Here is a 59,949-nt window from a genome sequence, read left to right as displayed (position 1 = left end):
GTGTGATTATGATGATATTGATGTTTATCTATGTAATTATGCATATCTATACTTATGAAATGAAAGTTCATGAATATGATATATGATTGACATATATGTGAAATTTGATACATTGCACTTTGGGAATTTTCATGTGTTTATGTTAATTTTGTTGGTTTAGCAGGATGGCCTTTTATTGAGTGAAGGGAAACCTTTTTCTTGGTGCTCTGTTTCTTGCTGCAGCGAGATTCATTTTCACTACAGCGAGAAACTATCGGGTTTTTGGAGGGCGGTTGGCCGAAAACTCGCTGCAGCCAGAAAATACTATAGCATTCTCGCTGCAGCGAAAAACTTTTTGTTTTGTCTCACATTTTGATCAATTGTTGCCCTATTTTCCACTTCTTTGCTACCATATTTGAGCATGGATTTCCAACATTAAGGAATAAATGAATTAAGCTTAATATAAGGAGATTTGGTGAGAAACCCTCGGCCAGTCAAGAAACCCTCGGTTAGTTAATAATTTAAATCAAGTGTCATGCAGTAAAAATTCATTCTCGCTACAGCTACACTGAAGCGAGAATACCTTTTCGCTGCAGCGAGGACCCGTCGTTTATTTGACCTGATTCGCATGAATGTTATTAAAGTTTTCACTCTCCAAATCCTTTGTTGAATATGGACCCTTTCATAAAGTGATTTACTCATGTGGGGTTTACATGTGGGGTTTTAATAAGAACAAAAATAAATTGCATTGATTTGAAAAAAAATGCATCATGATTTCGTTAAACATTCCTTATGGTATGCTTGTTCCCTTTCTTGTTCACTCACTGGGTTTATACTCACCGTTTTCAACTTCAAGTTTTCAGATCACGAGGCAACCGGTAACTAGGACGAGGTGTCCTCGTAGACTTGTATCCATCTTTTGGTAGGTGTCTCGGCATTCAATAGCTGTACATTCGTCTGAGTCTCTCCGCTGGAAGTCGAGTATTCTTTTGTTGTGTATAGACAAACCTAATGTAAATTATTAAGATACATGTTGTAGACAACGAACATACACTTGTTTAGTATGCCAGTATGAGGTGGCAATGTTTAATATTACTTTGATCCTAAGTTATGAAATGTGACTTAGTAGTTTATGATGGAATGATGAACATGTCAGATTAATAGGCTTCCTTGGGCTTAGTGGACTACGTCCATTGGGCCCATGCGCCGGTCATGGCTCAAAATTTGGGTCGTGACAGATGGTGATGTTGTTGTGTGTGATAGGTTCCAACGAAACCCTACACCTCCATTCGGAACATTAATCGAAACTAAAGCCCACCAAAACATCAATAAAGACTAGTGAGTGAACTTGCACTTCAAAATGTTTTTGGGAAATGTAATGTATTTGAATGAACATTTGAATGATTTTATCCAACTTTTCTTTAAAAATGTGTGCCATGGAACAAGCCCTTGATAAAATGTTTTGATGCTGTGAAAAATGTGAAATGTGTAAAAGGATGAATCCATGTGCTTTTATATTATGTTGGTAGGTATATATATGAATATATGTTTTGTATTGATGAATAATGTTGTGTGATGATGTTGAAGTGTGCTAGTAGGGAGTGCACACATGATGATGATAGAGTGTGCGAGTAGGGAGTGTACCCATGATGATGATAGAGTGTGCAAGTAAGGAGTGCACACATTATGATGTTGAAGTGTGCGAGTAGGGAGTGCACACATGATGATGATATTGCATTGAGTTGAGGGTGGTGGGATGGTATGCATAATGATGTATGTATATATATATATGTTATAGAAAGTTTATGAAAATAGTTGTGATTGTGTTGTGTGTTGGTGTTGTTAATTGCTCCCAAAATTGCTTTTCATTTCAACAAGAAAATGGCTTTTGATGTAACAAGACCCATTTCACGTAAATGCTCTGTTTCTTGCTGCAGCGAGATTCATTTTCACTGCAGCGAGAAACTCTCAGGTTTTAGGGGTCACATTGGCCTGATTCTCGCTACAGAGAGAAACTCTCGGGGTTCTGGTGTAGTACTTTTATTTCAATGAAGATTTTGACCACCTTCTAGTCCGAACTAGGAAAAGTGGTAAACATAAAAGTTTTAGCCTTGCCTCTTAGCTTTCTAATGGTCTAAAAATCAGGTCAATTGAACTTCTTTATTGGGAGATATACTAGAAAAACTGAACACATGCAAACTAACATTGTTTCTCGCTGCAACGAGAAACTTGCTACCATACTTGCTACCTTGCTTGATTTTGACATATTTTTCACCCATTTAACTTCATGGATTGATCATGGGTTTTTGCAACACTATGAGGTTATTAATCAAAGTTTGAAAGGAGGGGTTTTTAGTAAGAAATTAAATCAATTGCATTGTTTTTGAAACAAGTGCATCATGATTTCCAAATTCTTCCTATCAATTGCTTGTTCCCTTCTTATGTTCACTCATTGAGTTTATACTCACCTTTTTCAAATTCATGTTTTCAGATCAAGAGGCAGCCAGTAACTAGGTCGAGGTTTCTCGTAGATTCGTATCCTTGGTAGGTATCTTGGCATTTCGTAGCCGCACCTTCAGCTTGGTCACTCTGCTGGAAGCCCAAAGTCATTTTTGTTGTAAATACGTACCTGTGATGTAAAGTACTCAGATGTATACCTTAGGCCATATATGTACATTTTGATTGGTAAAGCTACCATGAGTGGCAATAGTTAATGTTATTTTGGGATAATATAAATGCAATTTTGGTTTTTATAATTTACTATTAAAGTACTTAAAGGGTTGAGATTATGAGATGTAAATGTAAGAATAGTTGACGGGATAATAAGAACGATTATATATATAGGCTTGCTTAGGCTTAGTGGGCTACGTGTCATGACCCGAAACCTCCCTCGAGCTCATGACAACCGCCGCGACGTCCCAATTGATACTCATTACCCGAAATGCCAATCAGAACCCCGCAAGGCTTACATATCAGTTTCTTGCCTTTTCTGTGAGCAATCGTTTTTAAACATTCCATTTTAAACAATTTTCAGTAGTTGCCTGCTCAAGTAAATCAAAAGACAAAAATATTTTAAAAGGATTTATAGATAAATATCACTATTCAAAATATTGATTAAAATATAATATTTTTTTATATAAAATAATATTTATAGAAACACGTGTAAGAAATCTTTTGTAACGTGTAAGTAAAATAAATTCACACATACAAAAATTTATAAAGTTATAATGTACAATAATGGTTACAATGACAAGTGGCCTAAATACACCCACTGTTGATGCTAGAAACCTACTGTCTGTGTGGTGGAGATGTCAACTGGAATCCTAGATAAAATAGGATATCTACAAGCTACCACAGACTTGAAATGTTTGGAAATGAGGTGGGTGAAATTTTGCAATCCCAATGAGTAAACAGACATTATCATAAATATCTAAAGGCGAGTAACAGGGAGACAAGTTTAAACAACAAATCACAAACCATTTCATAATGTTTTCAATTTATTTCTTAAATCATAAAATATTTGTAATTTACCAAAACAATTGTTAAGGCTTATGTCTTTTATAAAAGAAAACAAGGCTCAAGCCAAAACTAATCCTCGGGGATACCTTGGCCGAGGCATCTAACCGAGTCTGCCAAGGTTGTTATAACATTTACATGTGAAACACATTTTTATTTTTAAAACAAGTCGTTCCTTGGCGTTGGCCGAGTTACACATTCACGTGGGGGTTCGACATGAAGTGAGCTCTAATACTACCCCTGGAGTTACCCTCCTCGCCTCTACAACCGGAGTAACTATATAACCGAGTTTACCGTGCCCCTCTATTAGGCAGTCCATGAAAACCCATCACTGCAGTGACTAACCCACCAATTTTAATAAAATTTCGATAGTATAACGTGGCTTTTATTTATTTATCTAGCCTGCATAGTAAAACAGCTTACATAAATTTCCCAATGCACTTACAAAATATAGCCACATATACTTATCTCATAAGCCATTCATAGGAAAATATATAATTTTCAAGACAGTTAACAGCCTCCAATTACTCAATTTCATAATCAACCCAATATATCTTTATTTGTCACATTTATTTGTAAAACATCAAAAATCCCGTTTTAATCTCGTTTTCATTTCATAAAATACATAAAGAGCATTTAAAAATAAACTCTAGATAATTTACAATAATAATAAGTTTACTCACCGTTTGTACAAACTAAAAGCTTTCTAGGTGCCCCGATAACTACTCGTCGGGTACGATTTCCTTGCCTTTACCGGAAGGCTCTCCTCCTAGACACATTGCAAAAATTTACTCAATTCATCACATTAATGCTAAATCACTATATATTTGACTTAAATCCTATACTAATGCATGGTATGAAATGCAATAGCCAAAAACGGCTTAAACGCGGTATTAACCTATTTTTGGCACTTTACCCGATAAATTGCTAACGCGCTCCATTTTAGCTCTAAATTGTCCCATTCTCTCTCCAACATTTCTAACCATTAATTATCAGCCAATATTCCTCTAAAATCACCAAAATCAGCTCACTCTCTTCCTTGGAAAATTCGGCCAAAAATGGGACATTAACTCGATTAATTTTTCACTTTGTTTTTCTATCACATTAAACCATTTTTCATCATTCTCTCTTCATTTCTCTTAGAATAAAAATCAGATTACCATCATTGTACCTCATTGCAGATTCAGCCAAGGGTGGGTATTGTGAAAATTTAATGCTTTCTTGCCCAATTTAATTTCTAAACACATTTAACTAACTAAAACTACCAATTTAACTAAAAATCAAAACCTAAAAATTTTAAAATCTCCCCCCTAGAATTCCATCCAGCCCTTGATGTCACTTTTAGATCTCTCTCCTCAAGCATGCTAAATGGAAACAAAGGCATAGGAAAGGTAGAAATCAAACTAAAATCGAAAAATGTTACCGTTAGACGCGTAAACGGGCGAAAAACACGAATTCCCCTTTGAATTTTCTTGTTTCTCTTTGGTTTTTCTTTTTTTCTTCCGTTCCTCTCTATTTTCTCTCTTGTTCTCCCTTATGGCCGCCCAGCACTTAAAATGGGGTTTAAATGGGCTGACTTTTCATTAAAATAATATTATATCATTAAAAAAATACCACGTGTCACTTTCCCATTGGCCCATTTTTAAAATTTCATCCATTTGTTTTCAAATTTTCACCATACACTTGTCCCACATATCCATAGCTTAGATAAAATTCTCAGACTTATCCAAAGTCTCGGTGGAGTAATTTTTGAAATTTACACTTTTACCCCCGTAAAAGTGAAAAATTACATTTTTGCCCAAAAAATTGAAAAATTGCCTATAGACATATTTTTCATCCCTTATACTCATACCATTCTCCAATTTGTCAAATTTGATCTAAATTCTCTCAAAATCTCAAATTTTATCCGCTGGTGGTAAAATTTTGATTTTACCCCTACACTCCAAAAATCACCAGAATTAAACTTTTTCACTTTCTATCATTAAATTATACTCCAAATAGTTAATCTTGGTAAAAAATTTCACTCCATTATCAAATTATTATCTTAGGTGGCAAAATGACGATTTTGCCCCTGAACATCAAAATTTTTAATTTTACCCCTAATGAACCCTCAAACTCCGAACACTCATTTTTAGTCATTCCTTGACTATAAAATATTAAATTTCATCCTACGATTCCTATTTGAACTAGTTCGAGGTTAAATCAATTCAAGTGTACCGTTAGGTACAATACCGGGTTTTACACTCCGTCCATTGGGCCCATGCGTCGGTCATGGCTCGAAAATTGGGTCGTGACATCTAGTTCATACACTTTAGATTTAGACTCATATTCATTTGATGAACTAGAAAACATAGTCAAGGATTTGGAAATTGAAAGAAATAAGTTGAAAAGGAGGAATGAGAATTTGCATGCTACATTTTCAAAGTTTAATATGAGTAAACAAAAATTGAATGACATGCTAGAAACACAAAGAGTATTCTTTGACAAAGAAGGAATAGGTTATGATGGAACTCAAAAAGAAACTCACTTTAAAAAATTGTCTGTTAAAGATAATGTGAAATTAGAATCTTTCACGAAATGCATTTATTGTCATAAAGTAAGACACTTTATCTATTCTTGCCTTTTGAGACTACCACTTTTAGAGGAAAGAAAATAATAAGTGTACGGGTTCCAAAAGGAACAAAACCTCCACATGGCAAGGTAATAAAATTGGAATAGGTTCCAAAAGAACCAAAAATACTAACTTATATGGACCCAAGAAAATTTGGATACCAAAGTCAAATGTTTGAATTTTGTATTTGTAGGAAAAGCTTATTTACTTAAAGTCAAGAACACAAGAAAAAAGAAAATGGTATCTTGATCGTGGATGATCTAGATATTGACTGGAAGCAAGGAATTCTTCAAGGAGTTAAGACCAAAGAAAGGAGGAAATGTAACCTTTGGAGACAACTTAAAAGGCCAAACTAAAGGTATTGGTACCATTGGTAAAAAATATATCTCTTAAATTCAAAATGTTTTATTTGTGAGTGGTTTAAAACACAATTTGTTCAGTGTGAGCCAACTTTGTGATAAAGGGTTTAAAGTCATTTTTGAATCATTAACATGTCATTTATTAACATTAAAACAAATAAAACCTTCTTTGTTGGACATAAACAAGGTAATACATATGTTGTGTTCTTGGATGACTTATCTTTTAACAATACATGTTTCATGGCTAAAAAGAATGAAAATAGTTGGTTATCGCATGGGAAACTAGGACATGTTATCATGAACACAATATCAAAACTACAATCTCTAGATCTTGTGATAGGGCTACCTAGGTTAAATTTTGAAAATGATCAACTTTGTGATGCTTGTGCTAAAGGCAAATATAGGATAAGCTCATTTAAATCTAAAAAAGATATCACAACCATTAAAGCTTAACAATTACTACACATAGATCTATTTGGACCAACTAGGACCACTAGCACCAATAGCTTAAGAGGAAAGAATTACCGCCTAGTAGTTGTGAATGACTATACAAGATTCTCTTAGGTTTTCTTTCTTACGCACAAGGATGAAGCTTTAAAAATTTTTGCTTCCTTTTGCAAAAGAGTTGAAAATGAAAAGAAATATAAAATAACAAATGTTAGGAAAAATCATGGAAAAGAATTTGAAAATCTAGGCTTTGAACAACTTTGTGATTTCAGTTTTTAGAACTCCACAACAAAATGTAGTCGAAAGAAAAAATAGAACTTTAAAAGAAATGGCTAGAACCATGCTATGTGAAAATAATCTACCTAGATACTTTTGGGTGAAACCACTAATACCTTTTGTTACATCATAAATAGAGCAATGGTCAAGCCAACTTTAAAGAAAACTCCCTTTGAACTTTATAGAGGACAAAAACCAAACATTACTTACTTCCATCCATTTGGTTGTAAATGCTATGTGCTGAATAATGGAAAAGATGATTGATTTAGGCAAATTTGATGCTAAAAGTGATGAAGGAATCTTTCTAGGGTACTCTTTGACCTCTAAAGCATATAGAATATTCAACAAAAGAACATAAGTTGTAAAAGAATCCATCCATGTGTTATTTGATGATTCTAACCCTTTTTCTAAAAAGGAACATTATGATGATGATGATGTAAGCATTCTTCAAAACAAGTTGAGGAGCTTGATCTCAACATTGAAGGATCCAAAATAAATGAATAGGCATCACAAAAGGAGGAACAAATTGAACTTACAATTGAAAAAAGTGAGCCTAGCTATCCAATGATAAGAAAAAAAGTTGATGAAAGAAAAATCATTAGTGAACCAAATCAAAGGGTAAGACCTAAATCCAAAGTTCAAAACGTTTGTGAATATGTTTCCTTTATCTCACAAATTGAACGTAAAAACATTGATGAAGCTTTAAATGATAACTATTGGATACTAGCTATACAATAAGAATTAAATCAATTTGAAAGATGTCAAGTGTAGGAGCTAGTTCCTAGGCCACATGATTACCCAATTGTAGGTACAAAATGGGTCTTTAGAAACAGAATGGATTAAAATGGAATTATAACTACGAACAAAGCTAGATTGATTGCTAAAAGATATAGTCAAGAGGTAGGAATAAATTATGATGAGACCTATGCTCTGGTAGCTAGACTAGAAGCAATTAGGATGTTATTAGCCTTTGCATGCTATATGAACTTTAAACTATATCAAATGGATATTAAGAGTGCTTTCTAAGTGGGTTAATTAATGAGGAAGTGTATGTTGAACAACCACCAGGATTTGAGATCCAAACTTGTCCAAACCATGTTTTTAGATTAACAAATGTGATGTATAGATTAAAATAAACCCTTAGAGCTTAGTATGAAACATTATCAAAATTCTTAATTAAAAATGAATTTAATAGAGGAAAACTTGTTTCATCAAAAGCAAAGTCAAAGACATTTTAATTGTGCATGTTTATGTTGATGACATTATTTTTGGTGCCACTAATGAGATTCTTTGTCAAAAGTTTGCTAAGACCATGTAAAGGGAATTTGAAATGAGCATGATGGGTGAACTAAATTCTTTCCTTAGACTACCAATTAAGCAAAAAAAAAAAAGGCACATTCATAAGTCAAACCAAATACACAAAAGATATGCTCAAGAAGTTCGGTATGGAAAGCACAAGAACATATCACACATTAATGAGCACTTCAACCATGCTTGACAAAGATGAGAAATGTGAGCCCATTGACCAAAAGCTCTATAGATCTATGATTGGTTCATTGCTTTATCTTATTGCTAGTAAACTGGATATAAGCTTTAATGTAGGTTTATGTGCTAGGTTTCAACCATCTTCTTAAAAATCACACTTAAGTGCAGTTAAAAGAAGTTTTAGATATTTTAAAGACACATCCAATTTAAGAATATGGTATTCGAAGAATTCCACCGTTGACTTTCATTCATAGTAGGATGTTGATTTTGGTATATGTAAGATAGACAGGAAGAGCACATTTAGTGCATGTCAATTTTTAGGTAATATGGTGATCTCATGGTTCTCAAAGAAACAAAATAGTGTAGCTCAATCCACTACCGAAGCTGAATATGTAGTTGCTAGAAGTTGTTGTGCTCAAATACCATGGATGAAACAACAATTAGAACTAAACACATAGAAATAAGGCATCAATTCATTAGAGATCATGTTCAAGAGAGAGATATTGCACTTGAATATGTAGGCACAAAAGATCAATTGGCTGATATGTTCACTAAGACACTTGATAGAGGACAATTATGCAAAATCAAAAGTGAACTAGGTATGATAAATCCAATCTAAATAAATAATTCTGCACTTGTTATGCTCATTGATTAGTTGTGGGTCTCATGTGACAAATTAAAGATAATGTTTAAATTGATTGCATGTATGATAATTGAATCTTTCTTGTGCATTGACACACAAGCATGCTCATGACATCTTTCTGCATTCATGTAATGGCCACCTAATTCTCAAGGTTTGTGGGAAAGTTGTTTGAGTAAGACAAGATTTTCTTTCTAAAACAATTCTCATTTTTAAGCTCAAAATCCCCTTGCACGAGTTCTAAACCTTATTTTAAGATCCTTTCAACTAAAAAATCCACATTATTTTGTTTACACCAAATGTCTAAACCAACTCACAAGTTTTTAGTGTCACGACCCGGAACCTCCCTCAGGCCCATGATAACCGCTGCGACGTCCCGACTGACACTCATTACCCGAAATGCCAATCGGAACCCCGCAAGGCTTACATATCAGTTTCTTGCCTTTCTTGTGAGCAATCATTGTTAAACATTCCATTTTAAACAATTACCAATCGTTTTCGGCTCAAGTAAATCAAAAGACAAAATTTATTTTATTATTATTTTTTAAAAAAGGATTTATAGATAAATATTACTATTCAAAATATTGATTAAAATATAGCATTTTTATATAAAACAATATTTATAGAAACACGTGTAAGTAATCTTTTGTAACGTGGAAGTAAAATAAATTCATACATACAATAATTTACAAAGTTATAATGTACAACAATAATTACAATGACAAGTGGCCCATAAATACACCAAGTGTTAGTGATAGTAACCTACTGTTTGTGAGATAGAGGGGTCAACTGGAATCCTCGACAAAATCGGGTAACTACAAGCTACCACAGGCCTGAAATATTTGGAAATGAGGTGGGTGAGATTTTGCAATCCCAATGAATAAACAGACATTATCATAAATATCTAAACGCGAGTAAAATGGAGGCAAGTTTAAACAACAAAACACAAACCATTTCATAAGATTTTCAATTTATTTTTTTTTAAACCATAAAATATTTGTAATTTACCAAAACAGTTGTCAAGGCTTATGACTTTTATTAGAAACAGGGCTCAAGCCAAAAACTAGTCCTCGGGGATACCTTGGCCGAGGCATCTAACCGAGTCCGCCAAGGTTGTTAAGATATTTACATGTTAAACACATGTTAGTTTTGAAATCAAGCCGTTCCTTGGCGTTGGCCGAGTTACACATTCACGTGGGGGTTCGACGTGAAGTGAGCTCTAACACTACCCCGGGAGTTACCCTTCTCGCCTCTACATCCAGAGTAACTATATAACCTGATTTACCGTGCCCCTCTAATAGGCAGTCTACGAAAACTCGTCACTACAGTGACTAAACCCACCAATTTTAATAAAATTTCGACAGTATAACGTGACTTTTATTTATTTACCCAGCTTGCATAGTAAAAGATAGCTTACATAAATTCCCAATGCAATTATAAAATATAGCCACATATACTCATATATCATAAGCCATTCATAGGAAAATATATTTTTTTAAAACAATTGGCAGCCTCCCATTTACTCAATTTCATAATCAAAAGTTTCTTATTTCAGATAATCAACACAATATATTTATTTGTCACATTTATTTTTAAAACATCAAAAGTCCCATTTTAATCTCATTTTCGTTTTATAAAATACATGAAGAGCATTTAAAAATAAACTCTATATAATTTACAATAATAATAGGTTTACTCATCGTTTGTACAAATTAAATGCTTTCTAGGTGCCCCGATCACTGTTCATCGGGTACGACTTCCTTGCCTTATCGGAAGGCTCTCCTCCTAGACACATTGCACAAATTACGCAATTCACCACATTGATGCTAAATCACTATATAATTGACTTAAATCCTATACTAATGCATGGTATGAAATGCAATAGCCTAAAACGGCTTAAACGCGGTATTAACTTATTTTTAGCACTTTACTCGATAAATTGCTAACGCGCTCCATTTTAGCTCTAAATTGTCCCATTTTCTCTCCAACATTTTTAACCATTAAATATCAGCCAATAACCCTCTAAAATCACCAAAATCAGCTCACTTTCCTCCTTGGAAAATTCGGTCAAAAATGGGACATTAACTCGGTAAATTTTCCACTTTGTTTTTCTATCACATTTAACCATTTTTCATCATTTTCTCTTCATTTCCCTTAGAATAAAAATCAGTTCATCATCATTGTACATCATTGAATATTCGGCCAAGGGTGGGTATTGTGAGAATTTCATGCTTTCTTGCCCAATTTGATTTCTATACACATTTAACTAACTAAAACTACCAATTTAACTAAGAATCAAAACCTAAAAAAATCAAAATCCTCCCCCTTGAAATTCGGCCAGCCCTTGGTATCACTTTTTGATCTCTCTCCTCAAGCATGCTAAATGGAAACAAAGGCATAGGAAAGGTAGAAATCAAGCTAAAGTCGAAAAATCTTACTATTAGACGCGTAAACGGTTGAAAAACGTGAATTCCCCTTTGAATTTTCTACTTTTCCTTTGGTTTTTCTCTTTTCTTCCTTTCCTCTCTATTTTCTCTCCTATTTTCTCCTTATGGCTGACCATCACCTGATGTGGGGTTTAAATGGGCTGATTTTCCTTTAAAATAATATTAACAATTAAAAAGTGCCATGTGTCACTTTTCCATTGGCCCGTTTTTAAAATTTCATCTTTTAAACTTTTATTTTTCACCACTTGAAATACCATAGTTATTCATACCAAAAATAAATAAATCCTATTATTTTGACAAGTTTTGGGTGGTGAAAATTACGATTTTACCTCGAGGCGACAAAATTATAGTTTTGCCCCTATGTTCCGAAAATTGTCGGAATTAAAAATTTTCACTTCCTATCATTAAATTATACTCCAAATAGTTAATCTTGGTCAAAAATTTCACTCCATGATAAAATTATTATCTTAGGTGGCAAAATGACGATTTTGCCCCTGAACATCAAAATTTCCAATTTTTTTCCAAATGAACCCTCGAACTCCGAACAATCATTTTTAGTCATTCTTAGACTGTAAAATATTAAATTTCATCCTACGATTCCTATTTGAACTAGTTCGAGGTTAAATCAACTCAAGTGTACCGTTAGGTACAATACCAGGTTTTGTCTATTCTTAGGGACTTTCCTAGTGTAATAACATGCTACTCAGTGCATGTATGTCATGGCATGTATTTATAGGGTCGGGTTTTACATTTAGAGTCACAAATCGCTTTGTTCAAGGCTACAAAAGTTCATGTATCGATACATGACCTCATGTATCGATAGATTTGTCCATTCTATTGATACTTTTTGTCTAGTAGCCAACATTAAAATCTTGTATTACATGTATCGATACATATGCATATGTATCTATACATGCAAGAACATGTATCGATACATCACAAAATGTATCGATTCATTTCGTCCAATAGCCAAAAATAAAACATTCTGCCTCGTATGTATCGATACATGAACCCATGTATTGATACATCTTGGGGTTTTAAGAGCCTAATGACTTATTTTCTCTCTACCCTTCAGTCTCTCCTTTCCAAATTCTCTCAACTTTTAACTTTTTTTTTTTTGTTTTTCACTTAAATTTGCACCAATTAAACTGGTTCTATTCCCTCTTATTACTTAAAACACTTTTTTTTTCTCAAAATTTCATCACATTCTACCCAAAATCCCAAATTCCCAATTTCAAAACCCTAACTTCCTTTTTCATCCAATTTTTCAAATTGGCTACATTTTTAGTCAAATTGGTCCTATTAAATCACCCCTCAAGCCCCAAAAACAGCTTCCACCAACTAATTCCTCTCACATTACTCCTCAAATGGCTTTTTGTCCAAAATGCACCAAATCTACTATCAACCATAGCAAGGCTTCCACCTCGAGGTGGCTCTTTCCTCCCAACCTCCCCCACCACCTGCCCCGTGCTTCAACGACTGCTTTTTCAAGTGAAATTTCTCCCATCCATCCTTGGAATAATAGTTCGGCAAGGTTTTTTCCCAGCGAGATGTCAAGCCAGGACAGGTAATTGACTTCAACTACCTTGCTAACATCAATTTTGCCATATATAGATAATTTTTTAGAATTAGATTGGCTCAATTATCTGTCAATGAACAGAACCTATTATGTCGATCTTGTCCGAGTATTTTATTTTAATGCCACCACAAAATTTCAAGACTATGAGGATAATGAACCGGTAAAGCACACTAATATGTTCTACACTTATGTTATGGCAAAAAGATTGTGGTTGCTTAGCACACCTTAGATTTTGTTCTAGACTTAGGCATCTGTCAAAGTGATTTAAACTATGTTGAGAGCATCATGTCACAGAAGGTTTTATCCACTGTTTACACTTTTCCTCCCACGAATGAGAAAAACATGACCAATGTCAAACGTCTGTTGTTTTATAATTGCATCATCCACCTTATTGTGTCTCACACTTTCCACTTTCACGACACAAATTATTCCACCATCAAGAGTAAGGATTTCTAGATTTGGTACCTTATCAAAACCAACCAACATGTCAATCTAGCTAAGTTTATTCTCAATGACATGATAAAAATCATAACCAAATATAGGAAGGCATTCTGTATATCATGGCCATTAGTGCTATCATCGACTTTGTAGGCATCCACACTAGGTGCGATCCACCTAAGCAACATGAAATGCACATGAAGATCAATGAGCATGCCATCAATAAGCTTGGTTTTGTGTATGTCAATAACTTTTGGCTATGTAAAGAAGTTGTCAATGAACCTAAGTTTGCTAGAGATGAGGGTAATAAGGACACCTTGGCTAAGTCGAGTGTCACCCCTAGTGCTACCCTTAGTGTTGGTCCGAGTGCTCCCCCGAGTTTAGGTCCTAACTATCCTCCTATGTCCACTGCCTTTCGTAATGGGCAAGCTTATTCTTGTTTATTATCTTTTATGGAATATATGGATGCTAACATGATTCACAGGCTGGATGCATTGGAGCCTTAGACTTGGGAGCTCATTCACCACCAACACCTACTCGAAGAGCAATTCACTACATTTCGTGCTCACTTTCCACTACCTCCTTGAGCCCCTCATATGGGACATTGGCAACTTTCCTCATCCTCATTGCCTTTGTTGGATTAGATGGCCACTTGTGCATTCATGCTCATCATTGTTACTTTGGTCATTTCAAACATTTCTTTATAGTTTAGTTCAGAGTTTCTTACCTAATGTTACATGGTCTTTGCTAACCAATTTTGGTTTCTAACTTCATTGTTGGTATCTCATGTTTCTAGACAAATATTCATCTATGCTATTTACTTCCTTTTCAGCTATTTTTCCTTCTATATTATCTATGATTCAGTCACTTTGTGCTGTGTATATCCTTTTGTTACTCAACTTTACATTATGTGAGTTCTTCCTTCGTTTCTTTTGATATAACAAAAAAAGGGAGAATGAAGAGAAAATGTTTCTTTTACCAAATAAAATCATTTTACATTTGTTAAATAAGATCATAAATTGAGGGGGAGGACTTAAGACTAGAGACAATTTTCATATCCTAAAAAGTCTAGCAAATCAAATTTTAAAATTTTGCTCATTTGTTTTGTCATATCAAAAAAAGGGAGATTATTAGATTAATTATTCTTTATGTTTTGAAATGACAAAAAGAAATGACCAAAATTCATTCAACTTATAGCAAAACAAAGCTCTCACATCCCAAAACAATGTCAACTAAGTTTGAAAAAGAAAAAAATTAAAAAGGCTCTAAAAAATGCATTATGGTCTAAATCTATCAATACATGTTCTTCATGCATCGACACATTTGGATAAGTATCGATAAATTCCAACATCTATCGAAACATGTTCTTCAGCAGAGTCAAAACTCAAAAGTCAAACTCAATCTATTTATACATTCTTAATTGTATCGATAGGATTGAGACAGAATGTTTACCGACCTAAAAGCATCAATACAATTCACAAATGTATTGATACATTTTCAATAGAAGTACTTACTATCTCAAAAGTATCGATACATTTTAAGAAGAATGTCAAAACCTTTGCAGCCAAGTTCAAATGTATTGATACATGCACAAATGTATCGATACATCTCGATGAGAATTCAAAAATAAAAGGCAATGTATCGATACATACACATATGTATCGATACAATGTGACCATTAGAGCCTTGAATGAAGAGAAGAACGGCTATTGTCACATTAAATGCACTCCTAACTACCCTTAAAGCTTCAATAACTATAAATAAAAGCTTCTTCAGCATTTATGAAGGTTGGAAGACTTGAAAACATAACTCAAGAAAGTAGAATTAGTCATAAATTCATTCAAAACCCATTGTACTCTTCTTGAATTCTTAAAATCTTCTAGTCAAGCATTTATTGAGTCTTCATCTCTTCATTAAACATTGTACCAAATTCTCTATTCAGCCTTTAAGAGGCATAATAGTTGCACCTATATTTCTTTCATTGTACTTGCTTAAGTGGTTATACCTTAACCAATAGAAAAGGTAGAGTAATTGTGCTTTAACCATAAAAAGGCATTGTGTTGAAAGGTTATACTTGATCCATAGAAGGCATTATATCAAATATGGATCAAATAGTGGATTTTGAATTTCTTAGTGAATCTAAGGGAGAAGACATAGGCAAGGAGGCCAAACCTCTATAAAATACTTGTGTCAATTTTTTCACTCTTATTTTTACTTGAAAGTTAATTTTCTTTTATTGATTAAGAGGTCAACTAGTTTGTTTATATTCAAATTTTGCATTTAAGTTAAAGAGGGGACCTTATTTCTTTAAAAATAAAAAAGGTTCTCAAAATTTACAAAACAACCCAATTCACCCCCTTTTGGATTGTTCCATATTGAGCTTATTAATCTAACTACTATATCATCCACATATATTTAAACAACAAGTAAATCATGTTTATTTTTCTTAATAAAGAGTGTAATATCTACATTCTCCCTAGAAAATCTTTTTTCAATCAAAAATTTTGATTACTCATCATGTCTTTGTTTTTAATGCTTATACTTTTGATGATTTTGTTAACCATTGTCTCTTAAGTTTATTTTAAAGCTCACACTTCTTAATCTTTTTTATATTAACAAAAAAGGGGAAAAAGGTTTATGAGCATACTGAAATGCTCTTAAGTTATTTAAAGGTTGGAACTTATTTTGAAAATATCATGCATATGTTTTCAAATGTTTTGAAAACATCATGCATATGTTTTGAAAAAGTACAGACTTCATATTTTCATTACCTTCTCACTTGAACTTTAATTTCTTAAATGTTTTCAAAGCAAGGGCATAAAGACTAATGGAGTTAGGGGGAGTGAAAACTCTATTATATAGAGTTATTTTGACATATTTTGGGGGCTTAAGTAGCTAATTTTTGATATTTTAGGTTCAGATTTTAGTATTTTAGGTGTTTTTCTAGTTTAAGTTAGATTACATGTTAAGTAGTTAATTTAAGTTATTTTAGTTCAATTTTACTTTATTCTTCCTTAATTTTCTTCAAGAAGAGTTATTGTTGATTTCTTTCATGGATTTGTGTAGGATATTTGATGAAAAAAGTGCATTTGAATCAAAACAACACAAGCATGGTGAAGTCTTCATTCGTATACGTTGCAGTAATTCAAAGATAACTTGAACTAAAAAAGTCCAATTAATGTGATTCTTGATACATTGCATGCTGAAAGAATGGACTATAACTTTCATGTTTACTACTTTACCCATTTTAGACCAGATAAAGGTGAAAATTACATTAAAAGATGATAAATGGATGTAATTCTGCACAAGGTAGTATGGTGACTAGAGTTGTGGCCTTGAGTTACTTTTGGTCGCGACGCTAAGAGAGCTACCACAACAGCACTAGGAAGATCATGGTCGTGGGCCTAAGCTAATGAGGTGCATCATACTTTGGCTTGAGGCAAGAGTGCCAAGGCATGGAAGAAACACTATGACGACACCACTAATGATTGCCACGGCACTACAGTGCCAAGGAGTCATGGCCGCAACACCACCCTGGTTTCCCAAAATAAAAGCTTTGAAAGGAAATTGGAAAGTAGGGAATCTTGCACATATTTAAGGGACTTTTTGAGAGTATTCAAAAATGAGGAGGCGGTGAGTAGTTTTTTTGGAGAATTAGAGCTAAGAATTAAGCAAGAAATCAAGAGCAATTGAGAAATATTCAGGATTAACTAGGCTTCCTCATTACTTTATTTCTCTCTTACGTGTTATACTCATTTTTCTTATTTGAATTCATGGCTGAATTTCTTTGGATATTGATTTATTTAGATATCATAAACTAATTCGCTTTTCTAAGATTGTGACGGATTTCAACATGTAGTCTAAATACTTGTTTTTCTGTTATTTATCATGAATGTGTATTGTTTTACTTATTCAAATCTGCCTTTAATGTCTTTAATTGTTTGATCAACAATTAATTGATTTATGAATCTAATTGAAACTCGACAAAGAGATTTTAGGTTGGACTAAGATTTGGATAGTGTATGTTCATGTCACTTAGGTTATCAGATTCGCGATTCGGATAAAGATACACCAATTGCCATACATAGCCAAATTAGGACACTTGCTTAATGAACTGAATTTAGTTTATTCTTATAGATATATAGTGAACTAATTAAGTTAGGTATATAGTGAACTAATTAAGTTAGGTATTTGTGCAAGCATCTCAATGGAGACTTAGCCATAGCTTTGGATTCTAGGTTAGTAAAACCATCCAGGGGAAATAAATAACAACAGAAGCTAGTATTAGATGAAATGTTGAATGAACCCATAATCCTAAGTCTTTAATCTACTGTTTTTCTCAACATATTTAATTTCTGCAAGTTAATTTAGTGTTTATTTTAATTTTTTCTTGGATTAGTTTTTCAATTTTTGAATTGCTTAAATATAATTAATTTGTTATATAATTTTAGTACTTAGTAAAACTTTAGAAACAAATTTCTGTGGGAACGACAATCTGGACATACTACCTATATTACTTGTTCGATATATATACTTGTGTGGGCAAAACCAACAATAGGAAGGTTTCACAAAATTCCAAATGCAATATGCTTATGATTTTGTCATGCTAAAAAGGCGAAGATTGTTAGCATTAAATGACAAAATATCTTATGTTTGATTTGAAAAAATAGCATGAGACCTTAATTTTAATGACAAGCATTTGAAATTGCCTAAATCATATTTTTAACCTCCTAACATCATGCTACAATTGTTTGAAAAGCCATGCATCTTTAAAAAAATATCGAAAGATTTCAAACTTTGGATGTTCAGCCAACAAAATAAAAAACAAACATGTTTTAACTTGATTTTAGATCATAAGGAGGAAACAAGGATGAAATAGCTAAAGTGAAATCCAAAATGACAAGAAATCTTAAGGAAATGAAGCTCCAATCAATACTAGAAGAGCATCAATCGATCCTATGGTAGAATTTATAAGAATGGATAAAGAATCATGATTCGAGGTAGCCATAGTTGATCCTTTAAAAGAGGTAGTCACTCCATAGGCAGTGGTCTCACGAAACTTAGACATTTGTGAAATTGTAGTTGATCCTCCTTGAGTGCCATTCGATCCTCAACTAAAACAAAATGAAAAATCAAGCTGAAAAGAGCTATAGTCGATCTTGATCAAGCAACAGTCGATCCTTGAACTATAGCATCATGCAAACCTCCATTTCAAAGAAACCTAGTCAATCCTCAAAGCATGGTAATTGATCCTCAAATCCAAACCTCAAAGTTGCACACTCTCTAGAGTTGGATTTAGTATAAGATGAATTTAGTTGACTATAAAAGCCTTAATTAGATAATTTTTGAAGAACATAGTCAATCCTAGGAGCATGGTAGTTGATCCTCAAGCTTCAGCAATGGGCAAATTTATTTCAAACTTGTGTTTAACGGCTCCAAACATCCTTAACACTATAAATAGACTTATTTGAGTCATTTTGAAGTAAGAGAATACCAATACTAAAGACAAAAACCCTAGAAAGACCCTCAAGCTTATTTTTCCTCTCTAGCTTTCATCTTAGTCTTCCAAAAAGCATTCAAAAGAGAAAAACTCACTCTTTTGAAAATGCTTGAGGTAATTTTTTTCTGAGATTATTTCTTCTCTTCATACTAAAGCTTAAACTTGTATCATTCAACCTTTCTAAGGCAAATCCTTTGCTATATTCCCTTGTACACACATCTTTGCAAAGGTTCTAGTTTAACCTTGAAAAGCTACTTGTGGGTTTGTGATTAAGCTTGTTAAAAACCATTGTTGAAGGGTTTCACTTGATCCCATGAAAAAGTTATTGTAAAGGTTTCACTTAATCCCATGAAAAAGCTATTGTGAGGATTTCACTTGATCCCATAAAAAGCTCATTTCCCTTAGTGGATTTGAAATTCCTTAATGTTCTAAGAAAATGGATGTAGGCACTAGAAAAAGCCAAATCACTATAAAATCTTGTGTTTTGCTTTTAATATTCTGCATTATGATTTACTGCTTGCACTTGACTTAGGACAAATATTTTACCTTTGTTTATTATTTGTTCTTTGTAATTTATTGTTGAAAACTTATTTACGAAAATTGCATACTTGTTTTTTGAATTTTTGGTTGCTAAAAGTCTTGATTTTACACTTAGTTTTCAAAAAAAAATTTAAATACCAATTCAACCCGCTCTTGATATGTTGTTCATTGAGACTTCTACACTAATAGGCTCCAATGTGTGTATCAATATCACTGCCTTTAACATTTTATGTGCTCCCACTGATAATGTGTAAAAGGGTCATAAGCAATAAACCCTAAGGAAATAATCAAACCAATTGATTAATTGCTTTTTGCTCTAACAAAACCAATCCATTAAGCATTCACTAGTTTATAGCAAATTCACCAAACTTTTATAGAATTTTCTGCAAATATAAAAGAAATCTAGAGAATATAGAAAAAGGAATGAGAGATTGTTAAAGTTGTCCCTATTTCTCTTTCAAAAAAAAAAGTTGTCTCTATCTCTTTTATTAAACAAAAGAGTCCATGTTCACATAGAATTTACATGTATGTTTGTATAGACATAATTGACTATATGTATAAACATATATGGTGACATTTAAAAAATTAAAAATAAATATAATTTATTATTAATCAATTGCAACTACACTTACATGTGTCCAGTAATTTTATAAATAGTAATATATGTTCATTATGTATTATTAATTTAATTAAATCAGAAGACTAACTAAGGTTCAATTTGCATGTTAACCCACTTTAGTCCAACTATTAAGAACTTATACTCTTCTTTATTTAAAGAACAACTTTCTTTATTTCTTCTAATGTGAGATTGTGTCCCACACATATTATTATTGAAAATGTCTAACAATCTTCCACTATTTTCAAAATAATCTAGATTTTCAATAATCTTGTAAATCAATTACATAAATGAAGGTGTCTTTCTATTGAACCTTCACCTTGTGAAAACATGTTGAAGTTAATTAAAATTATATGGTAAACTATGCTATGAACCAACTATTCCATATGGTTAATAGAACATATCAAACACAATGATTTCAATGTAACACCCCAAATTTTCAATGTAAATTAAGTTAATTGAGAAAGATCTATTAAATATATTGTGCCTTGAGTACATTGATGATATGTTATGTAAGCCAAGTGTTGAAAGTGCATACATTTACACTAAGTCGAATTTTTTAGGAAATATGAGAAATAATGAATAAACTCTATGGTTTAAGGTTTTGATTTGTATTTGATGTGATAATAAAGAATATGTATGTGTGGATTGGATTTTATGAATGATTAGAGGTTGTAGAAGAGGTTTAAAATGAGCTTAGGCTTTAAAAAAGAGCAAAAGTGCAAGGGAAGTTGAATATACTAGTCTAGGATCGATAATAAGCCCCTAGTAGTCGATCCTAGAAAAGAAAATGGGAAACGATGCAAGCATATTGGTCCAAGATCGACTATAAAGCCTTCATTGTCGATTATGTGAAAGAAAAGTCGAATACAAGTAGACATACTAGTCTAAGATCAATTATAGACCTTCCATAGTTGATCTTGTGAAGGGAAAAAAAGTGAAATCTGATTGTCCAGGGTCGACTACAGACTTCCCATAGTTGACCCTAGGTTGCCCAATCAGCCAAATTTGGGCTTAAAAGCCCCAAATCTGACTTTTCTTTATTTCTCTCCTATTTTCTTCTTCTTCCACCATTTTCCCCTAAATTTCACATCCTTCAAACCCATCAAATTCCATCAACAAGTCTTGGATTCTAAGTGTTGAAGGTAAGGATTTCCACTTCTAAAAGCTTGATTTATGATTTTTGCTTTGTCTCTCTAAAACTCAAACCCTAACCTCCTAAAACAATTTTAAAGCTATTTAGAGTGGATTGGAGCTTGGGAAATGCTTCTAAAGGTAAGATTAAGCATTTTTACTAATTGATTTTTGATGTAATCAGTTGATAATTTAGATTTGATTTAGTCCAGCTTTGGTGAGATTTGCCCCTTGAGTTTGCTAAAGAATTTAGAGGTAAAATTTGTGCAATCTAGCCCCTAAAGTATGGGTTTAGCTCATTATTGAAGGATTTGAGCTTATAGGTTAGATTGTTAAAAATTTAGTTATTTTTAAAAAAGCTAGCACTTTTCGAAAATCAAGATTTAATTAGTTTTTTTATGATAGATGTATCCTAAGGGGGAAATCAAAGTAATTTGACGCATTTGTGAGGTAGTGGACGGTTGGAGGCTAAAAATCAAAAGTTGGCTGTGGAGTACCTCCAATTTGTCACTATGAGTGGGGTTTACCTTTGAAAATGCATGTGATGCATCACACATTGTTTAATGTGCTGCCATGGTACTTGAATGATTTTTTAATGTGCTGCTATGGTACTTGAATGATTTGTATATGTCTAGATGAATATGCCTAGGCTAGTATATTATTAATAATATGCCAGTATATGTGTTTATTTGTGATTGTTATTAGGAAGCATGAGCTGTTAAACATCTAGGTGATGTATGATCTTAGTGGCTTTTGGATATGTTGTGACTAAGTTAGTGTGATGGTTATGCCATGATGTGGGATTGGATTGCCTGATTGCTGATTAATTAATGATGCAAGATTGCTCATGTATATGCGGATATTTGGCTACGGATAATTTAAAATGAGATTGTTGATGCATTTGTGCCCAATGAGCCATGATTATTAAGGCCTAATTGCTTGAGTATGTGTACTACCATGTGTTTCGACAACTGATGCGAATTGTTCATGTATGTGGGGCTAAAAAAGGCCAATTAAATGATATGATATTATGATTCATGAATCATTAAGGCATTTAGAATTCAAACGAGTGTATAGATAATTGAAGCTCGATAAATGTGATTTGTGAAATGTTGTGGACATATGGAAAGATAGAGACATGATGGTCTCATTATGGCTTTGTGCTTCGTCTGAGGGATGAATTCCAAACGTTGATTTGACTTGAGGTTAAATAGGTCCCGCTACCTTATGAATGTGTGTGTGCATGCATGGATGATGGTAAACAAGGATTGTGGTTTGGTCTTACCTACGATTCCCACCTCTAGTGTCGTGATGTCGCTCGTACGGAGATTACTTTGGGTAATGCCGTCAATGGGAGATTACTTCGGGCGATGCCAACTGTTAGGAGATTACTTCGGTCGATGATATGATTCTCTGCTAGCTGCGTCGGTGTTGGGTGTGATTTGATTCTCCTCTTGTTGCTTCGGCACAGGTGTGACTTGTGCTCCACTAGTAGCTTTGCTCTATTGGTGATTTGTTTTTTTAAAGCAGTTGGCCACCGTGCATGATTTGACTATGTCCAGGGGAGGACCACTCATTGATGTGTTTAATTATGATGATATAATACATAAATATGTGTGTATTGATATATGACTAAAATGTGGTGGTCATTGTATAATTTAAATGTGGTTGACATTTGAAGAAAAGCTTTGAGGGAAGCAAATCATACATATTGAGTTTGAGGTTGTGCCCGACAACTAAAGTGTGCCTATGGAGCATACATAATGATGGTTTATGACGGTAAGCTTTGTTTATTATGTTGTATTTTGGAGACACGGATTTGATCAATTAATGAATATGAGTGTGTCGTTGAGATGTGATTCCAGCAAGCATGGTGTGATATGCATGTAGGATATTAGAATGATCCTTGCACTTATATTTTGGAAATATTTGATAAATTACTATGTATGTTATATAATAAATGTGTCTTCATGTTATGAATATTCACTTATGCTTTATTATGCTGCGTTAGCATCCCCATCTCATTGAGTATTAGATGACTCACCCCCTTTGTGTACCATGTTCAGATAAGTGATATATACGTGGCTTAGCATCATCGTTTGAATGAACCAATTTTAGCATCTAGTAGGTTTTCCACCTAATGGTTCATTCCACTAAGGCCAGTCCACATTAGCTCATTTGAAATTTTAAAATTTAGAAAATAATGTATTTCAGATATTGTAGGCACTGAGTGCCATGTGATATTGTGTACAAAGGGTTGTATGATATAAACCTTATGATTGGCCTATGTGTGGCCTTATGAATATTGTACTAATGAGTTTATGAAATGAAATGGATTATATATTTTGTTTATGATACCATGGACTGAATATTGGACACGAGAATTCTAAGGCTTGCTTGGATTTCGCAGGCTTCACTTGTCGGACTGGTGCACCAATCACAAACCCGAGTTTGGGTCGTAACAACACCAATGAATGCACAATATCCGGTGACACTTTATGGCCATGCTTATGTTGGAATAAGCCTTGTAGCCAATCAGATTGATCAAGGCTTATGTCCTATCATGCAATCATATCATTCATGTCAAATGATTAGAGGTTTTCTTTCATCAATAAGACTATGCTTATATGTCTATTAGATAAAGTCCATGAGATTAACCTGTCTTGTAAAAGAATTGTAAATTGTTACAATTATGAAATCCCTATGCATCAAAATATACTCTCTAAATTGTTCATAGTCAATGTATCATTGAGACTAGACATCAATGATGGTTAAAGACTAGTACATTCTATGTTCCTTAGTTCAAAAATAAGCAACCAATCTCATAGGTTAAAGTATAGGAATACTTGGAACTAAAAAGTAAGTGTTTGTTCTAGGAACAAGTTCGCTAGACATAACCCAACATAAGGATTCCATTTGGTATTTCACTCTAATGTCAATGGAGTATATCCTCATTTGACAATCATGCAAATGATCCTTAGACTGAAGACACCAGCTTGTCTTATATGTAGAGTGTTATGCTTTAACTTTATCTCTCCAAGTCCTAACCAAGGATGCCTAAAAAGGATGAACGTTGAGTATAGCATGAAGCACATGAAGGCAAATCAATGGTCAAGATAGGATTCATCACTCCGAGTAATTAAAGAGATGTATCTCAATTGTTCAACCTTAAGTTAGCTTATGTGAAAACTTTGGCCAAAGCACAATAGGTTTTAGGAAATGAGTTTTTTATAATCCATGATAGCTAATTAGTGTTATGACTGAAATTGAAGATTTAAGAGTTGACATTGCATTATGCTCCTAAACTTTCTAAGATACATCATGAAAAGATTGAATTGCACTAAAAGACTGATCACTAAAAGTTGAGTCAAACCATTTTGACTCTTTTAACATTTGGGTGGCCATGATGGATTGCTAGATCCTACTCATGACCTAAAGTCATAAAATGGTTAATGTGATTAATGATAAATTCAAAGTAAGTTTGAATTTATCTAATCCTAAACTTAATTTACGGATTACATTTTAAAGTCATTGTCAACATGTTGGAAGCCTAATGGGTCACACACAAAAGGTGAATATTGAGATTACATAGGGAAAGGTGATTAAGTTGGATTTAATCAAAACTAGAATTTATAAACTTTTATTGAACTTAATTAAAAGGCTTAATTAAGTGCAAGGACCAATTAGCAATTACATGGAAAAGCAATTAGAGCTGAAATTGGTCCATGATATAAATACCTGGCTTAAGCTACGCTCTTAGTAACCTAACCACTACTCAACACTAATGAGTAATGTTGTCGCCCTTTGTGAGTGTGTGAAGAGAAAATTTTGTTTTCTTTTGTTCTTTTGGCTAGGGTGAAAGGAAGGAAATAGTGTTTAAAAACACATCTTTGCTAGCACATTGGAGGCTTGGAAATCCCACCCTTTAGTAAAGATTTCTCCATTCATTGTGTGGATTTTCATTAGAGGATGCATAAGAATTTCTTAGACAACTTTGGTTTGCAACAACCAAGCCTAGTGTAAGGTCTCTTGGAGGGGCTGTTTTGGTGGAGTTTGTACAAGGAATCAAACTTTCCTTTGTACCCAAGGTAATGACTAGATCACACGTGCGTTTTGTTGTACTACATACCATCCAAAAACCATGAAAGTGGCCTTAGGTGGAAAGGTCGGTTTTAGTTGTTTTTTCGCTGCGTTAATAATTTTGGTTTTGTTTTTGTTATTTGCATTTTGATACATGTCAGGCCTTTCCCACTAATGTTAGCATCTTTTTTTCATGAGTGCTATTAAGCTCATAAAAGTGGTCACACTTTGCATTCACATAGGTAGATCCCATAAAAAATACCCCATAACTACTCTAACAAATATATATTATAAGCCTATTAAAAGTACATTACTCATCATGTCCTTACTATTATGGTTACCTGCCACTTGACCTGAAATGAAATATTATTTATCATATTATAATGCTAACAGCTCAATACGAATAATACACTTTGTCTCATTGAATTCAAGACTAAAGGTTATACCAAACATTAAGTCGAAGTTCCACCATTATTGACTTTAATTTGTGAACTTGAACCTCCATCTTTTTTTAGGTCTTATTTACAAGATGTCCAATATGTTTTACTATTGAAAATGTCCAACATGACACATATATAACATGATGCTTTGAACGTTCTATGTAATTATTATCATATCATTGCATCTAATCAATCAATCTTCTTTTTAATTTTGGTAGAAAGTCGAACAATTTCCAGATTAAGGTTGCCTTTGGGCCTGAAATTCAAATGAGCAATCAACCCACATCTGGGCCATGTTTTTTGTTCCTTCTGTGAAATGGGGAGCCCAACAACCCACCAACTGAGAGCCATAGCCCAAATTAATGGATCCAAAAGGCCCATTTTTTGGCTTGCTCTAACATGAAGAAATGAATTCCAAACCCAAGTAGCAATATATATTTTTAAAAATAGTACTGTTAAAATTTAAATTACGTAACATATAATTATTTTTAATATTTATATTATTAATTAAAAATCACCATTTGATCCCAACTTAATGTAGGTTGTACTAAGAAATATATTTAAAGTCAATTGGTTTTTAAAAAATTAAAAAGATTCTTATAATTAATGTTAAATAAGAGCTATCAAATTTATGAATAAAAAATTATTGATTTCAGGATCCTCTACGTAACTTATTGCAATTCAATAAACATATTTCTTAGTTAATAAAAATAAATAAATAAATAAACTAGTAGTAATGAACAAATACGTAATTAAAAAATAAATTATATAAAGATTTCCACTGATTTCGTACCATTTCTGCAAAGTATAACGATAAAACCGAAGCTTCCCTGCTCCAGCTGCATCCAGTAATAACTAGCCTCACTTTTTCTTTTCTTTGTTTTGAGAAAAGAAAAGGAAATCAAGAGAAAGAAAATGGGTTCTTTCTTTTCAAGCTTGTTAGGTTCGGCATCAGAAGATTCATCTTCAAATTCATCTTCATCTGAGCCTTCAAGGGTCTTAACCTTCCATTCATCTCCCAGATGGCAGCTTCACTTCAACTCTGTCAAAGAAACCCCAAAGCTTGTACCTTTCTGTCAACCCAAATCCAAAATTTTGCCTTTTTTTTTTTATCCATTTATTTTGAGTTTTGATGGTTCTTGTGATTATTATACAAAAGATCTGACTCTGGGTTTTTGTTTCTTTTTCTTTTTATATGCATAAAAAAAAAAACAATGAGAGCAGATAGTTATAGATTTCTCAGCTTCCTGGTGTGGGCCTTGCAAGTTCATAGAACCTGCTGTACATGACATGGCTGCAAAGTTCACGGAAGTTGATTTTGTTAAAATTGACGTTGATGAGCTGCCTGTATGTTTTCGATCCTTTTCTGCACATAATTTGGAAATAGTCTGTCAGGGTGCTTTAGTATACAGGATGATTAATAGAACATGATAAAAATGAAGATTTTCAATAATTTCTCAGGGTAACTCTCTCCTTTTCTGTACATAATTTGTAAGTAAATTGTTAGGAGTGCATTTTGTGTACAGGATAATGGAAAAGATATGATCAATTTTTTGGTAACTTGTTATGCCTTTGCTACAATATCATTCTGTGTCCTAAATGCACCCTAAAAAATGAGTTGAGTTGGGACGAAATAACATAGTCTGTAATATATATTTGGAGACGTTGTAGAGGATTTTATTAATTTTGCCCTTGGTTTTTGTTGTCGCTTCTTTTTCTTTTGGTTGTTGGTGGGTTTCTAGGATGTGGCGCAGGAATTTGGGGTGCAGGCAATGCCAACATTTGTGTTGGTGAAGAAAGGGAAGGAAGTGGATAGGGTGGTTGGAGCCCAAAAGAATGACCTTGAGAAGAAGGTTGAGAAGCATAGGACTCTCCAGGCTGCTACTTGACAATACTTTCAGTTTGTATATTTCCTTTAATAATGTCTAACGGGGTTTCCTGAAATTGATTATGGTAAACAATGTTTCAACTCTTTATTGTGGGACGATGATGATTTCATATATGCGATTGATATAAATGGTCAGATGCTTTCTTTTACATTCATTTCCTTTTGTGTTTATCTGATTTCCCATATTGCATTCGGTGGCTCCAAATTTAGCTTGTTAAGTATGAAATGGAGTGATACAATTAGGTTATTGCCCCAAAAGGAGAAGGAATCTTTATATGCAGCATCTTTACTCAAGCAAGTAGAGTGACCTTGATAGAATTCTTGAGTAATTAAATCTTGGCAGCTGTCTTAAGACTCCTCTCTAACAACAGGCATCTTCGTATTATTGACAAAGATTTCTGATTGGTATTAAAGGATTAGCATTCATTCTTTCTAGGATTTCAGATCAACTCTGTTCTGTTGCTTTCTGCTTTTCCTTGATAGGATTAGAGAGAGAGCCAGCATTAAAATGAAATTATATATGGAAAAGAGGTAGAGAGAACAGGACCAAGATTACATTGAATCCATAGGAAACAAGAGTCTTTCAGGAAGATGATGGATTTAAGCATATGAAAAGCAGTTGGAATATTTTGGATGACAAATTACAGGGCTTTATTACTCTCAGCAGTAGCAGCAGCCGCAGCAGTATATGTACAGCATGTAGGTGCAAAATGTTGATGTCTTCTTAGACGGTGTATGCTTGCTGAATCGTGTCTATGTCAAGACCCTTCAATCTAACTACCGATTCGACATGCCCTTTCAGCGTAGTCAGTTCTCTCAGCCTGCAAGAGAAAATGCAAATATTTAGCGTGATCACACGCTACCATTACCCCTCCAGCAATAACCCATTTCGGAACACATTTAGTTTGCTATATTCATGTCTTTGCTCTACTCCAAAAAGGATCAAAATATCAACTGTGATCAGCCATTCATTAGATGAGAATAACAAACAGAGCCCTTGATGCTCTTGCATTTTGGGTTTATATGCCAGCTCTCTTCTAATGAAAAGCATTGCCAATTTCTATTTGACAATTTAAAGAACAACAAAAATTAAACCCATCCATGTAATTGGCAGGCATTTTATGTGCCATTTTACAGCATCCAGCTTCTAATCACCTGGATAGAAACCAGAAACTTAGGCTTAATTAGCCCCTGGAGGTAACTCTTGCCCATCTAGTTAAATGTCTCCGTGAGCATATAAGAAGAGGGAAAGGGAAAACAATGAATATGCTGACCGCAAAATTTAGTGTTAGCTTATTATTAATGGATGCATACCTCGCAATTTCAGCTCGCCTTTTTGCTTCTTCAGCCATCTGATTAAGTTCTGTGAAACTGGTGCGGTCGCTGAACATCTTGGTATCAGGTGCCTGGAGCCCATGGAGGGTCCTCTGAGCATGTGCCCATTTTAGTTCACGTTCTTCCTTCCCAAAGTCTTTCTTCCTCGTGAAAGCAATCTGCAAAACAATCAACCAAATGAAACATTCAGCAAGTTGCTCCGCGCAACAACAAAAGTTGCTCTACCAGTTGAAAATCATACCCTTTGTTCAATAACAAGATCCCAAGCCTTCCCGCTCAGGGCATATCGTATGAAGAACTTGATAAAGTCGAGTGGGATATAGAAGACAAGGTTGTAAAGCCATATCACACCTGCCCAACCCCATCCAATTCCTTCAATGGCAGCAAAGCTCCAGTTTGCATACACAGCTATCAGTGTAGCAATCTGTTCATGAGAGAAACCAGACAAATCAAGAATAGGTATTTCTGTTTTACATAACTCATGTTTGAAAGCGACAAAAAAGCAGCAGTTTCACTAACCAGCTGGGCAGCTACAAAAGCTGTTACAAGTAACAGGCCAGGACGCTCAACATAAGACCAACTCCTTGCTCTTGTTACAAATATGAGCGCCTGACTGATAATGCTCACTTGCAGATATATTGCAGAAGCAAGCTTTCTCATGTCATCATGGTCCTTTTGCTGAAGGCTTGAAACCCCAAATGTGCGCTGAATAACACAGCATCACACTAAGCAACTGAGTATGGCATGATTAAAGTAATACATCATATGGAACACACACACAGCCGAATGGTCAAAAGCAACAACAAAAGAGAAATTAAGGGTTCCTCTGATCGTTGATTTTGCTAGAAAGCAAAAATCATAATTGATAAAAAATGAACAAATGACTAAATGTAACTCCAATTCTAACATAATTGTTCTGCGTGAAAGTAGATGAATATTGATTTGGTTACTTTCAATGTCATAAAACTATCATCTTACGGGAAAGAAGTCTGTCTCGTATGCTGCCCAAAAGAAAATGACAGTCATCATGGCTAAGTAACCACCAAGAATGACTCCAGTAGCAAAGATTTCTGCCAATTTCCAGCTGTCTGGCTGAGGAGATGGTTTCACCCTATCCTTGGATATCGTCATAATGGTACCTGACAGACCAATGATTTGTTTTTCAAGCAAGCATACTAAATAGAATCAGGGACTGCACTTTCAGGGTAATGAAGACAAGCATTACAAACCATCATTGAGGATAGCAATAATCAGCACCATGAAGGGGGGAAAATCAAACTGCCATATCAAGGCCAGTAACATGAAACCAAGCTGTCAAGCAAGAGGTCAAATGAACGTACAGTACCAAGTCAGAATCAAGCTACTTTTTGAGAGGAAACCACCATTATATTACCACAGCAGTTACACTAAATATAATTGTCAGAAAGCAACATTTCAAAGCCAATGCCAAAGAACTTACCACAATACGGATTGTAATGGAAACCGCATATATCTGCGAAGAAGAAAGAAATCAAATAACTTCAAATTAAACAACAATGTTGCTCAATATGGTTAATTGTGAAAGGAGGAGATAATAATGCCTGAAAAAACCATAACCATAACTTACCTAGTAAAACTCATATTTTTGTTTATATATTTTTTAAGTTAAATAAGTAAAGCTGACTAATTAGTATGTTAAGGACTTGAGTTAGAAGAACTGCCTGGCTGACTCCAAATGTTGCCATTGCATATCATGGCTATAGTCTAGACTCACCGTGTAATTTTTCATCCTTTGGAATATTGCACGACTAGTTAGTACAGCACTGATTATAACACTAAGACCTGGTTCTGTCAAGACAATGTCGGAAGCACTTCGGGCTGCATCAGTTGCATCAGCCACAGCTATGCCTATGTCAGCCTTCTTAAGAGCAGGAGCATCATTGACCCCATCACCAGTCATTCCGCATATATGTTTCCTGGCTTGCAAGCGCTTCACGATCTCATACTTGTGCTCTGCACCAGCAATTAAATGAAAGTAGTACAAGCAAAGACAACATAAGAAGCATACTCTAACACCAAAATTAAGGACGTCCTTATCATAAATTGCATCCAAACATCACGTCAGTCATTGACCACAGGCCTCATTGTCTAATGGTATCTGGCAGTGGCACCAGAGAGGATCAAGTCTCTAACCATCAGCTTTAAGTGTGTGTTTGAGTTCTTAGACATGGCTTGGGGATGTTTTTGCAAGGAAAATTTATTTCAAGATGGAAAAGGAAAATGTGAAGATACCTGGGAAAACACCAGCAAAGCCATCAGCTTTCTCAATCAACTCATCAACTGGCAAAGCAGCAATAGACTCATCTTTGTTTTGTCCTAACAAGGCTGATGAAGGATACATGTTGGTTCCCATTCCCAGACGGCGTCCTGTTTCTTTTGCTATTGCAAGTTGATCGCCTAATGGTTATAAGAAAGATCAAGAATAGGAGCATTGATCAGAATAAGGAGACATGCTCAAATAAAAACAAGTATATTCATTTACCAAGTGCATTGAGATAGTTTGACGCAGTATCAATATGAGGATACGCACCTGTGATCATTTTCACGTTCACTCCAAGATTCAGTGCCCTTCGTATTGTGTCCGCACTGTCATGTCTAGGTGGATCAAACAAAGGCATTAGGCCAATAAATTGCCATGGACCTCCTGAGCTTTCCTTTCTTCCATCAGGAACTTCCTGTGCATTGATTGATATAGCCAAGAAAATTATCAATTTCATTGTAAAATGTAACAGGGATAAAATCACTTAATTATAGGACAAAGAAACAAGACTACATAATATATATGTCATCACCTGATATGCTACTGCAAGTGATCGTAATCCACGCTCTGCAAACTTATCAATTACTGCATGAACTCTACGCTCCAACTCTGATTTATTGTGTGCAAGATTCAAAATCTATAATCCAACAAAAGGAATGAATTACTTCATGGCATTAACAGAACAGTCAAACTACATAAAGTCTACTGATGAGCCTACCTGTTCAGGTGCACCTTTGCTGACCCGGTGCATTCTACCTTGATTGTCAATATATGTCAGAGCCGTTCGCTTATCAGTTGGATTGAAGGGAAGGAAGTGAACTTCTTGAATACCTGCTCGTGCCTAGGAAGTTTTTTCAAGGGATAAGCAGAGAAACCAAAGTAAATCAAAATAGTAAGATTTAATTAAGCTCTCCTAATTGTTACCTCCTGTCTAGCATAAGCAGCAAGCATAAAAGGAACATAACATCAATAAGCATACCTCCTTTGGATCAGCCAGCATCCCCACTATAGCAGCGTCTATTGCATCCTGGTTTTCCAGCCGAGATGCACGAGCTGCCATCAGAACGACAGTATCTGGATCTACTCCTTTCGCAAAGATCTATGCCACAACATCAAGATAAAAAACGTTGGACCGCAGAATAAAATCAGATTGCTAGAACAGAGATAAAATATGAAGCAATTGCCAACCAACCTCAACAAGATTTTTGTCCACTGACAACTTGTTCAAGGTCAAAGTTCCAGTTTTGTCACTGCAGAGGACATCCATGCCTGCCATTTCTTCTATTGCTGTCATTCGTTTGGTGATAGCTCCCTGCACCGACATATATATGTCAGCACAATTAAGCAATGATCATCTTAAGAAACACACTCACAAGAGCAATTAGAACAAACCTGCAGGGATAAGCGATGGGACCCAATTGCCATTGTAACAGATAGAACTGTGGGCATGGCAATAGGAATTCCTCCAATAAGAAGTACCAGCAAATTGTCAATTCCTGGACGGTACTCACGGTGTTGAATCGGGTACATGACGATGATTTCTGTTATCATCCCCACCGCGATGGAACATATACAGAAATTACCAATTGCAGTCAATACCTGTTAAGCAAATGCAGAAAAGCATTTTATGAACAAAACAAATGCAGAAGAATACCAATTATTAATTTAAAATAAGGTTTGTGGCTCTTTCTCTGTACCTTTTGAAAGTGACCCTGTTGATTAGTAGAATCCACGAGGTGAGCAGCCTTGCCAAAGAAGGTATGAACACCCGTGGCAATCACCACTGCCTCAATCTCTCCCTGTTTGCATGTAGAACCCGAGTAAATACTGTCACCGGGGCCTTTAGTTACGGGAAGAGACTCACCAGTTAGCGCAGACTGCATTGAGAAACATAGAATGTTAAGAAATAAACTTAAAACTGATTCAGTTGGAATTCAGCCAACAGAAGAATGAATCTATTAAGGTTGCAAAAGAACCTGATCAATTTTCAGTGGATCACCATCAAGGAGGCGAGCATCTGCAGGAATAATGTCCCCGAGTTTAATACTGATTATATCACCAGGAACAAGAATAGCGGCATCCTCCTCAATCCACTTCCCGTCCCTAAAAACCTGAAACAATTCATTGCAGGTTGAATATACAACAAAACAAGAATGTCCTTTGAAAGTATTTTTATATGTAAAACATGAAGGCACATATCGTTTATCCAATTACCTTAGCTTTAGGAGCAAGACGAGCCATGAGAGCTGCAGCAGCATTGCCAGCATTGTTCTCTTCTATGAAACTTATAGTTGAATTAATAAAAAGAAGAGTAATAATCCCAACGAAATCTTGCCAGTCAGGTGGTTTCCCCTGCAAAGGCATGAGGACATTGCTAAGTTCCTCCACCGTTTTTTCCCAAGAAAAATATCAAAAGAGAAAAGAAAAACAAGATGCTTCCCATATTTACTGCGTGCTAACATCATTCAAGTAATTGAATAACAAAAGGCATTCGTGTGAATTATTATATGTATAAATATAGTATTGTGTTTTTTGCCAGAAACAAAAACCAACATAGATTACAGAACATAATGAAATACACTCACGCCTCCATTGGCAAGTGCTATGGCCATGATTGCTGCAGCTTCCATAACCCATGAGAGAGGGTTCCACATAAACCCCAAGAACTTCAAAATTTTGCTCTCCTGCAAAACAGAAAAAGACAAATATATTAGCTCTATTTCACTTGAAAAAAAGGTAATCTACCGAAACTTACAGAGAGAACTATAATTTATGTAACGGGTTCCAACCAACCAACTCTGTCCATAAAACTTGATGATCAGTTTTTAAAAACCTGAAAATTAGTGTTTTTTCGAACATAAAACTAAGATTTTATTTGTTTAAAAGGAATTATTAAATAAAAATTTTAAAATATATTAATACCTTTTTTTCCTCAAGCTTATTGTAGCCAAAAATAGCAAGCCTTTGCTCAGCAGCTTCTGTGGTTAGACCATCTTTGTTACACCTCAAAGTCTGAAAAACCTCTTCAAGTGGCACATTTTCCTACACCCAAAGGTTTAATTTATCAAAATCCAAAACAAGACAAAAATCCCAGAAATCAAAAACATCCAAAGAAAAAGACACCTAAAACAGAATCAAATTAACCAAAAAAAAAACAGCGTATGCCCTCTGTTTTAGCTTTGTATCATACCAAATCAACAGCTTCCTTCAGCACTGCATCCAAGGTCTCATTATTGTTTTCCATATCAATAGAGTTGGTCCTTCTGAAGCCTTACAAAATCAAGTACAAGAACATCAAAAGACTAAAATTTGAAGAACTCATAAAACTCAAAGAGAATCAGAATTCAGAAGACAGAAACAGAGTACTCTGTTTTTCTGTGTCTTTCTCAAAAAGTTTGGTTGTTATTGTTTTTTCTCTCACCAGAATCTCAAAGTGGCCGCTCTTTTAAAGGTTAGGATTGATTGTTTCAAGGTGGGGATAAATTGATAAACAGCAACAAAAGTAGATCATGTACTTGGCGGGTACACTCTGTTTCTATTACATCCTCCTCCCTAATTTCATTTTGTTTTTCTTGTTCTGAAGAAATTAGATGAGTGGAAGCAAGACACTTGGAGAAGTAGATTATTATGCCTTAAGTTGGATACTCCTTTGGACCATTTTGTCCCTTACCTCACTTTCTCTCCTTTTGTTTTTCGAGGGAAAAAAAGAAATAAATATTTCATTCATACATGCATTGTTTGGGACAATTGATGGAATATTAACATTGAGCTTATGATGGATTGGCAATGACTAAAAGGTGTTTCCTTTTAACTTTGAGGAATGACATGACTAAAGTTTCTTTGGTTTTGGCATTGAGTGTGAAATCATGCAAAAGATGTTTTTAAGCAATGATATGGATATGTTACAATATTCCATCACATTTTATGGGTGATTTACAATTTCCAAACCCACCACTAGAGAAATACTAAAGCTATTTCCCCCTTTTTCCTGTGTAGATGCCTAAATGGTTAGGTGAGAGTATAGAAAACAAATTTACTTTTAACTTTTACTGTTTTAATGCAATTGAGAGCTGATGATTTCAACAGCAATCTTAGAATTTTTCTTTTGGTATAATATTTGAAAATTTTTTTAATTATTTAAAAAGATTTAAATAAATTTTTATTCTTTTAATGCATTCAATCAAACTCTTGTAATTTTATTTTTAGTCAAATAGGTTTTTATAACTAACAGTTAATTGATTGTTCGTCAGTGAGAATGTTATTTATCATTTTATATTCACTTATCACTGACATGATGTTGATATAAATAGTGAAAATACTACATGATCATATCATCATGTTACGTTAGTATGTCACGTTATCATTTTTTATGATATGTAAAAATGTCACGTCGTATAAAATAACAAATAGTATTTTAATTAATAATAATAATTAATCAATCATTAATCATAAAGATTTATTAAACTCAAAATTAAAATTTAAAGATTTAATTGAATACAATAAAAAAAATAAAAAATTTATTTAAAATTTTTTTAAACAATTTAAAAATATTTTTTAATTTTTGTTAAGTATTATACCTTTATTTTTTTTCTTTCCTTTCTTTTTCGTTGTATATATATATATATATATATGCATCTTTTTCAACCCTTGAATTAGACTAATTGTTTTGTGTTGCACACGACATCCATTTGAAATTTGGGCAACATTATTACAGCTCAATTATAGCTATGACCAAGCCTTCTGTACGAAACTTGTCCAAGATAGCATAATTTAAGACGGTCCTAGATGGCCGAATTTTCAACCCCTTTGATACAGTTTTGTTATTATTATAATTTTCATTCTCCTAGTAGGAATTTTAACTTGGTTTAAATATACAAGTGTGCATCATTTACCACAACTTTATCAATTAAAACTTAGAAGAACTTGACAATTTCTTCTTCTTTTTTCATAATAAATTGCAAGTTAGTAAATATAGAAAATGTGGTCACTCCAATATTTTAGAAATGAAAAGAGAAAAATTGCAATGTTTTTCTCATTTTTAATCAGACAATTTTCTTGTGATGACTTTGCAAGCTAAGAGAGCAATGTTTACCTTGACAATGTTACGCCTAATTTCTTCAAAGAGTTTTGTTAGGTTCAAAAATAATCCAAAAGCCATTAAAGTTTGGTGTATAAACCTACCAAGAGTGCATCATTATTCAGACATCAACCTGAAAACGCATGTATTGGTTTTCATATAATAAAGCTTTCCCATTTATTTATTTACACTAAAATTGGATTTAATACGACTGCTTAACTCACATGTTCATATCTCTAGCTACCAAAAAGAATAGCAGAGGATGCCCAATGTTTAATAATCTTTTCTTGATTTTTAGTACATCAATTAGATGTTCATGTCTATTGAAAAATGAATGTGAAACGAATTGAATAAGCCTAAAATATAGACATTATAATCTAGCCTTAATTATTAAGGTTGTGGAAATCCTTACAAAGTAAGGTTGGAGGCATTAACCTTAGCCAATAATTTAAATGAAAGCGTGCAAACCACAACTTGAATTGATTTGTCATTTGGGTTTAATTCAATTCAAATATATAGTTGAAATCTCAAATGCCAACAATAATGTTTTTTCTCTTGTAGGAAAAGAAAACTCAAAACCCAATATGTTCATCATACCAATAATCTTCTCAAAGAGGCAACCTTATTAATGAACTTCATTCATGAATATAGACTAAACTTTTTGTTGGTACACATGCTTTCAACTACATAGACATGAGGGTTGAGTACAACATCCGGTAACTTTGAAAAAAGAAATGCATAAATGATCACAATAACATGAACAAGAGTCCTATCGAATTCGACTTGGACTCTTGAAAAGTCACAGTAGTCAGTATCCGTGTTTGTCCATTTTCCCTTCTTTTCTAAACCTTTCTCTCTTCTTCTTCAATTTTCTTCTTGCATGTGATTTCATCATTTTGATTTTCATTTCGTAGCATACTTCCAAACAAATACTAATATTTTTTGGTCATTTCTACAATAATGGAATTAAAATTTTATATAAAAATAATTAAATAATAATCATATAATATAAAATTATGAACTGAATCAATACGAAACAAAAATTAATCATTTTAAAATAACATCAATAAACAAGAGTCCCATCAAATTCGACTTGGACTCTTGAAAAGTCACGATAGTCAATATGGGTGTTTGTCCATTTTTCCTTCTTTTCTGAACCTTTCTCTCTTCTTCTTCAATTTTCTTCTTGCATGTGATTTCATCATTTTGCTTTTTTCAGATCATACTTCCAAACAAATACTAATATGCACTCGAATATTTGACTCATTGATTAGTACATTATCTCCTTATTTAAATAGCAAAATTCAAATCTCCCATCCTTCAATTATAAAAAAAAAATATTAATATTTTTTATTATTTCTGTAATAATGAAATTAAAATTTTACATAAAAATAATTAAATAATAATAAAATTATAAACTGAATCAATACGAAATAAAACTTAATCATTTTTAGAATAACATCAAATTATAAGATGACAAGCCGCCACCTTCTATCACCACTTTCAATCTGTCCCTACCTTTAAAAAAATAAAGAATTATTAACTTTTGATACATGAGAGGCCCCCAATCCTTTTTCTTTCCTTTAGAATAAGTTGGGGACACGTTTTCGGGTCAGCTTTCTCATTCCTAACCACCGCCATAACCGTCAAAGTGGAAATAGTTGTTTAATACTTAAGAATTAAGATCAAATTAAAATAAATATTTGATTTTTAAGTTACTTGGGCACCCCATCTATGTGATAAGAGCACACTCTCAAAGATGAAATTGACCCTTTTATTTTATTTTTTTTCTTTTTAATTTGAACGCTACTATGTTTTTCCTTTTTTTTTTTTTTTCATCTATAACGAATTCCAAATAAATTGTAAAATGAATAGAAAAATCAGGTAAAATTATGAATACAGGCCTTCACAATTGTTTGACATTTGGGCTTGGAGGGGGGGTAAAAGAACACTACATATGCACCACTACACAATGCTTTCTTTTTAAAAAAACAAAACAAAGAAAAATCAAAGATTTCATTTTATTTTATATACCAACTTGGAAGCCACCTGAAACAGGCAAAATCAATTTCAAGATACGTTCAACGCTGAGGTGGTTAGGTTTTGATTTTTGTCGTGGAGCCAACTCTTTCTCTCCTTTTTTTTTTTATTTCTGGATGAATTGCATTATTTTGTTAGACTCACTTCATTGTTTCAATGAGAAGAAGAAGAAGAAGAAGAAGTAGAAGAAATCAAGATGGTAACCTGAGATTTCCAATTAATTATGGGTTCTTAGACCTGGGACAGTTGACTTATATACACCTCACCAAAATCAATTATATCTTCTTAAGTATGTCCAATAAACTATGTATGGTTAACAATTAACTCTTTCTCTTTCAAGTTAACCACTATTAAATCTTGAGTGATTAAGTGCCAATTGGTAGTTCTAACATGTAGCTATACAAGCTGAAAAGTCAGTGGTGGGAAATAGCTAAGACAGCAACATGTAGCAAAATTTTCCACTATATACCAGACCTTCAAACACACAAAGATAAGACGTTTGTCACAATCTGTTTGCTTCACCAATGAAACTGGATGAAAACTGGGAGTATATCCAGGGACGCTCATACAATAATTAAAGAGACCACTGGACCACAGCAGCTAACAAACACCAAACGTTTGTATTTGTTTAATTGTCTCTCTCCGGTGTTTGCAGATTATTTTATCAGTGGTCCTATAATTGCATGAAATGTTAATTATAAGACAATTTAATGTTTTGATCATTAAAGAAAAAAATAAATGTTCATAAAATTATTATTTATTATTCTTTTTGTGAGTAATCAGACAATTGAAATATATCATCATTACTCTATAATGTTAGATTTTCTCAAATAATAAAATGTGAACTTACATCATTTAATTTAGAGTAAATTACTCTTGACTCTCTAAGTTTTAATCATAATTTACTTTCAATGTACATATGGATATTAGAAATAGACACTTCACCCAAATTTCTTAATGTCATTAACAGATTTGAGAAAAAGTCTAAAATACCTATCAAATAAAAAGCACAGTCCAACCCACTGCATGCAATCTTTCTTCCTTCTCAGCCATTGGATTTAGTTTCTTTTTTTCTTCTTCCCTTTCTCCAAAACTGATTTTTCTCTTTTCCTTTGCTTTCCTCTTCTTCTTCTCCTTCTTCTTCTTATCTCTCTCTGAAACCGTTTCCTCTCTTTTCTTCTACTTTCCCTTCCCTCCATAAAGTGGCAATATTATAGTTTATAATATGATAGAGTAAAGTGGGTTATACTCTAATATTAAATATATATGGGCCTAAGGGTGCAAGTTTATGTACGAAATCTTAAATCCTATGATAAGTGAGATTAGGGATTCACTATATACAAGTATGACTAAATCTCATCTCATGTCTATATAAAAACATTATCTCGCCCATTAAAAAGTTATTGAAAAGAAGGAGAAAGATCCTTGTACACTGAATCTCAATAGTTAAACTAGTCAATATTATATTAGCTATCAAATCATGGATAAAAAATCAAGTACCCTTCTATTTTCTAAAATTCAACTATAGAGAATTCTAGATTAGTATAAATTAATTATACATAAAGTTCTTCAAATGATATCAGAGTTTGCCATAGTTTGAATATAGGATCCAATTTAGCATTATTTTGTGTGATTTATAATAAATTTACCATGTTTAAGTCATCGAAATCTTTAGGCAGACAAAAAATTATTTTTTAGTTACTAATTTTGTCAATAAATATAGGGCTTTTATTCCTCTTAATACAATTGGATTAAATCGACATATAGATAGTAACTTAGTTTGACTTTTAGAGAGAGAAATCAAAACTTAAAATTTGAGTCAAAACTTAAAGTTCGGGTTTAAACTTTAAATCCAATTCATGAATTGGTTAAAACCATTAGATTTAATGTATTTCAATTTGAATTGATCTTTGTAAATAGGTTATTGTTTGTTATAGATAAAATGTAAGGTTTGATTGCATCAAATATGAGGCTTATATGGAAAATATTAAGATGATTAAAATAGGGTCAAGAATGGATCTTGAAACTCGAATTTTTGACAATTGATCTTGATTTATGTTGTTTTGATGAATTTTAATGCATGGGTTTTCTAAAACAAAGTGTTTGTCAATATTTAAAAGGTCTAATTTGGTTAAAATGGACTAAAAATCGAGAATTAGGAAGAAAACAAGAAGTAGACTTGAATGAGTCAATTTTTGCTCTAATCGGGCTAGACCCAATTTGATTGGAGGTTGAAGTAGACAAGACCAATTGGGTGACAAGGTCAACTTGAAAGTGGGAGGATGGGGCCCTCGACCTGTGTTTTTTTGGCATTTTTTTATAATTTTCTCCCCTTATCCTTACATTACAAATTTGTGCTATTTTTCTAATTTTAATGCACATTTAATATTTATTTATTTTGTGTACATTTAATTCATTATTTTGGATATTTTTATGAGATATTTATGGAATGCATGTGATAGAAAAATAATATGTATATTTTTTTAGTTGAATGGTAGGATGTACTCTCACCAGATATTTACGTATTTTATATACTTTTATAATAAAGTTATAACGTACAAATTGATAACTAAAACCCTATAAAGTGATTTTTTCAATTTTTCAATGCAATAAGTCCATTTAATGACATGAATAAAGGTATAATGACTAAATATCCTATAAGGTTATGTCATACGTGTAGGTTTGATTTTCTGGAGTATAATACCTCATGCTCAATAAGTTAATGATAAAATAAATAAAATCATACCATGAAGTTTGTATGGTAATATAAAACATATCATGTTGTAAAATAAGTTTCACCAGTGTGGTCAATTAGATAATGTTGTGGAATTATCGTTCTCATATGTTTTAGATAGTTTTTTTATTTTAAAAGGTAGAAACAATACTCATTGAATGAGAGAAAATCAATACAAAAACTACCCATCTAAGATAATGGTGTAGTAAAAGCATGACAAAAGGATAAGACCCTTTTCTTTATGCCATTACGTATTAGGACATTTAGCAAAAAACAAGTAGCCCTTGGGATGAAACCGATGCAAAAATCAAAAGCAGCCAAACCACACAACATCTTAAGAACATCCTGAGTTTCAAAATGTTTTCAGTTAATTAAGATTAATTTCCAAAAGAGTGTATCGTATGGTATAGGTATTGAGAATGATCCCTTAGGCTAGTAGGTTGGAAGAATTTCTTGAAAGGTCGAAAGTATTCCTACTACCTATTTGGGTCTTCTTTTAGAAGCGAAAACCAATTCAATAAGAATTTAAAGACTAGTTATCAAACAGTTTGAATCGCATCTTGCTAAATGGAAAATGAAATTACTATCTAGTGGGGAAGAATTACCTTGATTAAAGCTGTGTTGGCTAGCTTACCAATTTACTTTATATACTTCTACCAGATCCCAATTACGATAAAAAGTGAGTTAGACAAGATTCAAAGAAGGTTTTTATGGGGTTCCACAGATGGAAGGAGAAAATTGCATTAGGTTAGTTGAGAAAATGTGCGATGCCAGAAAGAATGTGGGGAGCTTGGATTAACGAATTTAGAAGTCAAGAATAAAGGTTCACTTAAGAAATAGATTTGGAGATATGATGAGGAAATTAGTAGTTGGTCAAGTGTGGTTGCAAGAAAAATGGCCCTAATCCTTCTAAGTTGGTTTCAAGAGATTTAAGAGATAAGAGAATGCCCCCCTTATGGTGAAACATCACTAATCCCCTTCCCCCCATTAACAATTATTATAATGTGGTTTTTGTAGGTTTGAGTTTTCTCATTAAGGATGGCAAAAACATTTCCTTTTGGCATGATGGATGGTTGGAGAAAGGTCCACTCAAAACCTTATTCCCAAATATTTTTGTTGTTTCTATTAATAAAGTAGATACTATTTGTGATTTTGGCAAATGGTTTGTCAATGGGTGGATATCGGATATTAAATTGAGAAAGAGAACCTTTGGGTAAGAAAAGTCAATGTGTTGGGTTGACGTGTAGGATAAATGAAATTATGTTGGATAGGGATGATAGTGATAGGGTTATTTGGAAAAGATCTTCTAGTGGAAATTACTTTGTTAGAGATTTTGTAAATTGATTAACACAAGAAATAATGATGATAGGGGAGTTTAGAAGGTTGTTTAGATGCATCTTGCCCCTTCTAAGATGAAGGTTTTTTGTTGGTTGTTGTCGAATGGGAGAATTACGGTTAAAGTTGACCTTTTTAAGAGAGGTTTGATCTCTGCTAGTTTTGCTTTATGTTTGTTTTGCTATAAGAAGTACGAAACTATTGATCATTTGTTTTTCACATGTCCGAAAAGTTGAAAAATTTGGGTTGCTCGGTTTCATGAATTGAAGATTGAATGGATTGTTCCTAGTAATACCAAGGGTTTTTTTGTGCATGAAATGACACAAAATATATTCTAGATAATGTCAAAATTTGGAAAATGGCATTTTTTGAGATTGTATGGTCAATTTGGTTATTTAGGAAAGAAATAGTGTTTAACAGTAAGATATGGGATGAAATTTTGTTCTTTGATATTATCAAAACTAGGATAACGTGAAAGGTTAAGTCAAGTTGGGGTGAGTAAAATTCAACTGTGTTGGATTTATTTAGGAAACTTAAATTTGGTCTTACTAAAACAATGAAGAATAAAGTTAGGTCAATGGTGGTGGAGATTCTTTCTTCCATGAGTCAGCTCAAATTTAATATTGATGAGGCTGCGAGTGCTTGTTTAGATGACATAGGGATTAGAGGAGTGTTATGAGACGAAGAGACGGTTTTCAAAATCATCAAGTCGGGAAAATGCGAATATGGATGAACTAATCATTATTAGAGAAACATTCTTACTTTTTGCTACCTCTTCGTGCGTTGGTAATTAGGAACTCATAGTGAAAAGTGATTCAACTAACATTGCATAATGGATGCAAAATCCTAAGGAAACACCATGGAGATTTAGGTATAATGCGAGACAAATTGAGAAACTTAAATCCAAAGTTGGAAAATGGAGTATTAAGCACTATCCTAGATCTGGTAATGAAATTGCAGATAGGTTAGCTAAAGATGGGGTTGAAAGGACTAATAACTTGTTGAATATTAATTCTTAATGGTGGTTGTGCATTGTTGGATCCTACCTTTTAATCTGAAGGTTTTCATGTTGTCTTGATGTAATTTCTTTCACTCATATTGTCACGCTTTTTTTATTGATTTTATTGTGAAGTTTTTTTTCGGTTTGTTGGTGTGGATGAGTTTAGAGATTTTGTTTCCTTTTCGTTGCTTTTGGGATTTCTTGTTGATAACTAGTTTGTTTGGGTTTTTTGGTTGCTCTCGGTTGATTTTAGATGTTTTTTTTTCATCTTTTTCTTTGCTTTTCGTTGGTTATTGTTGCTCATTTTGATTTTGTTATGTCTTTGTTTCTACAAATTGGTGGCTTTTTCTTTTTAGTGATTTTTTATTGTTGCTGGTCCATTCATGTCATGCTTGATTGGTCTGGTTTCTGATGATGATTTTGTTTTGGCATGTTTTTTTCCTGCCCCCTGTATCTACACTTTGATGCTAACCTTCTAATGAATGTGAGGTTGGTCGATGATAGCCTTTCTGCATGACTGGGGCATTCTTTTTGGTGTATGCATGTGCAGTTGCTGATTAGTTTCATAAGCTTTTTGGAGTTCCATTTAGGGATCTTTACTCTTTTGTCTGGTTGAGTTTTTGCGTTTTGGTTAAGTTGATGTTTTGTTCTTAACTCTTGAATATGTTTTTTTCCAAGGTTTCAAGTCCCTTTTATATAGTGTTCGTGGATGTTCATCATCTTTTGGTTTGAGTCTTGCTTTCCAAAAGTTGATCCCTTGTTCTATGTAGTTTTTCAAGAATGTTTCATTCTTGAATTTTATATGAAATTCTATCTTTCAAAAAAAAAAAAAAAACACAATCTACACATTGCACAATTCGAAGTTAAGAATATATCCTTTACATTTTAATGGGAACCGTGAAAAACATCTTCGTCGAATAACGATAAATCATTCAAGTAGAATCAAGGACCATTTTAGAACACATGGTAGCAAAATCAAAATTACACCATAGTCAGTAGAATAAAATACAAAAAAGTGTAAGAAACAAAAAGAAAAATAAGCTCTGTTTTTTTTTTAAAAAAAGTAATAAACAAGCCCATAGATGACCACTAAATAGATCATATTAAAATTAATCAAAAACAACCAACATATCAGAATATCTTTGCACATCCTCTTAACATCACAACTTAAAAGATATGATGAGGAGTATGATAAAGAGTATAATGAGTTAGGTTAATTTTTCAAAATTTTATGGGGAGAAGCAATTAAAACAACCTTATATATCCTAAATAGAATTCTTACCAAATTTGTTCCTAAAACCCCTTATGAGTTATGGAATGGACAAAAACCTAGTCTTAATCATTAACATGTTAGGGGATGTTTTTTAGAAGTGCGCCTTTATGATTTCACTAAGATTAAAATATAGTATCGTTCCATTTGTTGCAATTTTAGTAGGTACCCAAATTATTTCAAGAGCTATATAAAATTGTTAAGGTAAAAATAGCTAAATTTCTAGAGCTAGATGTGATTGATGCTAGTTGCTCTAAAGTTAGAGATGGAGAAGAGCGTCTTAAGACAATAAGAATTCCTATAACCATACATAAAGATATTTTCGTGGATATACCTTTTAAAGAGCAGAAAAAAGTGCAACCAATCCTTATGAGGTCTCTTAAAACTAGAATATTGTAAATGAACAACAAATAAGATATATAAGGATAAATGTGAGACCTTGACCTTTATAGACTCGTAGATAGAAATATAAGCGATACCCCTAATTAGGGGCAATTTCGTCATTTTCTCAATAAGCCCATAAAAGTAAGTTTTAAACAATATTATGACTTAAGTAGGCCTAAAGCATAAATGAATGATGAAAATATGGGTGAAATGACAAGGAAATAAAATTTTTGATGATTTTCATGTTCTATGGGCAAAACGGTAATTTTACGAGTTTACGGGAGTAAAGTTGGAATTTTGAAATTTTACACCACCTAACACTTGTCATGCCCATGGATTTTAGCCATTAACATTTTACATTGTGGATAATTGAAACATTTTATGTGGTGAAGAGAGATTGCTTAATGGATAAGTATTACACATGGACTAATGGAAACATGCCATGTGTCAAGCTTGGATCATTCTAGAATTTCCTTGTAAAATCTATTTAAAACTCTCTTAGTCTCACCCATATGGCTGGCCAAAGCATAAAGTGAAGAGGAAAGGAAAGAACACAAACCCTAGGTGGAAAAATTGAAGAAAAAGTGTAGGATTCCAAGGAATTAAGCGAGGTAAAGTGAAAATTCTTTATTTTTACTTGAGATTTATAATACCCAAGCTTTATTTTCTTATTTCTATGGTTGAGAAACATGATTTCATAGTGAATAAGTGGTAGGCAAAATGGGTATGGAGAGAGAATGATCTTGGATTGGTTTGATTTTTAGGTATGTTAGTGTTTTTAGGTGATTAATGATGTGTAGCATGAAAACAAGTGAAGAAAACCACCAAAGGTTTGGTGCCCATCAATAGCCGAATTCTCTAAGTGAATAATGAGGAAGAATGGGATGTTATTCTAGGTGATTTGATTAAGAAATAATAGTTTTTGGTGTAGGAATTAATGAATAATGGTGAGAAAATTAAGTAGGAAAAATCACGGAGTTAGTGTACCATTGTTGGCCAAAGTTCCAAGAAGAAAAATGAAGATAAATTTTGCCTAATTGTGTGTTAATTAGTTTGTGCTTGGTGAATTGAGGGATTGGAAAAGAAATGGAGCAAGTTGGAGTGAAATTGGACGCATTGGCCAATTTATCGGATGAAAAATCGACTTAGGCCAATACCGGGTCTAGATGGCTACCCGTGCATTTTTCATTTCATATCATATATATATCGAGCCTGAAATAGCTTATGACTGTTAGACACAATTTAATTGGAATATGTGTCATGGATTATGGCTAGGTGGTGAGCCATTGGATACGGGTAAAGGACTGTACCTGCGGACTGAAAATAGGAGTATTTTTACTCCTAATACCGGTGAGTGGACTTGCATTTCAAAACTTGTTTTAGGGATATAATGTATTTATCAAACATTTGAATGGATTATCAAGCTTATCATAAAAACAAGTGCCTTGGGAACAAGCTTTTGATAGATTGTCTTCATCTTGTGACATGTGACTATTATTGATTCATGCACTACCACATTGTGTTGATATATATATATGAATACATTGTTGTGTAATGATATTGACTCGGCTATGTGCGAGTAGGGAGTGTGCATAAGTCGATGATGACCCAATTATGTGTGAATAGGGAGTGCACATAACCCGGTAATGACCTAGCCATGTGCGAGTAGGGAGTGCGCATGAGCTGGGAATGATGATGATGGGATGGTTTGTATGATGATGATGATGGGATGGTGTGCATGATGATGATGGGTATATGGTTGTAAATGCAAATATGTGAGCATTTGATTTGTTGAAATTTGGGAGTTTACATGTGTTACATGTTGCTATTGTTATTTTAGCAGGATGGCTTGTTTTAAGGAAAAAAGAGACTTTTTCCTTGATGTTTTGAAACTCGCTGCAGTGAGAAACTCTCGGGTTTGAGGGCCTTCACCAAACCTGGTTCTCGCTGCAGCGAGAAACTTTCTGTCCATTTTGCTAACTTGTGGGTTTTTGGCATATTTTCCATTTCTTTGGTACCATAGTTGAGCATGGATCTTTGTAAAGTGATTTACTCATGTGGGGTTTACATGAGGGGTTTAAAAGAGCCAAAACAATTGCATTGTTTTGAGAAAATGAATGCATCATGATTTCGTTAAACATTCCTTATGGTATGCTTGTTCCCTTTCTTGTTCACTCACTGAGTTTATGCTCACCGCTTTCAACTTCATGTTTTCAGATTACGATGCAACTGGTAACTAGGTCGAGGTACCTTTGTAGACTCGACTATTGGTAGGTGTCTCGGTATTTAGTAGTTGTGTATTCGTCAAGTTTCTCCACTGGACATTGAGTCTTCTTTTGTTATGAATAGACGAACCTAATGTGAATTATTAAGATACATGTTGTAGACAATTTATATACACTTGTTTGGTATGCCAGTATGAGGGGCAATGTTCAATATTATTTCGATTCTAAGTTATGATATATGACTTAGCAGTTTATGATGGAATGATGAATATGTCAGATTAATAGGCTTGCTTGGGCTTAGTGGACTACGTCCATTGGGTCCATGCGCCGGTCATGGCCCGAAATTTGGGTCGTGACAATAAAAATACCTTTTTTTCCTCAAACATTGATGAATTCTATCTTAGAGGGGGTAAATATGATATTGGTCATGTAGTTGATCTAATAACCTTTTTAAAAGCTATTTCTAATCCTCGGTCAGATTTATGGTGGCATGTAATAAGGGATGAGATACAATCCATGTCAAATAACAATGTGTGGAAACTATTAAGCTACTAGAGATTTACAAACCCATAGGTTTTATATAGGCGTACAAGACTAAAATAGATTCTAAAGGAAAGATTAAGAGGTTTAAAGCCAAATTGGTTTCCAAAAGGTTTCACCTAAAGAAAAGGCATTAATTACAATGAAACTTTTTGTTTTGTATCCTCTAAGGATGCTTTTAGAATAATTATGGTATTGGTGGCTCTTTATGACTTAAAGTTGCATAAAATGGATGTTAAAACTACCTTTTTAAAAGGGAATTTGGTTAAAGAAGTCTATATGTTAAAGCTAGAGGGTTAAGGTGGATGATAAAGATCATCTTGTTTGTAAACTCAAAAAGTCTATATATGAGCTCAAACAAGCTTTTTATCAATAATATCTTAAATTTGATGAAGTAATCACCTCTTTCGATTTTGTTAAGAACATCATAAATAAATGCATATATCTCAAGATCATTGCGAGCAAGTTTATCCTTTTTATTTTATATGTTGATGATGTTTTGCTTCCTTGTAGTGATTTGGGATGCTACAAGAGACTAAGGAGTTATTGTCTAGGTAGTTTGACATTAAAGATCTTAGGGAAGCATCTTATGTCCTTAGATTAAAATCCATAGAGACAAATCTCATCACTTGTAGGGACCCTCTTGGCATGTAAACATTGATCGAGTGCTGAATAATTTTGTTATGCTTGATTGCAATGATGGAGATATGTCAGTTGTTAAAAGGTGATAAATTGAACTTGACATGATGTCTTAAAAATTATGTTGAAAGGGAATCTATAAAAGAAATATCATATGCTAGTGTTGTAAAAAGCCTAACATATGCTCAAGTGTACACAATGCTTACTATTGCTTTTGCAATGGGTCTTTTAAAGAGATATTTGTCTAATCCTGGTAGAGATCTTTGGGACGCAGTAAAGAAGGTGATGAGTTATTTGAAGATCTAAGAATTATAAGCTAGTTTATTAAAAGGTTAAAGACTTTAAGTTGGTGGTTAAATGGATTTTGACTTTGCCAGCTATTTAGTAAATAGGAAATTCATATCATAATACATTTTTATGTTAGCAAGTGGTGTAATGTCTTGAAAAAAGTGTAAAAGCAAACACTTGTGACTTTATCCACTTTGCAAGCAGAATTTATAGCATGTTGCAACAGTTACATAAGTAGTTTGACAATAAATTTTATTAAAAAATTATCAGTGGTTGACTCTATTGCTAGACTTATACAATTGCATTGTGATAATTCCACATCAGTTATATTTACTAACAATAATAGAGACATTATAGAGGCTAAGCATATAAAGATTAAATATTTGAGAGTTAAAGAACTTGTGAAAAATGATGACATTTTAGTACAACATATTAGGACTAATGACATTGTTACTACAATGAGCTCATTGTGATTAATTCCAAGAGGGGGTGAATTGGACTATTTTTGTAATTTTGAAAATTCTCGTTTAATTTTGAGTAAATAGAGTTCTCTTAAATCAAATTCCCAATTTGAAAATGAACAAGTCAATTAATTTCTAGTAAATTGAGAAAGATTAGAAACATAAATGAAATTGAATGAGTAAGAAGGGAAGGAAAAATAACGTTTTGATTTTATAGAAATTCAGTTTCCTTGCCTACGTCCTCTCCCTTAGATTCATTAAGAAATTTAAAATCCACTATTGAAATAGAGTTTAATACAATGCCTTTTTATGGTTAAAGTACAACCACTCTACCTTTTATCTTAGTTAAGGTATAACCACTCAATTTTTACTTTTTTAATTAGTTAAGGTATAACTGTTGTTGATTTCTCATGTAAGTGCACGTATCGTTAACAAGTAATATAGTAATGAAGTAGAGTATCATTCCCATAGAGAAGTCTTTAATTCCTACTGTTAATTACTAAAATTATAACACCTTAATTTTATCCAAACAATTAAAATAAAAAAATTAAAACTAATAAACTAAAACTAAAATTAAATAGTAAATAAAACTCACTTAACTACCTGACCTAAAATTATAATATCCCTCAATACTTCATCTAATTATTGTCTCTCTCTCTTAACTCAGTTTAATGGATTAAGTTGCTAACCTAGAGTCCTAAATTATTTACAAGTCTCTATCGAGTTTTTCATAAAAATACTTTTCCCAATTAATTTACTATATGTCTATGCAAATTAAATTGAAGAAGGATTCATTAAGTTTGTGCTATAATTTTGGCTATGTATGGCTTGTAAGTGTATGTCTACCCTATATGCAAATCAAATCACCAACTCAACTAAGTGTATTCGATCATACGCTATTCTATTCAAGGTCTACCCAAATCTCCTTCGTCAAGGTTTAACTTAGGTTTCCAATTCAATCTAATTGGTGGCCAGTCAACTAGAAGCATTAAGAACAGAATAAAATAAACAATTTAAATCCATCAAACATAGGTAAAAGAGAGATAAATAATTCAGACTACATATTGGGTTTAATTATAATCTTAGATAAACAATTTGGTTCCCCATCAAGTCATACATCATCATTGAATAAAATTTAAACATTAAGAACAAAACCAAGAAAATAAGAGAATAAAAGAAAATATTGAAAAACTTCAAGAATTGTATTCTTGATCTCCAAATCTCCTTGAATTATGCAAATTTTTCTTTGCTTCAGTGACTCTGTGCCTTGACTCTCAAATGTTAATATGGTGTTTCTTCTTTTTCTTTTAAGTCCTCCGAAAGGTTATTTTTATAGGCTTTGAAGTTCAGCCAAGTTGGGTGAAGAAAGAAGTCAATTTCATCTGAGATGTCCTCATCAGACTATATAAGTCACAACCTTGCCAAATTAATTAACAGAAATAATAATTGCTCTAGGACTGCTACAATATGTCAACTTCAACAAGCTTTTTGACCATTTTTCAGAGCAAAATGGGTAAGGTGGTAAACATTAAAGTTGTATATTTTTCTCTTATGTTTCCAATGGTTAAAGAATTGCTTCAATTGGAGCCTTGTAGAGAAAGTTACAGCCAAAACACCGAAATATATGCATTAAAAGTCTGCACCTTGAAATTGCTCTGCTTCTTTTACTAAAATTCTTCTTTCAAACACCTATAAAAGCACAAATAAATCAATAACAACCTATCTTATCCTCATTAACACCAAATTAAGCATAAAATTAACCATGATTTGATTGACTCACCTAAAATAACTAATTTAAAATAATTAAATAAAGTCTACTAATTTATATGCATTACTACAAGAACTAAGTCAAATTATTATCAAAATTAAGCTCAAATAACTCTATATCATAGAGTTATCAATAATTACTCAAGTAAATACAATAAAGGATGATAATGCAACTAAGATTCCTCTAGAAGCCTGAATAGCAAGTTAAGTACAATGTTTCGTAAGAAAGAAGATAAACAATAATGGCTCTATAAGTAATACAATAGAAGACTTAAATGCAAGAGGAGAAGTCTAAGAGTATTGAATGATTTGAGGTGAATTTTTCTCTTGAAGTTGTGATTCAAAGTCTTCGTTTCTTCATAAATGCTGAGAAAGCTTGTTTTTATAGTTTTTGAAGCTTTAAAGGTAGTTGGGAGTGCATTAAATGTGAAAATAGTCATTCTTCTCTTCAGTCAAGGCTCCAACAATCATATTGTATCGATACATAATTAAATGTATCGATTCATTACTTCTCTTATTTTTGAATTCCCACTATGATGTATCTATACATTTTGCCATGTATCGATACTTTTGAACTTTCATGCAATGGTTTGGCCATCCTGTTGAAAATGTATCTATACATTTGCTAATGTATCGATATTTTTGAGGTAATAAGCATTTTGTTGAAAATGTATCGATACATTCAAGAAATGTATCGATACTTTTGAAGCAATAAGCATTCTGTTACATTTCTATCTATACATTTGAGAAGGTATCGATAGATTGAGTTTAACGTTTCGAAATTTGACTTTTCTTAAGAGCATGTATCAATAGATTTCAAAATCTATTGATATTTATCCAAATGTATCAATACATGAAGAACATATATCGATAAATTTAGACTAGAATGGATTTTCCTAAGTCCTTTTTCATTGTTTTTCTTCTCAAACTTATTTGAAAGTGTTAAGAAATGTTTAGACTTGATATTCCAAGACTAAAATGAATTTTCATCATTTTCTTTTATCATTTCAAAACATGGGATTGATTAGAAAGCTATTGAACTAACAATCTCTCCTTTTTTGATATGACAAAAACAATAAGCAAAATTTGTTCAAACATTTGAAAATGGACTTTTTTGAATTTTTAGAAGTCTAAAGGTTTTATAAAATTTTGAATCCTCCCCCTCAATTTAGGAGATTTTAAGAATTTCTAGTTTTGAAAATGATTTGACCATTTTGACAATATAGTAATGTAAAATTTGCTCGTTAACTTCATTCTCTCCCTTTTTTGTTATATCAAAAAGAAAATTAGGCATGAAAGGAAAAAGCCTATTGGAGTTGAAGACATAGGTCAATGTAAAAAAAATTAGGAAACCGTCAATCCATAAATATGTCGTGCACAGTAAGAGAAATAAGGACAGAATACGGAGATAGTAAACAAATCATAAAGAGGAAACAAGGTAGAATAATATTGCAGTAAAATAGAAATATGACCATTAAAATAAGCATAAATAAGATAACATGATATTGTCCATGAGCCTAAACATAAATAGACTATCCACGAGTATAAATATAAACAAGCTATCCACGGGCATAAAGTGGCATAAAGGTTAAAGACAATCCAAAATTGGTCACCAATGACCAATTAACATCAGTACAAAAAATTCAAAAAATACAAAATGCAAGTCAATGACAGTGATTAAGGATAATGAATGTGGTATGTCAATGTGGCCATTTAATCCAAAAAGGGCAAAATGTGTTGAGAATAAGCGATGTCCCTTGTGACGGACTCAAGATGGTGGTGGAAAGTGAGCTCAAAATTGCTCGTCAAGCAACTACTAGCAATGAAGTAACTCCCATTTCTAGGCCTCTAAAGCATCCAACCTGTTAACTACACAAGCATCCACAAATTCCATAAAGGATAATAGTCGAATAAAGGCTTGCTCGGAATTAAAGACAGTGGACATAGAAGGAAAGTTAAGGCCAACATTCAGGTGCACACTCAGACCAATAGTAGGGGCTGCACTAGTCTCATTACCCTCACCCCCAACAATATCAGGTTCATTAACGGTTCCTTTGTGCACCCAAGAGTGGTTGACATACACAAATTCAAGCATGTTTATGGCATGCTCATTGATCTTTGTGTGCATGGCATGTTGTTTAGGTGGGTCGTACCTAGTGTTGATTTCCACGGAGTCAATGTTGGCACTAATGGCCATGCCATAAAGTAGTGTTTTCCTATACTTGTGAATGATTTTCAACATGTCATCAAGAATGAATTTTGCTAGGTTGAATGGTGGTTGGATTTAATGCAGTAAAGAAACCAAAAATCTTCACTCTTGATGGTGGAATAATTTGTGCCGTGAAGGTGAAAAGTATGAGACGGGATGAGGTGAAGAATAGGATCGTAAAAGGACTGACGTTTGACATTGGTCGTTCTCTTCTCATTGGTAGAAAGGTAGATATAAATAGTGGATAAGATTTCATTAGACATGATCCCCTGACATAGCCCCAATCCCCCTAACAAATATCAAAATCTAGGACAAAATCTAAAGTGTGTTTGGCTACCACTATCTTCCTACCCATGACGTAAGTACAAAAACTATCAGTGTGCTCTATAGGTTCACTATCCTTATAGTCTTGGAATTTAGTGGTGGCATTAAAGTAAAACACCTTAACTAAGTTGGCATAATAGGTTCGATTCATAGAAAGATAATTGAATTAGCCCAGGTCTCGAAAATTATCAATGTATGGAAAATTAATGCTCTCGAGATAATTAAAGTCTATTACCTTTCTCGATTTTACGTCTAGCTTGGCATAATCCTTGCAGAATTTGAGCTCTAGGGAAGAGTGAGAGAAGTTTCATTTGAAGGAGCAATCATCGTTACATAGTGCCAGTGATGGTGGAGGCTGAGAAGAGGTGGCAGCATCTTGGTCGAAGGCCCGTTGGCAGGAAATGATGGACTTTGTTTGTTTAGGTCGGGTTAGAATTTTGAGTTTTAAGGAGTATTGAAAGAGTAATAATCGGTAAAAAGGATAAGGAATGCCTAAGATGACAATTAATCAGTGTGATTTGTCAAAAGAAACTAGCAATTGTCAAAATTTGAAAATTAGAAACCTAGGGTTTCAAAAGAGGAATTTGGGAATTTCAATTGAAATTCAGCATTTTGGTGAGAAAAAAAATTATGTTTGGAGCAATCAAAAATTGTTGAAATGTTTTAATCAATGCAAATTGAAAGAAAAATAAAAAAAATTAAAGGTTGGAAAGAATTTGAGAGAAGGGAGTCACATAATTGAGTGAAAATGAGCCGACAAACCCTTAAAACCCCATAATGTATTGATACATGTGTTTGTGTATCGATACATTCATGGTAGAATGTTTTATTTTTGGCTACTAGACTAAATGTATTGAAACATTGTATGATGTATTGATACATGTTCTTGCATGTATCGATACATATGCATATGTATCAATACATGGAACACAAGATTTTATTGTTGGCTAGTGGATGGATTGTATCCATACTTTTGGAAAGGTATCAATACATGTTCTTCAATATATCGATACATTAAGAAATGTATCGATAAATGAACTTCTATAGCCTTAAACAAAGTGATTTTGATTTCAAAAATTCATGATTTGGTCTAGACATTTTGTGTAATCAAAATAATTTGAAGTTTAGACTTGAAAACATGTTAAAAACAAAGTCTAAAACCAGCACAAGTGAACTTTGGACGAAATCATGAGTTTTAAAGGAAATTTGCTTCCTCAACAACTTTTCTACAAACTTTAAAGATCATAGGACCTTAGCATGAATGCGGATGAATGTGTGTGTGTGTGTGTGTGTAACTAAATGACAATCATAATAAGAATTTCATGGACATGTGAGTTGGTGTATGCACTAGTAAGATTCAAGCATTATGCATGATTTCATTTCAACCATTATCCTTAACTTCGAGCAAGAGAAACATAAAGCATTATGCATGCTGAAGACAATATGGGAGCAAGAGATAGACTTATACAGGCTTGTCACATTCAACATTATGCAAAATCAGTAATTAAAGGTAGTTACCAACTAGAGTTTTTTTTTTTTTAAAGTTGGATTTATAAGAACTAATTCACTTATAATTTTGTAAAATTGTTCCCTATCAAGTGCTTTTATGAATATGTCAACCTATTGATCTTTTGTACCTATATATTCAAGAACAATATCTCCTCTTTGAACATGATCTCTAATTAAATGATGCCTTATTTCTATATGTTTAGTCCTAAAGTGATGGATGGGATTTTTTGTGAGATTTATGGCATTAATATTGTCACATTTTATGAAAATTCTTTCCATGGCTAGTCCATAATCTTCTAATTGTTACTTTATCCATAACACTTGAGCACAATAACTTCTGACAACTACATATTCAGCTTCAGTAGTGTTTTGAGCTACATTATTTTGTTTCTTTGAGAACCATGAGATCAATATACTAGCTAAAAATTGGCGTCTACTGGATGTGCTATTTCTATCTGTTTTAAATCCACCAAAGTTGGCATCCAAATATGAGTGGAGATCAAAAGTGGAACTCCTTGGATACTATAGTCCGAGGTTAGATGTGTCTTTTAAATATTTAAAAATTCTTTTGATAGAACTTAAGTGTAGTTCTTTAGGAGATGATTGAAACATAGCATATAAGCCTACACTAAAACTTATGTCTAGTCTAATAGCTGTCAGATAAAGTAAGGAAACAATCATTGATCTATAGAGCTTTTAATCAACGAGCTTGCCATTTTCATCCTTGTTAAGCATTGTTGATGTGCTCTTTGGTATGTGGTATGTTTTTGCGCCTTCCATGCCAAACTTCTCGAGCATGTCTTTTGTATACTTGGCTTGACTTATGAATTTGCCATCTTCTTTGTGTTTGATTTGTAGTTTAAGAAAATAGTTTAGCTCACCCATCATGCTCATATCAAATTCTCCTTGCATAGTTTTAGCAAACTCTTGACGAAAAAGTTAGTAGCACCAAAAATAATATCATCAACATAAACTTGCACAATTAAAATGTCTTTGCTTTCACTTTTGATGAAGAAAGTTTTATCAACCTTCCCTCTTTTAAAGTCATTTTTTATTAAGAATTTTGACAATGCTTCATACCAAGCTCTAGGAGCTTATTTTAAACCATATGAGGCTTTTCTTAATCTAAAAACATGATTTGGAAATGCTGGATTTTCAAAGCCGAGAGGTTGCTCAACAAACACTTTTTCATTAATTAGTCTATTAAGAAAAGCACTCTTAACATCCATTTGATATAACTTAAAGTTCATATAGCATGCAAAGGCTAAGAGCATTCTAATGGCTTCTAGTCTAGCTACTAAGGCATAAGTTTCATCATAATCTGTTCCTTCTTCTTGATTATATCCTTTGGCAACTAACCTAACTTTGTTTCTAATTATAGCTCCATTTTCATCTATTTTGTTCTTAAAAACCCATTTAGTACCTAAAATTGGGTAGTCACTAGGTCGAGGAACTAACTCCCATACTTGACACCTTTCAAAATTGATTTAATTCTTCTTGCATAGCTAATATCCAATTGTCATCATCTAAGGCTTCATCAATATTCTTAGGTTCAATTGGTGAGATGAAAGCAACATATTCACAAATATTTTGAACTTTAGCTCTAGTTCTTACCCCTTGATTAGGATCACCAATGATTTTGCTTTCATCAACTTCTTTTCTTAACATTGGATAACTAGGCTCACTTTCTTCAATAATTTGTTCTATTTGTTTCTTTTCTTTTTGTGGTGCCTCATCATTCACTTTGGATCCTTCACTATTGAGATCAAGCTCTTTAACTTGTTCTTGAAGGAAACCTACATCATCATCATAATTTTCCTTTCTAGGAAGAGGGTTAGAATCATCAAATAATACATGAATAAACTCTATATTCTTTAGAGGTCAAAGAGTATCCTAGAAAGATTCCTTCATCACTTTTAGCATCAAATTTTCCAAGGTTATCTTTTCCATTGTTTAATATATAGCATTACAACCAAATGGATGAAAGTATGCAATGTTGGGTTTCTTTCCTTTGTAAAGTTCATAGGGAGCTTTCTTTAGAGTTGGTCTCATCATTACTCTATTTACCAAATAACATGAAGTATTAATGACCTCGGCCCAAAAATATTAAAGTAAATTGTTTTCACATATCATGGTTCTAGCCATCTCTTCATGAATCCTATTTTTTGTTTTCATTACTCCATTTTCTCATGGAGTCTTAAGAGATGAAAAATTATGACTATACCCATTTTCAACACAAAGTTGCTTAAAGCCTAGGTTCTCAAATTCTTTTCCATGGTCACTCCTAACATTTGTTAGTTTGTACCTTTTCTCATTTTCAACTCTTTTGCAAAAAGAATTTTTAAAGCTTCATCCTTGTGAGCAAGAAAGAAAACCCAAGAAAACCTAGTGTAGTCATCTACAATTACTAAACCATAATTTTTTCCACCTAAGCTAATGGTTGTAGCTGGTCCAAAAAAAGATTTATATGAAGAAATTGTAAGGCTCTAAGGGTTGTTATATCCTTTTTGGATTTAAATGAACTTTTCCTATGTGCTAGCACAAACATCACAAAGTTGATCATTTTCAAAGTTTAGCTTAGGGAGCCCTATTACAAGATCTAAAGATAGTAGTTTTGAAATTGAGTTCATGCCAGCATGTCCTAGTTTCCTATGTTATAACCAACTATCCTCATTCTTTTTAGCCATAAAACATACATTTTTAAAAAAATAAAGAATCCAAGAAAACAACATACGTATTACCTTGTCTATGTCCAACAAATAGAGTTTCATTTGTTTTGATATCAACAACATGACAAATCAATGATTCAAATATGACTCTAAAACCCTTATTACAAAGTTGACTAACACTCAACAAATTATGCTTAATACCATTTACAAATAGAACATTTTCAATTTGAGAAAAAGAACTTTTACCAATGGTACCAATACATTCAATGTGCCCTTTTGAGTTTCACCAAAAGTTACATTTCTTCCTTCCTTTAGTCTTAATTCCTTGAATAACTCCTTAGTCCCAATGATGTGTCTAAGCATCCATTATCAAGGTAACATTTTCCTTTTTCTTGTGCTCTTGACTTTAAACAAGTGAGTTCCTCCTTAGTGAAACAAAGGTTGGCAACTTCATCTTCTTCATCTTAAGAGTCATCACTATCACTCTAAGTGGCAACCATGGCTTTCTTCTTAAAAATTTTTGGAGCACTCTTCTTGTTTGGGCATTCATATTTAGTGTGTCCCGATTTTCTACACTTATAGCATATTGTATTGAATTCTCTAGCACTTAGAGAACAAATAAGTGTATTAAAGGCCTTGTAATTTGTTTGTATTAATTTCTTTTCTTTGTCATCCCACTTTTTCCTAGTTTTTATAATTTTTTTTTATTTCCTTCCTTAGTGGGAACATAAGGACTATCTAAAATAACATTCCAAACTTCAAGATCAATTGATTGAATGAACATCTCCATTCTTTTCTTCCAGTAAGGATAGTTCGTACTTGAGAAAAATGGAAGTCTTTGAGTTGAATGTCCTTCACCAAGAACCGTTGAGGTGGATTCTATCTTGATATGTTAAGCTTTGCTTTTAGATCACTCAAGGTTGTTAGACTTGGAAAAATGAGCCATAGCTTTGATACGAATTGTTAGTACATAAACTCAATGTGATTAATTCTAAGAAAATGGCAAATTGGACTATTCTTGTAATTTTGAATTTTTTTTTTAATTTTGAGAAAATAGAGTTCTCTTGAATCAAATCCCAATTTGAAAATGATCAAGTCAATTGACTTCCTATAAATTGAGAAAGATTAAAAACACAAATGAAACTAAAGGAGTAAGAAGGGAAGGAAAAATAACATAGTGATTTTATAGAGATTCAACCTCATTGCCAACGTCCTCTCCCTTAGATTCACTATGGAGTTTAAAATCCACTATTGAAATAGAGTTTAATACAATGCATTTTTATGGTTAAAGCACAACCACTCTACTGTCACAGCCTAAATCTCGAGCTATGACCGGTGCATAGACCCAATAGGTATAACCCATCGAATCCAAACAAGCCTTTCCGAGAAAACTTATTCATTAAACCGCTTGTCTCTCATTTACCTCTAAGGTTCTCAATTCATAATTTTCAAAAAATAATTCCTTCTCACGAGTTAAATCATGGCAACTGAGCATATAGTATTCACAAAATAATATTATCACTTGCCGACGTGTGGCGGCACTATTATTCAAACCAAACACACAGTGTTTACAATAACTTTTATGAATTACACTGAAACAATCATACACACATACAAAAGATGTTGACTATCAACGGAGTGACTCTAGTGGGGTTACTATCATTGCAAGTCATAGTGAACCTAATGAAAGATGAATAGGAGGGAGCGCCTCGACCTAGGATCCAACTACCTTCGATCCTAAAAACTAAAACATGAGTTGAAAAAAACAGATGAATATAAATCCAGTGAGTGAACATAGAAGGGAACAAGCATCAATACGAGAAGTTTTAGAAAACATGATGCACTTTATGTTGAAAACAATGCATTTTA

The 59,949-nt window shown here is 33.2% G+C and overlaps 2 protein-coding genes across 3 annotated transcripts; one reads left to right on the top strand and one right to left on the bottom strand.

Annotated features, from left to right (window-relative positions):
• On the top strand, positions 26,835 to 28,130 carry LOC18601433 (thioredoxin H2). Its single transcript, XM_007032367.2, has 3 exons — positions 26,835 to 27,152; positions 27,312 to 27,434; positions 27,830 to 28,130. The coding sequence occupies exons 1-3, from the start codon at positions 27,003 to 27,005 to the stop codon at positions 27,974 to 27,976; spliced, it is 420 nt and encodes a 139-aa protein (XP_007032429.2). The 5' UTR covers positions 26,835 to 27,002; the 3' UTR covers positions 27,977 to 28,130.
• On the bottom strand, positions 28,478 to 35,209 carry LOC18601432 (ATPase 4, plasma membrane-type). 2 transcript variants are annotated; one of them, XM_007032366.2, is made up of 22 exons: positions 35,031 to 35,209; positions 34,800 to 34,879; positions 34,532 to 34,651; positions 34,195 to 34,293; positions 33,824 to 33,961; positions 33,586 to 33,720; positions 33,307 to 33,486; positions 33,002 to 33,208; positions 32,802 to 32,921; positions 32,589 to 32,708; positions 32,328 to 32,450; positions 32,142 to 32,246; positions 31,880 to 32,024; positions 31,582 to 31,746; positions 31,064 to 31,302; positions 30,770 to 30,802; positions 30,540 to 30,621; positions 30,289 to 30,449; positions 29,830 to 30,015; positions 29,552 to 29,734; positions 29,290 to 29,468; positions 28,478 to 28,796 (listed from the first exon to the last, which is right to left on the bottom strand). In XM_007032366.2, exons 2-22 carry the CDS (start codon positions 34,851 to 34,853, stop codon positions 28,700 to 28,702), a joined length of 2,871 nt encoding a protein of 956 aa, XP_007032428.2. In that variant the 5' UTR covers positions 34,854 to 34,879; positions 35,031 to 35,209; the 3' UTR covers positions 28,478 to 28,699. The 2 variants fall into 2 exon arrangements, with proteins under 2 accessions (XP_007032428.2, XP_017975017.1); XM_018119528.1 differs by having other exon boundaries at positions 34,800 to 35,209.

Source organism: Theobroma cacao, chromosome 4, assembly GCF_000208745.1.
Source record: "Theobroma cacao cultivar B97-61/B2 chromosome 4, Criollo_cocoa_genome_V2, whole genome shotgun sequence".
Classification (NCBI taxonomy): Eukaryota; Viridiplantae; Streptophyta; class Magnoliopsida; order Malvales; family Malvaceae; genus Theobroma; species Theobroma cacao.
The sequence above is the reverse complement of the archived record's forward strand: the minus strand, read 5'-3'. Positions and strand labels throughout refer to the sequence as shown.

Coding starts and splice junctions, on each gene's coding strand:
- LOC18601432 (XM_018119528.1), bottom strand. CDS start 34,853: ATGGAAAACAATAATGAGACCTTGGATGCAGTGCTGAAGGAAGCTGTT. Junction 33,487..33,585: donor ATCCACTGAAAATTGATCAG/GTTCTTTTGCAA, acceptor TTCTCAATGCAG/TCTGCGCTAACTGGTGAGTC. Junction 33,209..33,306: donor AACAGGGTCACTTTCAAAAG/GTACAGAGAAAG, acceptor TTTGCTTAACAG/GTATTGACTGCAATTGGTAA.
- LOC18601433 (XM_007032367.2), top strand. CDS start 27,003: ATGGGTTCTTTCTTTTCAAGCTTGTTAGGTTCGGCATCAGAAGATTCA. Junction 27,153..27,311: donor TCAAAGAAACCCCAAAGCTT/GTACCTTTCTGT, acceptor CAATGAGAGCAG/ATAGTTATAGATTTCTCAGC. Junction 27,435..27,829: donor TTGACGTTGATGAGCTGCCT/GTATGTTTTCGA, acceptor GTGGGTTTCTAG/GATGTGGCGCAGGAATTTGG.